This window comes from Aegilops tauschii, chromosome 2, assembly GCF_002575655.3.
Source record: "Aegilops tauschii subsp. strangulata cultivar AL8/78 chromosome 2, Aet v6.0, whole genome shotgun sequence".
Classification (NCBI taxonomy): Eukaryota; Viridiplantae; Streptophyta; class Magnoliopsida; order Poales; family Poaceae; genus Aegilops; species Aegilops tauschii.
The window spans coordinates 378,176,959-378,249,047 of record NC_053036.3 but is presented as its reverse complement, the minus strand read 5'-3'; the positions used below and the strand labels follow the sequence as shown (position 1 = coordinate 378,249,047).

The following is a 72,089-nucleotide window of genomic DNA, read 5'->3' as shown; positions in this document are numbered from 1 at the left end:
CGTAGGGTCCAAGTCTCCTGGATCATGTTCGTTCCAAAAATCACGCTCCCAAAGGTTTCATTCCGTTTGGACTCCGTTTGATATTCTTTTTTTGTGAAACTCTGAAATAGGCAAAAACAACAATTCTGGGCTGGGCCTCCGGTTAATAGGTTAGTCCCAAAAATAATATAAAAGTGAATAATAAAGCCCAATAATGTCCAAAACAGTAGATAATATAGCATGGAGCAATCAAAAATTATAGATACATTGGAGACGTATCAGTCACAAAAAATTATATCGTTGAAAACTATGTTCAAATACGAATCCAATGATATAGTTTTTGTTGACATGAACTAACATTTTGTCAGTTAAATCTTCAGTCAAATTCAATGGGGGACTAATAAACCACGACCGATATAGTACTAGTGTAGAGGGCGGCGCTGCACGGGAGTCTCACCCCGCTCGTGGCGCGGCAGTAAAGCCGTCATATCACAAAACCCAACCACTCCCAGTAATAAGTGGCCTGGTAAAATAAACGGACAAGCAACCATCATATCCCTCCGTCTTTTTTGCATTTCATCTCTTTGCATTTACTTTCTCCGGTTCATCTCACACACTCGATCCCTAGTTACTACTCCTAGTATCCCTAGCTACTAGAGTAACATAGGTAGATACTGTATCATGTTAAATACTATGCTACTTTGTGTCATACATGGCACTATAAAGGTAGTCCTGTATCATACACTAGTATCATGCACATGATACTAGTATATGATACTTTCTACTATGAGTAGCCTAAAGAGAATACTGACTAATCTCTACTCTCTATCTCGACTCTTATCTCTATTTTCGACTCTATATATTTATTTACTTCTATAAAAATCTCAGTTGTTGGTGATGGTGTGTCTGCCTCTGGACAACGTGAGCCGTTCGATCTACTTGGAACCATCGGCTGAGATGTGTGTTCATAGAGACATGGCGTTGCCACCGGAGGTATAGCAGATATTTACCCACCTCTGCCACTGTATAAAATATGGAACTACTCATTCCAGACTCATTTCCTTTCTGGTTCATCTCCTTGCATTCTTGCCGGCAGCGGCGAAGGTTCCTGAAGATGGAGTCCAGACTCTAGAAACCACTACAAAAACTATTCCACCGCCTCTATCTTGTCTTGGTAAGAGTAGATGAAAATTTTGAATCGAGCCCTTTAAACTAGAAGGGAGGTAGTAGTACTCTAATAGCTAACCTTGTTGTGATGACTAGATAGGACATGGCACGCACCTGGACGGAGGAACTAGTCTGCATTGTGCATATAAGTTTTGTCTGAAGTCAATGTACCTCTACTTTGACCAAACTTATAGAAAAATGTATCAACATTCACAATGTCAAATCAATATTTTTATACTCATTATAAAACGTAGTTTCATAAAATATATATTTGGTATTATAGATATTGATATTTTTAGTAGAAATTTGGTCAAAAACTTTGCAAACTTTGACTTGACACAAATCTTACGCGGAATAAAAAGGACCAGCGAGAGTATCATGCATGCGGAATAGGCAAAAAAATTGCTCATTTATAGCTGTCCGAAGTCTCAAAGGGCGCGGCCGCGCGAGGGAGGTGAAGGTCGTGGGAGGCGCGACAGTTGACGGAATTAAGTGAAGTTACATCCACGCACCGGCATGGCGTGCGAACGCACAGATGCTATACCGCCAGGCCTACGATATGGGTCTAGTAGACATGACATCTAGTGGGTCCCGCATAGTACTTGAGAACTCTTTGGGGGCATGCAGCCGTTTATCCACCGGGCAAGCCAACAACCCCACTGTTCGCACGCCCTACTTGTCCGGTTGTCCCCGTCTTCTACCTTGCAACAGTTCGCTCCCAGACGTCCCGTCCTTTTACATTACACCAGTTCGCAGCCAGCCCACCAGGGTTCAAGTCTTGGCTTGAGCGTTTGGTGCTCACGGAGTTTTCTTCTATAAAAAATGCCAATAGGCTAGTCTAGCCCGGGTTGGTCTCGTTTACATTACCCCAGTTCAACTTCTCCTAACCCGCCTCCAAAATCCATGGCCTCCCAAATCTCCATGATCGGCGGTGAGTGCAAGGTTAGAGCCATCACCGGCGATGAGTTCATCGTCATCTACACCCGTAGATCCACGACGGTGGAAGCATGCCTTGCTCTCTTCCTATGCATGTTCAAAAGTTCAAAGGATGAGTGGGTCGCTGGGCTAGATGTTGAGTACACCACAGTCCTGGAAAGCGAGAAGATTCTAAAGGAGGCAGAGAAGAAGAAGCCCGCGGTGGTCCATGTTTTCGTACATAACGTGTGCTTGGTCTACCACATATGCCATGCCGACGTTGAGTGCCAGGATTTTAAGAACTTCCTCAAGGACGAAAGAGTGAAATTCATTACTGTAGACTTTAGGAACGATAGGGATGTCCTGGGTCGGATAGGCCTCGTTGTAGGCCAGCCCTTCGATCTCCAGAAGGCAAGCCTGGTGTCCTCCTCTTAGCCTTCAATGCCGACCCTGGCAGCAACCATGATTGATCCATCGTACGCTAAACTAAAGAAACCTCACCACGAGTTTCATCATGCATGTGAGTCAAAGACAATAGATGAAGATCACATCCTGTACGCAGCAATGGATGGCTACCTTTGTTTAAATATCTACAAGGGTTGGATGAAGAAGCAGAGCCCAGTGTCCGGTTCAAGCAAAGAAGCATCAGCGAAGAGGAAGAGGAAGAGGGACGAGGACGAAGTCGAGGACGTGGACTCGGACTCCGAGTAAGGTGGCAGTGCTGTCGCTCATGCTGGTTCTACTGCAGTGTCAAGCGGACTAGTTGCTTAGTTTTGTTTCAGGGGTGTGTTGTGCTGAGCCCCCAGCAGAACTATGTTCATGTCTTTCTCGTTATTTGAACTTTATGTTCTTTCTCGTTATTTGAACTCTTTAGTACGTACAGTAGTACTAGTACTATGTCTTACTACTGTTCTTCTTGCATTTGTTACTACTGCTCGTATCTTCATGTTCCAACTGTACTTAATACGTTCGTACTAGTAGTATAATTTGGGTCAGTCGATTTGTGAAAGAAGTTCGACGGAGCGAAGGAAGAAGACGGCAGAGAAGCTACCCCAATATCTATATTAGGGTGGCAGGGTGCCCATGATCTATCTTATGAGTGTTGGGTGTGGAATGCAGTTCGCCGGAAAAAATGGATCGTGCACGGGGTTAAACGGATGGAGGGGTGGGGGAGCATGGCGGTGGCAGGCGGTTCAGGTGAGGGCGGGGCGGCGGCGGCAGGCGGTTAGGCGTGTGGCGGGCAGGCGGCTTGATGCCTGAGATAGAAGATGAACAGTGCATCAATTTCAGACGTTGAAGAAGCCCTTCTGGCCATCCATGTTGCATGCAACGGCTCACAAGAGTCTACTGACCCAAATTTCTCCTTCAGATTGCAGGATCCACGTGGCATTCAAGGTCTCGAAGGTAGATTCCGCGCCCGCACCCGGTTTGTGGGCTCGGCGTGGGCGCGACCGGCTTCCGCCGCGACAACCACCATGCGCGCCTCCTCCGCGCTCGTCCTCCTCTTCGTATGCTGCGTGCATAGACGCGGCTCCACCAGCTGCTCGCGTGCTTGGCAGCGCGGCGGCATCGCGAGGAGGGACTCCAGACGACGTGAGCGGGCGGGCCTTCGGCTTCATGGCACAGGGATGGCGGCGACACGGCGGTGATGGGCGAGAAATGGTTGGCCGGAGCAGGCGGGCGCCGGCATGCGCAACGGTGGCGGCGGTGTATTGATGAGTGCGCATATGGGAGCTTAGTTTAGTTTTATATAGGGTTGGTCAAACTTAAAAGAAAACCGTACTAGTACACGTAAACATTAGACTGAGGCAACGCTTATATTAGTTACCACGACCATGATATGGAATCCTGTGCAAGCGCATGAACCGCGGCCGCACGGTCGATCGAACGGTGCGTCACCGTGTCACGCTCGAATGACATCCACCGAACCTTTTTGTGTGTGTGAAAACAATCCCCAAATATTACTCAATTTTTTTCCTAGAAAAGTTCTTGACGCTACAATATTTCCATATATATGAATTTAGCTCCAGTTCGTGTTTATTTGGATTTGGACATTTTAGGTGCGCCCTAGTTTTTTTTAATACTGATTTTTTGTGTGTGACTGAGAGAGAACATGTGTATGTGTCCATATGTGTGTTGTGGCGGAAGGGCAATGTGGAGACGGTGTGCGTGTGATAGAGACATAGAGAGGTGTGAATGTGCAAATGATCATGCATGAGTGAGACATAGACAGATGTCGATACGTTGTGTATACATGAGAGAACGGTCTTCTATTTGTACTTGTGTGTGTGTGAGAGAGAGAGAGAGGAGCATCCGTAACACAACAACCATCTCTCTCGATTCGTCCGTCCCTCGCACGATCGCATGTAACACATGCATCAACGCACACATTTTGACACCCTCACATGGCCCCTTCCCACCTCAAGGCCCGCACATCGCTCTCTATCTCGCACGCACAATCTCTTCGTGAAAACCCTATTTAGCATGTAGCTTTCTGTCACATACACACACATTTCTCTCCATAGGTTTCATTTCTCTCAATATCTGACACACACACACACACACACACACACACACACTCCCCCTCCCCCGAGCACACAATTCATCCCCATCCAAGGTTATATGGCGACCACTCTCGCTTGTTCTTCTCTGCACCCCAGCATGCACAACACCTCAATCTTCAAAGAGGGCATCGAGGAGATCGAAGACGGCGACCACACTGCACTACAGAATGCGGGGCCATTTGGAAGCAGGATGATGTGACGACGACTGACTGACTCCCCCCTCTCTCTCTCCCACACAAAATTACCAATCCCTCTCTCTCCCGCACAAAATTATCAATCCCTCAACCCATGAGATCCTTCCCCTCTCGTCCATGTTTTTCCAGCTCTCTCATCAAACCCGTTGTCTCTTCTCCTTCCATGTGTACAGAATCCGGATGCACACGCATCTCACGTATATTACATGTCTCCATCTTTCTCAGACCTAACTTCTTCCTCTCTCTTTCTATCTCTCTCTCTCTCGTTAGGTTTGTCTCCTACTCTCTCGTCCACATACATACAATCTTTCCCGCCCTATCTGCTCCATCTTCGCAAGCTCTCTCTACATGTTTCATTCCCACATTGGGATGTGTTCAAAATGTTGCTTTTATAATGGATGATGTCGAGTTATGGTTGGTTTTGTTGCATCCTACAAAGTAATAACTATGGAATCCATTTAGATTCTCATTTAACTGGGATTATGTGAGTTTGAGCATATTGTGAAGTACTATAGACCTCGTATACATCTTGGAATTCAACAATGATTGTAACTATTGCATTGTATAGACCATTACATTCGAAGTCAGTAGCCTAATATATTTATTTCACAATTACAACAAATGATTAATTCACTACAAACTAAGAAAACAAATGTGTACTCCCTCCATTTTTATTTAAGTCCGCGTATTAGCATTGGTCAAAGTCAAGTTTTGTAAACTCTCAAAAAGTTTATAACAAAAAATATTAACATATACAATAACAAATAAATACCATTAGATTCATTATTGAATGCACCTTCACATCATACATATTTGTTATGGTAAATGTTTATATTTTTCTATAAACTTGGTCAAACTTTAGGAAGTTTGACTTCGGTCAAGCCTAATATGCAGAGTTAATAAAAATGGAGGGAGTACTAGTAGTTACTAGTACTACACGCTAGTTGCTTAGCCCAATCACCCAACACGCCACACGGGGAGTTCAGTGTCACAAAATTTTGAGGTCGGTGGGAAAATCTCCCGCCACCCTGATTCGAGCAGTGTGAAGTTACCATCATAGCCTTCGGAACAGGCCTACGGATGACGCTTGGTAGGGGGCTATTTTCGTAATTTCAGGTTCACCCTACCCAGCCAACCCCACCCCGGCACCCAGAGTAGTGCACTTGAATACTCCCCATTTTCTATCCCCACCGCAAAATAGACTTCTCCACGGCACCGCAGCCTTCGTGCTCCTCCCCTTCTACACCGGTGCACTCGTCCACCGCAGCACATCTGCCTCATCGACGACCTCGTATGCTGCACTGGAGCCGGTCCACCGTCGTCGTCGTGGCAAATGATGGAAAGTTTTTTAGAACTAGCAAGATGCACATGCGTTGCACGGAACATCAAGATGCATTTGTATGAGTAGTTTATCTTGTGGGAGAAAAGGATGAACGAGGGAAGGCCTTATTTGCAAATCTGGAGAGGGGTGTGGGTATCTTTCGGCAAAATTGCCATAGTTTCTTTCCGATCCGCGGATATAAATCGGACGGCCTATATTGCAGGACGGCAGGCACACCATCATCGCCAACTCTGTTTTTTTAAGAGTAGATAGAGATAGAGAAGTATAGATAAATATAAAATAAATATAACAGTAGAGAAGAGAGAAGAGATAGCAAGGACGTCGGGAAAGGATCGCGCGCGCGGGGGGAAAGCGGTCGGGCGCGCGCTAGTTTTGGCGCGCGGCGTCCGGCGTGCTTTATAAAATCCAATGCCCTCCCACCGCTCTATGCCTTGCCACCGCTCTCCCCCCCCCCCCCCCCGCTCTGTGCCTCGCCACCACTCTCTCCTTGCTCTGCGCCTTGCCGCCGCTCTCTCCCCGCTATTTCGCGCCTCGCCCCCGCCGCGCCACCATGCCGCCGCGTCGCCGGGAAACTTGGGGATACCGTAGAACATCATCAACGAGCACGAGTTCTACGCGCAAAGGAGGGCGGAGAGGGAGAAGAGGAGGGCAGAGCGAGCCGCCGATAGCCTATCGTGAGGACAAGCGTACGCGAAAGGCGGACGCTCAACTCAACATGAGGCTAGAAGCAGCGTCGCCCTGGGAATCTGACGATGATCGGTATCTTCCCGCCTACATTGAGATGTTAGAGGAGGACATCACCGAGGAGGAGTCGGATGACGAGGAGTAGTTGAACTATCTTTTTTTATCTATCTATGCTATATCTATGCTGAGATTTAGTATCTATGTCTCTACTCTCTAGTCTCTACTCTCTATCTCTACTTCTCGATCTCAGCACTCCGGGCCCGCAAAAACTGGCTATTCCGGTGTTGTAAATGCTTTTTTAAAGCGCCGTGCATTGCGCTTCTGTTTGAGATGCTCTAACATGGCAGACGAGTGCTTTAATGTTGCCCACAAGATGTGTGAGTATTACTAGTAGTATACGGGATATTGGGGACATCTTCAAGGAGCGTGGCAAGTTAAAGAGGAGCTGCACCGAACCTGTAAAATGAGCTTTGGTAAGTAACACCCTTTCAATTACTTTCATTTAGCCTCGTGTTCTTCGATGTGTATATGTTATAGTTTCTGTTTCTCTTAGCCTCGTGTTCTTTGATGTGTAATAAGAAGAGTCTTAATCATCCTAATGCTTTCGTTTTTAGCTTGATGTAGGAAGTGGGTGTTCTCACCTTGTAGTCTGTTTTTATATTTTTCCTTTTGAATTCACTTCTCGAGTCATGTTTATCTGGCTTCTACTAAATGGATCTGGGTTGCTCTGAGTATTAATCTAAAAAAGAAGTAACTTCATGTCAGGATGCAGTTCCTGCGAGGAGGGAAGTATGGTCAACCTCGAGATCATGTTTCCAAAATGAGGATGGATTACACACAAGGTGCCAGTTCCCTAATGATGATGGATTAGACACAAGGTGCAAATTCCTAGATGATGCTGGATTACACACAAGCCAGGTGGAGTCGTCAACTGTTCGTGTCCTCGTGGCTCCAGTAAAAGCTGAAAGAAAGCGTGTGGCAACCCTTGAGAATGTAGCTAAGTTCCTGAAGAAGCAAAAAGAGCAATCAGATGCTCTCTTCACCCAAGCCAAAGAAGAGATGGAAGAAGCCAGAAAGAAGCTAGCAGAGGCAGAGCAGGCTAGGCGTCTCCTGCTATCTAAAACTGTTGTCAATACAAATTTTCCTTCATAATACCTAGGTTCAAATGTTTATCCAGTCAGCATGCCTGTTGTGATGTCTGTGCGTCTACTGATGTGGCACAAAATAATTTTTTTGGGTCATGTAATAACAGCAATTACTTTCTAAACAATAACAGATGAAGCACTGGACATGGTATAGTTCACGCGCAAGCCCAACATTCCAAGTTCAACTTCCACATCAAACTCATGTTCACAGATATCTGCACATTCGTAGATAATGTCCACAACCATGATTCACTTCAAAGCCAAAAGAAAATGTGAGGAGAGTTATAAATAAAGAAAAAACTCTAGTTCCTGCTACCAGTGCGAGCACAACAACTCAAGACCATGCGTAATTAATTATATTTTTGGTCATTTTTTGTGTTCTAAAATGTCGGCCGGCTCATGGAAGGACGTGTTGCCGGCACACACGCGGATTCGATGGAGGCAGGCGGGGCAGTCTTAAGCCGGTTGCATGCAACGAGGAGGCGTGTTCAGCCGGGCCTGCAGCGAGTGGAGCCCTCTTGGCCGGCGTGCCGGTTCAATGCGTGCTCTATTAGAGGTCGCGTCTGTGTCAGATCAATCACTCCCTCCAGTCCTTTTTTGTTTGGGTATAACAAAATCTCGTTTTCCATTCACATTTTACAAGTAAAATTTGTGGACAAACTTTGACCCAAAATATTTTGGGGACTAATAAACCAGGACAGAGGTAGTAGTTTTTTTTATCAAAGAAGGGTTTCCCCCTTCCGATTTTCATTACTGAAAACCAACATCTCAACCATAATATTTGCCCTAGAACTACCAGGTTCAACATCTCGCAACATAAACCCATACAACCATACGCCAAGGAGGTAGTAGTTATGAATTCCATTTTCGCTCCATACCAATCGTTCGAAAAACTACTTAGTACTTATAACACGCCATTGAAAATCGGAACTCTTACCCCGCTAAAAAATGATATTTTAAACGTGGCTACTCGATCTGTGGCAACTGGCGAGCCACCGCCTCTAGGTCGTTCACCTGTGGTCCCGACAATCAACTCCTAGGGATCAAATTATCACGCGAGCTGACTATTCCTACAAAGGTGCATTCCACCATGTACCCGGTACCCGCGCATGCAGCAATCGTGCACCTAGGGTTTTAGGGTTTATTTGTTAATGGTGCCTTTACGTAACTCTCATGTGTGCGAGGTAGCGAGAGACCGACTGCATGCGTGCGCCTCTTCTCTTCGTATATGTACTCCACCGATTGTCTGGTGTCCAAAAAATTATATAGTAGCAATAACTACTAGCAATGTGCCAATGCGTTGCCACACGATCAAAGTAGATTAATACATATTCATCGATTTGATAGAAAAAAGAGTCTAGTTTTGAAATACGTATATCACTAAAAATATGTTATGTTTCACTCAAAATATATTCCTTTGGCGGTTTTGATGAGATAAGGGAGGAATGTTGTTGGTTTCAAGATTCGAGAAGTGGTATATCTCTAATTTCTACTCTTACTAGCAAGATGCCCGTGCGTTGCACGGAACATCAAGATCTTGTGGGAGAAATGGATGAACGAGGGAAGGCCTTATCTGCAAATGTGGAGAGGAGTGCGGGTAAATTGCCATAGTTTCCTTCCTATCCGTTAGATATAGATCGGACGGCCTATATTGCAGGATGGCAGGCACACCATCATCACCGACTATGCTTTTTATAAGAGTATAGATAAAAACAGAGTTGGTGATGATGGTGTGCCTGCCATCCTGCAATATAGGCCGTCTGATTTATATCTGACGGATAGGAAGGAAACTATGGCAATTTTTCAATATGATACCCACACCCCTATCCACATTTGCAAATAAGGCCTTCCCTCGTTCATCCTTTTCTCCCACAAGATAAACTACTCATACAAATGCATCCTGATGTTCCGTGCAACACATGGGCATCTTGCTAGTTGTTGCAAAAAGCCCATGTGTGTGTGTTGTGTGTGTGAGAGAGAGCGAGAGAGGAGGAGGACGGAGTGCATGTGTGACAAAGACACAAAGAGTGTGTGTGCGAGAGGTATCAGCTTAAAATGAGGCGATAGTGTGTGTGTGCACGATCGAGAGGGCGTGTCTGAAGAAGGGGCGAAAAATCTACATAGATACAAGGAGCGCGAGAGAGACATGTACGCGATAGTGGAAACATGAGTGTGCGGGTGTATGAACCTATTTGGAGGCTAGTCGATCAATGTTTGTAGAGAAATACGAGTCGGGGGTGCGAAAGCGAGAGTTTTCCGTGTGTGAGAGAGAGACGGTAGTCGGAAAGGGGAGTGGAAGCAGGAGTTGTGTGTGTGTGTGAGAGAGAGAGAGGGGAGTTTGTCTGATCGGTAAACAAATGAATAATGTCAGTTTTATAACTGGGATGGAGACGGAAAGGAGACCGCAACAAATCTTTTGTCTGCAGGAGAGAGTAATTTTAGTGGTATGAATCATATCTAGAGACATATAGGGTGTGTGAGAGAACCCCATAGAGAGAAAGACAAAGTGAAAGACGAGTGAGACTGTGTGTGGTGGTGAAAAAGAAAGGTCAGGTACCTAGTGATACCAGAGAACGGTAGAGACGTAAGAGATAATGAAAACCGTGTAATGTATAATGATAGGGAGAGTGTGACACTTCTCAAGGGAGACGTCGAGAGACCATGCTTGCAAAGATAGGAGAAACATGAAGTGAGCGTGCGGGTGATCTGGAGAAAAGAGAGTGGGCGAGAGAGATGGGCGTGAAAGGAGTCAACATAAAAGGGATTTAAATATTTGAATTCGAGATGATGATACATGTAATTCATGCTCGAACCAAAGTTGATCTATCAAACATGCATACTCATATGAATTCACACGCATCTATGTTATTTAATATGTAGATATTACTGATCCATACATTTTAGTAGAACAAAATTTGGTTTAAATTTCTTGAATTCAACCTTATGATTTTGAGATCATTGTATTTGTAAATCATATTATACATATAAAGGAGCAAAATTCTTTGTTGTGCCTTTGAAAGTATATATATATATATATATATATATATATATATAATGATGTATATAGAATTTTATTCCAATCGAAAATGGATCCTGCCCAAACAAAAGTAGAATACAAACTGGATTCGAATTGAGTTGGCACGGTAAGCGTGCACTCTTGCTTTGCAAATTTTTTAACGAAGCGGGGAAAGTCGCAATAACCGCCCGAAACCAAAATCTGTGAGACGGAAATTACTGCCTATCCCTGCCACGCAAAGCCTATCGGCTCGATTTCTATAGGTTTTGATAGGGCAGGTTTGTAATTTCACTCCGTGACATAACTGCCTCTCACCCGGATTCATACACGGTGGGCGCGAAAACACAGTGTCTTCTCAGCCGAAATCGACTCCCTCCCCGATTCATACACGGTGGGCGCCAAAAACAAACTCTCGTCGGCAAATATTTGGTGTATGCGAGATTACCATCCTATCCCCAACCGACTAATATTGTTGTGATGTAGGAAATTTTAAACGGGGGCTAAGTTTGTATATTTCCTCGCATTTGAGGCAAGCGCGCCCTGAAGACATGGTTCCCCCCTTCCTCTCCCTCCATTTCCCCATTCATACTCTGTGGGCGCCAAAACACCCTCTCCACCCCAGCCTCCTCCGTTCGCCACCCCATCCACTGCCATCCTCCTCCACCATGCCGGAGCTGATACCTCGACGCCGTCGTCCATTACAAGAGATCGACCTCTCTCATCCACAGCTTCAGACCGAGATCCTTGCATCCCATCCTCTCGCTTCATCCCCGTCGTCGTCCACCTTCCGGCGCCGCTCCTACGACTATCTCGTCCACCGCACCCCGCCGCCATCGTCTACCCTCCTAGATCTGCTTCCACGCCGCTGGCAGCCATCGCTACCGTAGCACCGTCAAATTCTCAGCAGATGCATACACGGCGCCACACCAGAGGCGGTACTCTTTCGTATCTGCTCAACTTATTTATCGCGGCAAGAATATAGATCGCCACTACTTTACTCTGATTTCTTGTCCATCACTTACTTGTTAGTTGAAAGCAAACATTGGTTGCGAAGTTACCTTTGTTCGGTTTGCACCTTCAGACCCGCCATGGCACGCTCAACACTATACTCGCAATGCTTATAGTTTTCCCCTTTTATATTCCACACTAGTTAAATGACAGTAGACTAAATTTCAAAATTGGGTCAGACGATTTTTGAGAGCTCGCCGGAGTTCGCCGGTGCGAAGGAAGGGGCTCGGGTGGGGATGGTGGTTGTGGGGGGCAGTGGTGGGGCCTCGCCGAACAAAGAAAACTCGACATGGGTGGGGGTGGGGGTGGCGGAGGAACACAGGCGGTGGGGGCCGGCGGCCCGTGCGGTGTTCTGTATCGGAAGAATTAGAGACGAGGAAGAAGAAGGGTTAGGAGACGTAGGATCTTCATCCAACCGCCTGAAATGGTCGACTGACCCAAATGACAAAAGTCACGCGACTTGCATGCAGACATGCCTTTATATTCAGTACCATCATTGTACCTTCTTAGCACGGCTCCTGAATCCATCAAGCTAAACAACGTGCCACTCATAATTCCAAACTTGTTGCTCAAATACGAATCTGATATGATGCTGATATTACTAAAACAGATAACTTTTAATTGGTCAACTAATGTTCCTACTTTACTTCCGAAAAGCACGTGCACCACATATAGAGAGACAACACGGAGTTGCATTCTTAATGCGCTATGGTTCATCATGTGTGGGCACTGCGCAACGAACATTTTATTATCCAAAATCTGCTTGCTCTTCTTTAGCATGTTCCTCTTCTGTTCTTCTTTAATAAGTACTCTCTCCATTCCTAAATACAAGTCTTTGTATATATTCCACCATGGACTACATATGGAGCAAAATGAGTGAATCTACACTCTAAAATGTATCTGTATACATCTGTATGTGATCCATAGTGGAAATCTCTACAAAGACTTATATTTTGGAACGGAGGGAGTATGATAGTAGTACAGTATGTTCCTTGTAGTGAAGGTGAGCAGGGACATTTGCAGTGTAGAGGTCTATACGGTCGGTTGTGATGGACACTTTGAACTCTTCGGGCCTCTTTGATTCGTAGGATTTTGTAAACATAGGAATAGGAATTGTAGTGCCCTTTGAGAGTTACACTGATATTAATAGTACCGCACCTTCAGTTGAAGAGAGCTGGTATCCGAATCCTTTCTAGCCATACCGGCAATACTAGCACATATATTCCAGCAAGTTCCACTTTGCTGATTTTACTCCTGATGCTTACGGTTTTCCCGTTATATCTGCACTATGAACTGTGTAGCTGCTTTGTGTCGCACTAGCAGCAGTCCACTCTTGAAGCTAAACAACAGACCAATCATAAGTCCAAAGCTTACTTCTTCAAATACGAATTGTGGTATGATACTGATATTCGTTAACAGACACACATTAATTTGGTCAGGTAATGCTCCCACTTGATTTTCCAAATGCATGTGGCCACATATAGAGAGACAGCATGGAATTGCATTTCTTTGGGCACTGTGATTCATCATGAGTGGGCAACCAACATTGTATGCAATGAAGTGGAACCTCAAGAATATGCTTCCTCTTCTGTTCTTTAACATGTTCCTCTTTTGTTATTCTATATTTAGTACGTACAGTATGTTCCTTGTCAGGAAGGGGAGCAGGGACATCTGCAGTCAACAGCTGATAGAGCTGGCCTGTACGTGATCGATAGGCTTTCAATTAGTAGCGGCAATACAACACCATATTTCCCAGCCAGTTCCACTTTCCCGATTTATATATCGTGGTTATGGTGTACCCCTTTTATGTACACTACGATCTGGCTAGTTGTTGTGTGCTCTTGTTATCATGGTTTGGCAATAAACTCTCTATACAGTATATTATGAACCTATCATCTGCCAACTATCCTTACTTCTGGAGCCTATTTTTTGTGTACTTGTGCCAAATTATATTAATGCATGCACCATATTACACCACACATGAGCTCTCTCATCAGAATCCAGTGATAGCACACAAGGGTTTACAGGGGCGCCCCTATATTAGAATATCCTCTGCATTACAAAGATAATCTCACTACTATTTATGTTTTCATGGTTCTCAGATATTATATGCAAGTACAGTGAATATCAGAATCCGAGCATCAGAAGAATATTGTGGAACACTACAACGACTTACAAAATTGGCACCAAGGCATTGAGTGCCATTCTGGATGCAATGTAACTCATACGCTCCCCACATGTAGATTCTTGTTCAGAATATGATCCTAATGACTATTCTGACCTCGAGGAGTCAAAGGCGGATGGCCTGTCCTATTCACCCATCAAGGTGCCTGTTCTAATTTGGCAAGGTTTTATTGATTGTGCGTATCTTGCATATGTTTTCTTGCATTTCTTCTACTTTGTTGCACCGCCATCTGCTTAGTTTACTCATCATATATGTCAAGATGCCATGCCCATCCATTATCAAGACATATTCCATCAGTCATCATACCATGTTTTTCCACTCAAATGTTGTTCTTGTGCATCAGACATCAAAAAGGAAGAGGGTGATTGCCGAACCTGAAGGAGCACCAGCAAAGTCCTTGAAAAACGTGGTGGTGTCGGAGAAATCAGACAGCACCCCACTTATATTGGCTATACAACCAGTGACACAAAACGTAGGACCGCCTCCAGTAGACTGTACCCATACTTCACTGGCCACACCACTAGCCCCACCATACAGGACCTGCACTCCAGCAAAAGGTATGCCGATTTCAGTTGCCACAGCACCAGTCGTACCACAGAAAAATCCCACTCCAGCAAAAAATACAGCAAGTCCACCGGCCGAAGACCTATCCCAACTGTAGAGACGGCCAATTCCTACAGATTGGAACCCCATTCCAGTTATTCCCAGTTTAAAAGACAATGCTTTCAATGTTGTTAGGGACTACATGCATATATTCCCATCATGGGAAGATTATAGTGAAGACAAACACCATTTTCACATCTTCCTGTCCCACTTACGTGTAAGTGCTATTATTCATGGTGATCATTTTCCTGTTTTCTGCTGATTGAACACATCAATGATTTACATTACATTGTTGTAAGTAGGCGAGGGTTAATCTGGATAGTCATGACAAGCAAAGCTTGCTTGCGCTTTTCAAGGAAGCATTGCAGCAGTATCGGTGTTACCTAAGGAAATCACACTTTGATGGCAAGTCTATAAACGAATTTCCGGTGAAGTCTCCTGTGCTAAATTTAGAAGACATTGAATGGAAAAACCTTGTTATGCACTGGTCTCGTTCTCAGGATGAGGTACTGTCTATGAAATCACATGAAATTTGAACTTCTACTTTTCCGAATGTGCCTTACAGATCTTTTTTGCAGGAAATCTGCTCGAAGAAGAATTCTGGTTTGAAAAGAACGACAGGATATCGCAAATATGCTGCCCGATGCTTTGCTCTTGTTAGTACCTGTTGTCCTGTATCACTGTACTTGCATTCATACCTGGTTCATTATGTGACAGCAGTATGCATGATAGCTTGCTTATCAATTATTCGCTCCAAATTATCTGATATGTATGAATGGTTACATTAGTGTAGAATATATCCAATGCTAATGAATTTTTTTAGCTCTGCATTATTCTTGTAAGTACCTGCTGTCCTTTATCAGTGTAATTATATTGACAGGTAGTTGCTCATGTACCATCACTCTGCAGCTTATTTTCATTTGCCCTCCATTTTCTACACATCAGATCTGTATCTACTCTTACCATAAGGTTGGATAACACCGATAGTACTGAAGAAGTTTAGCTCTGCATTGCTCTTGGGTGTACCTTTTGCCTGTATCGCTATACTTACATTTATAGCTACTTGGTTATGTAGCATCACTCTTCATCTTATCTTAAATATTCTCCATTTTTTCTTATATTATCACATCTATTTACTCTTAAAAAAATGTAGAATAAAGGCAAAGCTTATGAAGAAGATTTTGTGGTAAACTTCTTGAATTGCCCCTCCATCAACATGGACAAGGGCTTTATAGAGCCCGTCTTCACAAATAATGTAAGTTTTTCTTTCTCAAGCCTTCAAACTATGTTGTGTATATTTGGTTAGGCATGACTGCAACAGCTATTTATTTTTGGTGTTGGCATCAAATTGCATGTTTAAAGTTTATTATGTAGTTCATAAACAAAAGTTTGTCCTTCTCAATTTAAGTTTTCAGTTGTACAACCAAGTTCCTTCTTCATACCATGTAAATTAAACTATATAGAGCAAGATCTTCTTTTGCACTGCATTTATGTTTCTGTTCTTGATCCGTAATCCAGTGGCGTGGTGAACCTACCCACTACAGCACAATGTCATATTCTGCAATGTCTTAACTATGAACAATGTCATATCATTCTACTATTATTTAAACCGTCTCTTTATTTGCCAATCTGAAATGGGATAAATTGACATCACACTAACCATTGATACTTATGAGTTCTTGATCTGTAATCCAGTGGTGTTGTGAAGCTGCCAAGTCCTTCACAATGTCATTTCCTGGCATGCCTTAACTTGAACAATACCATATTGTGTTAATGCTATTTTAAATTGTGTCACTTTATTCGTCAGTAAGAAATGTGATGAATTGTCAGCACTGATACTTGATACGTCTCCAACATATCTATAATTTTTGTTTGTCCCATGCTATATTATATTCTGTTTTGGATGTTTAACGAGCTTTATTATACACTTCTATATTATTTTTGGGACTAACCTATTAACCGGAGGCCTAGCCCGAATTGCTGTTTTTTTGCCTATTTCAGTGTTTCACAGAAAAAGAATATCAAACGGAGTCCAAACGGAATTAAACCTTCAGGAATGTGATTTTCGAAACGAACGTGATCCAGAGGACTTGGAGTCTACGCAAAGTAATCAACGAGGAGAGCACGAGGCAGGGGGCACGCCTACCCCCCCCCCCCAGGCGCGCCCTCCACCCTCGTGGGGCCCACGTTGCTCCACCGACGTACTTCTTCCCCCTATATATACCTACGTACCCCCAAACTATCAGAGACGGAGCCAAAAACCTAATTCCACCGCCGCAACCTTTTGTACCCGTGAGATCCCATCTTGGGGCCTTTTCCAGCGTCCTGCCGGAGGGGGCATTGATCACGGAGGGCTTCTACATCAACACCATAGGCTCTTCGATGATGTGTGAGTAGTTTACCTCAGACCTTCGGGTCCATAGTTATTATCTAGATGGCTTCTTCTCTCTCTTTGGATCTCAATACAAAGTTCTCCTCGATCTTCTTGGAGATCTATTCGATGTAATCTTCTTTTGCAGTGTGTTTGTCGAGATCCGATGAGTTGTGGGTTTATGATCAAGATTATCTATGAACAATATTTGAATCTTCTCTGAATTCTTTTATGTATGATTGGTTATCTTTGCAAGTCTCTTCAAATTATCAGTTTGGTTTGGCCTACTAGATTGATCTTTCTTGCAATGGGAGAAGTGCTTAGCTTTGGGTTCAATCTCGCGGTGCTCGATCCCAGTGACAGAAAGGGAAACGACACGTATTGTATTGTTGCCATCGAGGATAAAAAGATGGGGTTTATATCATATTGCATGAGTTTATCCCTCTACATCATGTCATCTTACTTAAAGCATTACTCTATTCTTATGAACTTAATACTCTAGATGCATGCTGGATAGCAGTCGATGTGTGGAGTAATAGTAGTAGATGCAGAATCGCTTCGGTCTACTTGTCACGGACGTGATGCCTATATACATGATCATACCTATATATTCTCATAACTATGCTCAATTCTATCAATTGCTCGACAATAATTCGTTTACCCACCGTAATATTTATGCTATCTTGAGAGAAGCCACTAGTGAAACCTATGGCCCCCGGGTCTATTTTCCATCATATTAATCTTCCAACACTTAGTTATTTTTATTGCCTTTTATTTTACTTTGCATCTTTATTTCTCTTTATCATAAAAATACCAAAAATATTATCTTATCATATCTATCAGATCTCACTCTCGTAAGTGACCGTTGAGGGATTGACAACCCCTTTATCGCGTTGGTTGCGAGGTTCTTATTTGTTTGTGTCGGTGTGAGGGACTCGTGTGTGATCTCCTACTGGATTGATACCTTGGTTCTCAAAAACTGAGGGAAATACTTACGCTACTTTACTGCATCACCCTTTCCTCTTCAAGGGAAAACCAACAAAGTGCTCAAGAGGTAGCAAGAAGGATTTCTGGCGCCGTTGGCGGGGAGGTGAGTGCTTGAAGGTATATCTTTAGATCTTCCAATCGAATCTTTTTGTTTCTTGTTTTATCACTAGTTTAGTTTATAAAAGAAAACTACCAAAAAATGGAATTGAGTTTGTCTCATACGCTTCATCTTTTTAATATCTTTCGTGAGTATGATGGAAAGGAAAATTGTGCCAAAGTGTTAGAAGAAGAATGCATTAAATTTTTTGGCACTAAATCTTTGAATGATGAGCATGATTGCAATGTTGTTAGTATGAAGTCCTTGAATATCCATAGTACTAATGATGATTGCACTAGTCATGATGAAAATATCTCTTATAAGCATGTTGATTTTTGTGGAGTGCATAGAATTTGCAAGTACATACCAAACAGGGAAGATAGATTTTGTAAGAGGCACAAGTACTTAGAAACTAAATGGTTGCAAGAGAGGCTAAATGTTAGTGCTGAAAATTTAAAATATCTTAGCCATACTTGTGAACTTTGCAATGAACATGGTCATTTAAATATCAAATGCAAATTGTTTCATGATCGAATCGTGTCCAAAAATTGTGATGACTTGATTTCCCTTGCACATCATAATGAACTTAGTTTGCTTTTGGGATATGAAGAAATGAAACGTCAAACTAAGCATATTCCAGAATATAACCTTGAGAAATTCCTCGATATTGATCTAGAAGAAATTTATATGTATTGTGCGGTGAATTGCATTGAAAATCCTTATATTGCCAATTACATAAAGAAAAGAAAACAAATAGAAGATGAAGAGAATACTAACGAAAGGGAAGAGACTTCCCAATATTTTCCTATTATTTCTTATGATGAATCAGGTAACGAGGAGGAGCTTTCTATTCAACCAATCTCATTAATAAGGAGCTCCAAAAAGAGGATTGAACCCACACATGATGTGAAGAAGAAAAAGAAAAAACGGAGAAACAAAGGTAAAAAGGTATCCCTCCCAAATGATGTTGCTCCTATTACTCATTGTGATGATGATAATTGCTATACTATTGGTGCTATCCATACTATTAATGATGAGAGTGATTATGCTTATGATATGAAAGGGCCCAAACTTGGGGATGCTATGTTTGACGAGAATGACATGTTTGAGAATATATTTGCTGCAATTAATGTTTGTCCCAAGCTTGGGGATGCTATATTTAATGAAGATGATATTTTTAGCCTCCCAAGTTTTGATGAGCAAATTTATTATGATGATAGCATGCCTCCCATTTATGATGATTATTGTGATGACACTTATGCTATAAAAAGTAGTGATGATTATATTTATAAAACTTGTCATGATTATGATTACCCTTTTTCTGAACATTACTCTTTTAATGTGGAAACAATTTATAGTATTCGAGTCTCTTATGATACTCCCACTATTCCGATTGAGAAGAAATTTTCTTATGTGGAGAGTAATAAAAATTATATGCTTGTAGATCATGAAAAGAATGCTTTATGTGCTGGTTATATTGTTGAATTAATTCATGATGCTACTGAAAATTATTATGAGGGAGGAACATATGCTTGTATGAATTGCAATAATATCAAGTTTCCTCTCTATGTGCTTAAAGCTTTGAAGTTATGCTTGTTTTGCCTTCCTATGCTAGTTGATTATTGTTCCCATAAGTTGTTTGCTCACAAAATCCCTATGCATAGGAAGTGGGTTAGACTTAAATGTGCTAGTAATATTCTTCATGATGCTCTCTTTATGTTTCAATTCTTATCTTTTATGCGAGCATCATTGAAATCATCATGCCTAGCTAGGGGCGTTAAACGTTAGCGCTTGTTGGGAGGCAACCCAATTTTATTTTAGTTTCTTGCTTTTTGGTTATGTTTAGGAATAAATAATCTATATAGACTCTAGTTGGATGTGGTTTTATGTTTTAATTAGTGTTTGTGCCAAGTTAAACCTATAGGATCTTTTGGATGATAGTTATTTGATCTTGCTGAAAATTCCAGAAAATTTCTGTTCACGAAAACAATTGTTAAAAATTACCAGAACGTGATATGATACTGATTTCAATTTCAGCAAATCAATAAACAAATTATTTAGGTCTTCATATTTTGGCAGGATTTTAGAGTTCCAGAAGTTTGCGTTAGTTACAGATTACTACAGACTATTCTGTTTTTGACAGATTCTGTTTTTAGTGTGTTGTTTGCTTGTTTTGATGAATCTATGGCTAGTAAAAGAGTTTATAAACAATAGAGAAGTTGGAATACAGTAATTTTAACATCAGTATAAATAAAGAATGAGTTTGTTACAGTACCATGAAGTGGTGTTTTGTTTTCTTTCGCTAACGGAACTTACGAGTTTTCTGTTGAGTTTTATGTTGTGAAGTTTTCAAGTTTTGGGTAAAGATTCGATGGACTATGGAATAAGGAGTGGCAAGAGCCTAAGCTTGGGGATGACCAAGGCACCCCAAGGTAATATTCAAGGATAACAAAGAGCCTAGGCTTGGGGACGCCCCGGATGGCATCCCCTCTTTCGTCTTCGTTCATCGGTAACTTTACTTGGAGCTATATTTTTATTCACCACATGATATGTGTTTTGCTTGGACCGTCATTTTATTTTATTTTGTTTTGCTTGCTGTTTGAATCAAATACCAAGATCTGAAATCCTTAAATGTTAGAGATTCTTCACATAGTTGCATAATTATTCGACTACTCATTGATCTTCACTTATATCTTTCGGAGTAGTTTGTTGTTTGCTCTAGTGCTTCACTTATATCTTTTAGAGCATGGCGGTGGTTTTATTTTGAAGAAATATATGAAATCTCATGCTTCACGTATATTATTTTGAGAGTCTTTAGAACAGCATGGTATTTTGCTTTGGTTATGAAACTAGTCCTAATATGATGGGCATCCAAGATGGGTATAATAAAAACTTTCATATAGAGTGCATTGAATACTATGAGAAGTTTGATTCCTTATGATTGTTTTGAGATATGAAGATGGTGATATTAGAGTCATGCTAGTTGAGTAGTTGTGAATTTGAGAAATACTTGTGTTAAAGTTTGTGATTCCTGTAGCATGCACGTATGGTGAACCGTTATGTGATGAAGTCGGAGCATGATTTATTTATTGATTGTCCTCCTTATGAGTGGCGGTCGGGGACGAGCGATGGTCTTTTCCTACCAATCTATCCCCCTAGGAGCATGCGCGTAGTACTTTGTTTCGATAGCTAATAGATTTTTGCAATAAGTATGTGAGTTCTTTATGACTAATGTTGAGTACATGGATTATACCCACTCTCACCCTTCCACCATTGCTAGCCCCTCTAATACCGCGCACCTTTCGCCGGTATCATACACCCACCATATACCTTCTTCAAAACAGCCACCATATACCTTCCTCAAAACAGCCACCATACCTACCTATTATGGCATTTCCATAGCCATTCCGAGATATATTGCCATGCAACTTTCCACTGTTCCGTTTATTATGACACGCTCCATCATTGTCATATTGCTTTGCATGATCATGTAGTTGACATTGTATTTGTGGCAAAGCCACCGTTCATAATTCTTTCATACATGTCACTCATGAGTCCCGGTACACCGCCGGAGGCATTCATATAGAGTCATATTTTGTTCTAAGTATCGAGTTGTAATTCTTGAGTTGTAAGTAAATAAAAGTGTGACGATCATCATTATTAGAGCATTGTCCCAGTGAGGAAAGGATGATGGAGACTATGATTTCCCCACAAGTCGGGATGAGACTCCGAACTAAAAAAAAAAGAGGGGCCATAAAAAAGGAGAGAAAAAGATAGAAGGGACAATGCTACTATCCTTTTACCACACTTGTGCTTCAAAGTAGCACCATAATCTTCATGATAGAGAGTCTCCTATGTTGTCACTTTCATATACTAGTGGAAATTTTCATTATAGAACTTGGCTTGTATATTCCAATGATGGGCTTCCTCAAAATGCCCTAGGTCTTCGTGAGCAAGCAAGTTGGATGCACACCCACTTAGTTTCTTTTGTTGAGCTTTCATACACTTATAGCTCTAGTGCATCCGTTGCATGGCAATCCCTACTCACTCACATTGATATCTATTAATGGGCATCTCCATAGCCCGTTGATATGCCTAGTTGATGTGAGACAATATTCTCCTTTTTGTCTTCTCCACAACCACCATTCTATTCCACCTATAGTGCTATGTCCATGGCTCACGCTCATGTATTGCGTGAAAGTTGAAAAGGTTTGAGAATATCAAAAGTACGAAACAATTGCTTGGCTTGTCATCGGGGTTGTGCATGATTTAAATACTTTGTGTGGTGAAGATAGAGCATAGCCAGACTATATGATTTTGTAGGGATAGCTTGCTTTGGCCATGTTATTTTGAGAAGACATGATTGCTTTGTTAGTATTCTTGAAGTATTATTGTTTTCATGTCAATATTAAACTTTTGTTTTGAATCTTATGGATCTGAATATTCTTGCCACAATAAAGATTATATTGATAAATATGTTAGGTAGCATTCCACATCAAAAATTCTATTTTTATCATTTACCTACTCGAGGACGAGCATGAATTAAGCTTGGGGATGCTGATACGTCTCCAACGTATCTATAATTTTTGATTGTTCCATGCTATTATATTATCTCTTTTGGATGTTTAATGGGCTTTACTAAGAACTTTTATATGATTTTTGGGACTAACCTATTAACCTAGAGCCCAGTGCCAGTTTCTGTTTTTTGCCTATTTCAGTGTTTCGCAGAAAAGGAATATCAAATGGAGTCCAAACGGAATGAAACCTTCGGGAGAGTTATTTTTGGAACGGAAGCAATCCAGGAGACTTGGAGTGTACATTAGGGAAGCAACAAGGTGGCCACGAGGCAGGGAGGCACGCCTGCCCCCTGGGCGCGCCCCCACCCTCGTGGGCCCCTTGTGGCTCCCCTGACCGACTTCTTTCGCCTATATATATCCATATACCCTAAAAACTTCAGGGAACGCAATAGATCGAGAGTTCCGCTGCCGCAAGCCTTTGTAGCCACCAAAAACCAATCGGGGCCCTGTTCCGGCACCCTACCGGAGGGAGGATCCCTCACCGGTGGCCATCTTCATCATCCCGGCGCTCTCCATGACGAGGAGGGAGTAGTTCACCCTTGGGGCTGAGGGTATGTACCGGTAGCTATGTGTTTGATCTCTCTCTCTCTCTCTCTCTCGTGTTCTTGAGGTGATACGATCTTGATATATCGCGAGCTTTGCTATTATAGTTGGATCTTATGATGTTTCTCCCCCTCTACTCTCTTGTAATGGATTGAGTTTTCCCTTTGAAGTTATCTTATCGGATTGAGTCTTTAAGGATTTGAGAACACTTGATGTATGTCTTGCGTGGGATACCCGTGGTGACAATGGGGTATTCTATTGATCCACTTGATGTATGTTTTGGTGATCAACTTGCGGGTTCCGCCCATGAACCTATGCATAGGGGTTGGCACACGTTTTCGTCTTGATTCTCCGGTAGAAACTTTGGGGCACTCTTTGAGGTTCTATGTGTTGGTTGAATAGATGAATCTGAGATTGTGTGATGCATATCGTATAATCATACCCACGGATACTTGAGGTGACATTGGAGTATCTAGGTGACATTAGGGTTTTGGTTGATGTGTGTCTTAAGGTGTTATTTTACTACGAAGTCTAGGGCTGTTTGTGACACTTATAGGAATAGCCCAACGGATTGATCGGAAAGAATAACTTTGAGGTGGTTTCTTACCCTACCATAATCTCTTCGTTTGTTCTCCACTATTAGTGACTTTGGAGTGACTCCTTGTTGCATGTTGAGGGATAGTTATATGATACAATTATGTTATTATTGTTGAGAGAACTTGCCCTAGTGAAAGTATGAACCCTAGGCCTTGTTTCAACGCATTGCAATACCGTTTGTGCTCACTTTTATCATTAGTTACCTTGCTGTTTTTATATTTTCAGATTACAAAAACCTATATCTACCATCCATATTGCACTTGTATCACCATCTCTTCGCCGAACTAGTGCACCTATACAATTTACCATTGTATTGGGTGTGTTGGGGACACAAGAGACTCTTTGTTATTTGGTTGCAAGGTTATTTGAGAGAGACCATCTTCAACCTACGCCTCCCACGGATTGATAAACCTTAGGTCATCCACTTGAGGGAAATTTGCTACTGTCCTGCAAACCTCTGCACTTGGAGGCCCAACAACGTCTACAAGAAGAAGGTTGCGTAGTAGACATCACCCACCGGGTTTGTTGACCCGGCACTTCCCGACCATGTGTGCCTACTTTCGCGGTCCTTGTACGGACTCAAGCAGGCTCCGCGCGCTTGGTACCAGTGGATGGCGGCGTTTCTCCACCAGCTTGGGTTCCGCTCTACCCGCTCGGACGCCTCGCTCTTCGTCTATCATCAGGGCTCTAACACGGCCTACTTGCTGCTCTATGTCGATGATATCATCCTGACGGCATGTACGGCTGGTCTCCTCAGTCAGCTCACGGCTCATCTTCGCGCTGAGTTCGCCATCAAGGACTTGGGTCCTTTGCACTACTTCCTCGGTGTCGAGGTGGTGCGCCGTCCGGATGGCTTCTTCCTTCATCAGCGAAAGTACGCTCACGAGCTCCTGGAGCGTGCCGGCATGCTTAACTGCAAGCCCAGCGCTACGCCTGTTGATACGAAGGCCAAGCTTTCTTCCATGGATGGTTCTCCTGCTTCAGATGCTGCTTTCTATCGGTCTATCGTTGGTGCTCTCCAGTACCTCACTCTGACTCGACCGGAGATCCAGTATGTTGTGCAGCAGGTGTGTCTTCATATGCATGATCCTCGAGACGTTCATTGGGCTACCGTCAAGCAGATTCTCCGCTATATCTGTGGCACTATGGATCTTGGCATCACGCTTCATGCCTCCGCCGACACCGCCCTCACCGCCTACTCTGATGCAGACTGGGCGGGCTTCCCTGATACACGTCGCTCCACTTCGGGCTATTGTGTCTACCTTGGACCCTCACTTATCTCGTGGTCCTCCAGGCGGCAGCCTACGGTCTCTCGTTCCAGTGCTGAGGCTGAGTATTGTGCGGTGGCCAACGTCGTCGCCGAGTGTTCGTGGCTTCGCCAGCTACTTCAGGAGCTCTCTTGTCCTGTTGACCGTGCCACGGTGGTCTACTGCGATAATGTCTCGGCGGTCTACCTCTTCGCTAACCCGGTGCATCATCGACGGACCAAGCATATTGACTTGGATATTCATTTTGTTCGGGAACAGGTGGCCCTTGGCCATATTCATGTTTTACACGTCCCTACTTCCCAACAATTTGCCGATATCATGACCAAGGGCTTGCCTACGGCGTCATTTGAGGAGTTCCGGTCCAGTCTTTGCGTCAGCCGTGGTGCCGCTTCGACTGCGGGGGGGTGTTGAGTATATGTGTTATGTGCATATTGTGTATTGGGCCCGCCTCCTAGTTCCTTGTATAGTTGAGGTCCGTGGCCCACCTTTGTACATCATATATACGTGCCTATGCATGAAGAGCAATACGTCGTGCAATCATACACCGACCAAACATTGTTCACTAGGGTCGAACAATGTTTCCTTCAGTAGCAAACTAGAGTTCTGGAAACCTTTCGCAAGTTAGGATATCCAAACTTGTGCAAAACATTGTTTCGTCAGAATCGGAACAATGTTTCTTCAGCAGGCAACTTATTTCTTCATGAACTCCTAACTTTGTTTCTTCACCATAAAACATTGTTTTGCATGGACTGAAATGTGTTTGGCCTTATTTGATATTGCACCTGATTTCAGCCCACAACAAAGCAGATGAAAGTGCAGCCATGTGTTCAAGATTATAGTATAAACTTAAGTTAGCGTTCAGCTGGCAGTGTGTTCGTTTGACACAAAATATTATGATTTCTCCTTTGATGACCAAGGATGTATAGATGGTTGTCATGTCCTCATCATCCTCCCTCTCTTGAAAGGGATTCGTCCTCGACTCTAACAGGTCAATGGTTGTCATGTCCTCATCATGCAAGAATATAGTTGCATAGTAGACACCACATGTCGCGGTCTTAGTAGGTCGCTCTGAAAAGTTAACCACGTAGAGACCGTTCTTGACATGCCCAACAAAGGCTACCTTAAGTGTCTTGCTCCACAAGAGGGCCACGGTATCAAGATCAAAGAATGTTGCAAAGCCCATGAGTGCAAGTTGACGAACGGAATAAATTGTATGCAAGGGACTCAACAAGCATGACCTTCTTAATAGATACATCTTGTGAGATGACCACCTTGTCGAGACCCAATACCTTAGAAGTTTAAGCATCACCGAATTGGACATGGGAGGGCATAGATGGGATTTCTTGCACGTCCACCACCAAGTCCTTGCTCCCGGTGATATGATTTGTTGCTCCAATATCAAGCAACCGTACCCCACCGGAAGCAAAGTCCTACAAGAGATTAATGCTTGGATTTAGGTACTCATTTTTAATGGGTCCTTTGATGTTATCAACAAGGGTCTTAGGAACCCAAATAGACCATTCGATGTACTCATAAGAAGAACCAACAAATTTGGCATAAAGATGCCCATCACTAGCATGGCATAAAACATATGAGGGGTTAAAGTCGCCGACTTTGTTGGTAGGGATGGTCTTGCCCTTCTTGGCATTACCACCCACTTCCTTGTCCTTCTTATTCTCATGAGCACCCTCCCCCGCCTTGACAAAGGCTTCCTTAAGTGGAGAGGTTGCTTGGTCTTGTTCTTCTTCTTCTTCTTCTTTGACTTGGGTACAAACCCAAGTCCTTCCTTTGCCACAACTTCCTTTTGATTGCTCAAAAGGTCATTTAGCTCTTCTCACTTTGCATGCAAGTCACAAGGTGCTTCTCAAGTTGCTCTTTCAACTTGGTATTCTCCTCCACAAGATGCACATGCTCACAACAAGGGTTAGTAGAATGGGCGTTATCAATTAAAACAAAAGGAGGACATGTGGAAATCTCCTTGGTTAGCTTCACTTGGAGTTGATCATGAGACTCCTTGAGAGAGGCATGAACACCCTTCAAGACCTTGTGAGCTTTGTCAAGAGTGTCAAACCCTTCCTTGAGTCTATCATGGCCAATCCCAAGTGCAACCTTCTCGGATTTAAGCACATGAGTAAGAACAATAGCATGATCAAGATCCTTTTTTAGTTTAGCAAGATCAACATTGTGTGACTCCTCAAAAGCCAAACGAAGACGTCGCTCTTCCTCAAGAGCAATGGAAAGATTCGTGATCTCATCAGCATAGTCACAACTATGCCCTTCTAACTTAGTAATGGTATCCTCATGAGACTCAATGATATCATTGGCCTCACCAAGTTGTTCCAAGAGAGAAACAAAATGCTTATTGGTCTCACCTCTTATCTTACTCAAGAACTTATCAAATTCGTTCGCATCCACCTTTGCCGCCACATGATTATCCACACAATCCAACAACGAAGTAGTAGTAGTGATGGAAGTTTTGATGTTGGAGGTTACCTTGTTGGTACCTTTGGCCATGAGGCGCTTGGCAATGAGGTTCTCGTTGGGGCATCGAACAGAGACACCTTGGTTGGGGAAGAGGTGGCAATGGCCCCGGTGGTCGTTGCCATTCCTTCACTACTTGTATCTTCATCATCATCATCATCGGAGAGGTACTCTTCTTGTGCCACCGACCCCTTTTGAGGCACTTTCTCGGTGAAGTTGTTCTTGTTTGGGAAGGACTTGGCCTTGTCCTTGTGGATAAGCTTGCCACCATTGTCTTCCCTCTTTTCATAGGGGCAATCCACCACAAAGTGACTCACATTGCCACAATTGTAGCAAGTTCTCACACGTTGCTTTCCCTTTGAGGCACTTGAGTTGTTCTTGGAGAAGTTAGGCCTTGAGTTCCTCTTGTTGCCCCAAAATTGCCTTGAAGTAAGAGCCATGTGCTCATGGTAAGCATATTTGGTGTCTTTGGGATAACTCACTTCTTCCTCCTCTTCTTCTTCTTCTGAAATTGCCTTGGCCTTCAAAGCAAGGTTGGTGGAGGCCTTCCTTGACCCTTGGACACGAGCTAGAGTGTTGTCGGTAGTCCTGTTCATGATGTTCATGGCAATAAACTCATCCAACACCTCACTTGAAGAAAAGGTATGGAAGTTCGGCCTTTGACACATCACGGAGGACATGGCCTTATTGAATGGCATGATGGTCTTGAGAAACTTGCGCTTGATCCAATTGTCATCCGTATCCTTGCTCCCATGATATTGAAGAGTGACCACAAGAGTTGTCAATCTTTGATAGAGATCACAAGGATCCTCATCTTCAATCATCATAAACTCATCGGCCTCACCAAGAACCACCTCAAAGTTGGACCTTGAATACTAGAGCTCCCCTTGTACAAAGATATGATATGTTCCCAACAATCCTTTGCACGAGAGAAGGGGCGCAAGTGAGATAGATCTTCGGGAGGCACCGCGGATTGGAGGATGAACAATGCGGACTGATTGTATTGATTGTCCGCCTCTTCTCTTGGAGTGAGGTTGTTTGGATCATGCGGGTAGAATCCTTGCTCGATGATTCTCCAAAGATTACTTGAGCTGTGATTCAAATGAGACTTGATACGAAAAACCCAATTAGCGGAATCACCCTTCACAAGTTTAGGAGGACCAAGGTTGTTAATATGCGGTGTAGGGATCGATCCTCCATAGACCGCGGGAGGGGGAACCGATGCAAAGGTTCCCGTCCCATTCTTGTTTTAAGGGGAGGAGGTTTGAGTACCTTTAGCCGCTTCCTTGCCGGAATTGGCCTCCGGCTTTGATGCGGTGGGATTAACCACAAGCAATGGATCGGGAGTAGTTTTCAACCCGTCAAGTAATTCTTTAAGCATGGACTTGACCTCGGCCATCATAGACGTCTTAAGTGAAGCCATAGCTTCATTTAAGTCATCTCGGGTGATCGAGTTCAATTCCACATCCTCTGGCACTTCCTCATCTCGTCAACCATATTCTTCGGGTGGTGCAACCCTTAAAAGAGACGAGGCTCTGATACCAATTGAAAGGATTGATATGGTTGACTAGAGGGGGGTGAATAGGCAACTACCAATTTTTAGCTTTTCTTAACAATTTAGGTTTAACAACAAATAGGTTGTCTAAATATGCAACTAGGTGAACAACCTATATGATGCTAGCAATAACAACACCACAAGCAAGCAAGATAAACAACACAAGTAAATCTTGCACAAAGTAAAGGTAAGAGATAACCACAAGTGGGGTCGAGGGAGACGAGGATGTGTTACCGAAGTTCCTTTCCTTTGAGAGAAAGTATGTCTCCGTTGGAGCGGTGTGGAGGCACAATGCTCCCCAAGAAGCCACTAGGGCCACCGTATTCTCCTCACACCCTCACACAATGCGAGATACCGTGATTCCACTAGTGGTGCCCTTGAAGGCGGTGACCGGACCTTTACAAATAAGGTTGGGGCTCTCTCCACAACCGAATTGGAGGCTCCCAACACCACCACGAAGCTTCACCACAATGGAATATGGCTCCGAGGTGACCTCAACCGTCTAGGGTGCTCAAATACCCAAGAGTGACAAGATCCACAAGGGATTAGTGAGGGAATCAAATTTCTCTTGGTGGAAGTGTACATCTAGGCCTTCTCGAGCAATCCCTAAAGAATCAACAAGTTTGATTGGCTAGGGATAGAGATCGGGCTAGAATGAGCTTGTCAGCAACAATGGAGCTTGGGGGAGGAAGAGGAAAGTCAACTTGGGAAAGATGACTTATTTATATAGTGGGGGACAAAATCCAACCGTTATGCACCCATGATAAGTCCATTTTGCATCATGTTTTCCTACTGTTATTTATAGTGTTTTCATTAAATATAACACTTTGTGGAGTAATTCTAATGTCTTTTCTCTCATAATATGCAAGGTTTATACAAAGAGGGGGATTAGCGGCGGCTGGAATTCTGGACCTGAAAAAGCTATGTCAGAGATACCTATCCTGCACATCTCCAACTGAGCTGAAATTTTACGGAGATTTATTTTAGAATATATAAAAATTATTGGAGAAAATAAATACCAGGGGGGCCACCCAGGTGCCCACTAGGCACCAGGCCACGCCTACCCCCCCCCCCCCCAACACGCCCTAGTGGGTAGTGGGGCCCGTGGCCAGCCGCCGGTACCCATCTTCTGGTACATAAGCCCATTTGACCTAGAAAAAAATGGAAGACTTTCGGGACGGAGCGCCTGAGCACTTCTCCTGTGAGTAGTTGCTTTTGTTCCTGAGGACACAGGAGAAGTCTTGTCATAAGTAATCATGTGAATTTGGTACTCGTTCGATATTTTGATGATGTGTATGTTGTGAATCCCTTAGTGGTGTTCAAGATCTTTGGTCTTCCCCTGAAACCGATGAAAAAAAGTGGATCGCTTCTTATGTGAACTTCGACTACATGACACTTCACCATCTTTAGGCCTAAGGGAATGCATTGTGGAGTAGTTATTAGATATAGAGTGACAGAAGCTTAAACCCTAGTTTATGCTCTATTTCGTAAGGGGCTGATTTGGATCCATAGGTTTAATGATATGGTTAGATTTTACCTTAATTCTTCTTTCGTAGTTGCGGATGCTTGCGAGAGGGGTTAATCATAAGTGGGAGGCTTGTTCAATTAAGAACAACATCCAAGCACAGGTCCACCCACATATCAAATTATCAAAGTAGCGAACGCGAATCAAACAAACATGATGAAAGTGACCAGATGAAATTCCCGTGTGTCCTCAAGAACATTTTACTTAATATAAGAGACCGTTCCGGCCTGTCCTTTGCAACAAAAAGGATTTGGCTACCTTGCTGCACTTATTGTTACTTTCGCTACATGTCACTTGTTACAAATTATATTGCTACCAAACTATCTGTTACCGACAATTTCAGTGCCTGCAGAAAATACCTTGCTGAAAACCGCTTGTCATTTCCTTCTGCTCCTCGTTGGGTTCGACACTCTTACTTATCGAAAGGACTACGATTGATGCCCTATACTTGTGGATCATCAATCCACAGCCCGTGCACAAGCGGTAGTACCGCTCGGGTGAGCGGTACTTACTCTCGCATGGAAGTTCTAGCCACTGAGTTCAATTGAACAGATCGGGGAGGCGATAATGCCGCCGGTGCGGTACTACCGCTCCCACCATCGGTACTATCACGTGGTGTTGAACAACAGCCGGAACCCGCGGTAGTAGAGGAAGGTAGGGCACTAGTGCCGCCCTAGGGGGTACTACCGCTAACAACTGCCGCTCTACTTCCGCGCGAGGGACTGAGCATTCCCGAACACAAACAACAAGCGGTACTACATGCGGTAGAAGACAGCGGTAGTTCTGCCGGAGCGGTACTACCGCGCCGCGGAGCGGTACTTCCACTTAGCCTCAGCATGCCCAGTAAACCTATGGCAGTGGGGTGGCAGTTACGGCATAGTACTGTTGGAGCGGTACTACCGCGCTGAACTGCCGCTCTACTACCGCTCTTTTATGGAACACAAAAGACAAGCGGAAGTAGGGACCGCACTGAACTGCGGCAGTACCGCTAGAGCGGTACTACCGCTTATGCTGTTCTAAAAATCCCAAGCAAGAAGGAAAGACAAGCTCAGTTCCCGGGAAGGAAATAGGATGCAAAGTGACTCTGTACGTGTTGATTCCACCCAAACCTTTCCGAAGCGAACCCTCTCTTAATAGTACGGTGTTCCTACGACTCAAGTCCACCAAAAATAACACGCAAGAAAAACACCGTCTTCATAAACATTCCGAGGGGTTCGAATCGTCTTTGTGCCATAAGATAGATTATGTGAAATACTCAATGCACACGATTAGTCCGCAAAAGCATTGTCATCAACCACCAAAACTACTAAGGGAGAAATATGCCCTAACAGTGTGCCTTATTGATATGAGTAGTCTATCATTTATATTAAGTAGGATGTCACATACATCTCAACTCAAAGGAATTGGCATCCTCATGGGCCAATGGGAACATTTTCTCTTGCAGACATTTGTGCGCCTAGTGCCGGCATAAGTTCCATAATGTATGACACGACGGGCCATGATGGATCCATTTTATGACGGTTTTCTGCGGTCTTTTTGTCCGGATTAATCCAGGGTTTGGCCTTCTCAAGCTCCTTCGAACACGCATGCAGCTTTACCCTCTGAGGTCATTACTTTGGTGTTACTTTGCAAGCTCTGTGCAACATGTTCGGCTTTGTGAATGCAGGTGTTATCAAACTTGAGGACGAGCACCTCGCCTAAGAATTTGGCAATTGGAAGCTTATTTCTGTCGAGGGCGATGCCAACTTTGTGAAGGTGAAGGTTGCCACTATCTAACTTGGCAATCAACTACTTCTCCTTTATGTAGTGCTACCTACTTCTCCTTTATGTAGTGCTACCTACTTCTCCTTTATGTAGTGCTACCTACTTCTCCTTTGTGTAGTGCTCATGGGCGGAATAGGATTTCAGGGCTCCTCTGTTGCGAATTGGACTTTGGCCCCTTCATTAAAGTTGTTTAGGATGACATCGCGCACGTGGCGCCGTGTGGTACTACCACGGATACGAGCGCCTGTGGTCGTATCGCTCATCATTTTCTCTTTTATCTCCTTTGGTGAACACCAAATTATATAACAATAAAATAAAAAGGAGATTTGCACTTATTAGCGATTAATGAGCAAGTTGAAGGGATGATCACCAAAAATAACCGGTTGAAATGTGGTAAAAAAGAGTGTCAATACCACTCATCACCTCTCATGGTTAACACCAATGTTATTGTTATGAAAACAACTTTTGACTAGGGGTGGCTTTAGCCACACGGTTGAATTCGAGAGTATGGCAGGTGTCGCTAGTAAGGAGAGAACGAAAAATATTTAATTGGGGGTGTGAACGATGGTCTTATGACGTAGGTCACCGTACACTTACAATATTTGCACGTCAATGTATTTTAATAGGTTTGTTTGTACAAATGGAGCACGATCTAGTACTATGTTAGAAAAGCGTCGAGCGAAGGTGGTTGTAGGTACGAGTTGGGCGAGGCTCCTCGGATCCCACTCCCAAATGACCAAGGCTACCCTTAAGATGGTATGTGGGAAGGGTATTAGAGCTAATCTTGGCCCATGTGTCTATGGTTGAGTAGACAACCCTTTTGCCTTGATGGGCTTTCTTCTTGGGCTTCATTCTTCACTTGGGCTTCTTTGTTTCTCCTTCTCTCACTAACTCGATCTTCCCATCTTTTTCCATTTGTTGAATTGTTGATGACAAATACAACTTGTATTGACTTGATCTTGATCTGCTTCGAGTGTGCTTAGTCAGGATAAGTGGGTTTTCTCGGTAATCATTAATTATTCCCTCAACAGTCTGTAATATTGGATATATAAATTATGTATTAATAATGTTCATACTTTTTTATTTGTGTTGTAATATTATTAGCGTGACTTAATGTAAAATTATGGAAGTAATACCTCAAAAGCGTTGAATATTCAACAAGGAAATGTAAAAGGAAAGAAGTACAGTATTGGAATTTCATGTGCAAACTTGTGCACGCATATGAAAAATACTTGTCCCCAATAAGACAAATACTATGAAATACAATGCGGCGTTCTTTGTTTTTTCTTCGATAAAGAGTGATTTTATTGACTTATAGTGTCGCATGAAGGGAATACTATCAAAAGGAATTTCACAACCGACCTTAGCATGACTAGATTGCACACAACCAACACAACCATGCACACTTAAAAAATAAGCCGGCAAACACAAAGTCGTACAAACATCATTCCTTGTTATGCACCACATTAGTTATTTTTATTTCCGTGAATAAATGCTTGGTTAGGTTTGCAGAAGAGTTGCTGCATTGTTCTACATACAAGTTAACTATCTATCTAGTCGAAAGTCCCTTTTGCTCCTACGTGCATATGCACCCATTGTCGAAATACACATTTTGAAAAGTTAAAAAATTGGAACAAAAATCCCGCGTGTATATCCGGACATTTTATGTCCGTTCACAAGGTTTCGGTGAAAAACGACGTTTTTTGTGGCTTGTGTAAAAAAGACAATTTCTGATGCTTCATTCTAACTATTCACGAGGCATTTCTTTATCTTTTTTACACAAGCCACAAAAAACGTCGTTTTTCACTGAAACCTTGTGAACGGACATAAAATGTCCGGATATACACGCGGGATTTTTGTTCCGAATTTTTCAACTTTTCAAAATGTGTGTTTTCGACAATGGGTGCATATGCACCTAGGAGCAAAAAAAATCTCTCTCTCTGTTTTTTTTTTTTTTGCAACACAGGGCTGGTAAATCTCGAATGAACTCAGCAGGGCTGTGATTATCTCTATGCAAATAAGAATGGTTGTGCAGTCACAATGTGTGGTTGCATACGTATATGTTCAGAGTCATCTAATTAAGTGGTTGGTAACTACTGTGCGGATTTCCACACTTAATAAATTCTAAAAGAAGCACACGCATGATGTAGTAGCAGGCCAACAAGAGTCCTACAGGCCGATTCAGTACGCGGCACACCTTACTCCACGATCATATCAAACTGACCACGCAGGCAGATACTCCCTTCGTTTTTATTTAGTCCGCATATTAGTTTTGGTCAAAGTCAAGCTTTATAAACTTTGATCAAGTTTATAAATAAAAATATTAAATTATACAATAACAAATCAATACTATTGGATTTATTATTGAATGTACTTTCACATCATATAGATCTGTTACTGTAAATGTTTATAATTTTTTCTATAAACTTGGTCAAACTTTACGAAGTTTGACTTCAGTCAACTCTAATATGCAGAGTAAATAAAAACGGAGGGAACTTCTAGAAGCAGCAATTGGCTAGCAAAGATTCCTGTACAGTTTGAACCAAGTGTGTGCAAGACCAGGGCCGCTGGATGAAGTGTCGTCTGCAAATCGGGCAGAGTGCCGGCCGCAGAGTAGTTTCGAATTACAGTACATACTAGCTACTAGGTAGTACTAGCAAGGGTATGCGCGCAGCATGTACTAGCTAGGTCACGTGGTTAATGCCAAACGAGCAGTGGCCACTTACAACCAACGAAAGAGGCGAGAATCTGTTCCTCAAAAGGAGAAGAAGAAACGAAAGAATGGCATGAAACCACGTCACTAGTGTTGAAAAGGTTCACCTGGACGAAACAACGAGCACAAATTAATTCGATCCTGAGCTTTATGGCGATCTATACCAGCAACCCAATCGTATTGACTCGTTAAAGTCCATAGAATTTTTTTTCACCGAACTGTCTAATCAAAGGTGGTAGCTACTACATATGATATGGCTCTTAACAGTACTAGCAACATCATCAAGCACAACATACACATCTATCTACAGAGACTTGGAGAACAACGCTCCTCGGTCGATCATCACTAGCTAAAATTTTGCATCAATCGTACCGCATCGAGATGGTTGTTTCTGAAATTATTGGTAGTATAAGCTAAATAAGCTGAAATGTAAATGTAATCTTCACATCGTCACCATTAAACCACAAAAAGATCGACCTTCATAACTCGGAAACAAGAAGGACAGTATCTTATTTGAGCAAGAAGAAGCTAGGCATATATGTGCATGTAGATGTAGAGGTGAAGCAGTAGCTCAGGAGCAGCCGTCTTGCACCCGGAGAGGGCTGGAGCTGGCAGGTGGTGCCGGGGCCGGGCGGCGCGCGCAGGACTCGGCCACGAGCGCCCGGCGCGCAGTGAGCAAGCCGGCCGGCACGAGCGGGCGGTCGAAGGCGGAGCAGTCCATCCAGTCCTTGAGCAGCTTCTCCTGCCCCCACATCTCCGGCACCCACACCCTCCCCGCCATCTCCCGCCTGTGCCGCTTCAGCCTTTCCCGCGCGGTCTCCCCTTCCTCCTCCTTGTCCGCTGGCTGCAGCAGCTTCCCCGCCTCCCGCTTCTCCTTGGACGTAGACATTCTTCCAGCTTGATCTTGCGCCGCCCCCGCCGCATGGTGATCGGAGGACGTAGCGTCGGCCGCGACCGGCCGGCTTTCCTCCGCCAAGCCGCCCGTGCATGCCTCGGCCGGGTGAGCCGCGCCGTGCTCCGGCACCTCCTCGACGTCGCCGGAGTAAGCCATGCAGCAGATCAAGCAACCCACACTAATTACGCAGGCCAAAGGAAGCTAGCTAGAACAGCAATGATTCTTGAGCCCTTGGCAACACCGGTTGTCTGCTGCCTTGCTGACCCCAATATAACGAGGCCGGGGGCGGTGGGAGATTAAAAGATGGGGGGAGGTGGGGGACGGTTGGGGGAAGAGGCGGACACGTTAGGGGGAGCAAGGGAAGGAGATGGAAGGGGCTCGCCTATGGTGGCTGCGAGGTGAGCGTGGCCTGCCGCTGCGGCGCATTCCGCCATATATGTGGCTGCCCTTGCCCTCGCGACGTGGCCGGAGGCCGGAGCCGTGGAAGCAGTAGGTGAAGTAACTGTGAGGCGCGCGCGGGCGTAAATGTGTGTGTGCGCGGCTGCGGCTGCGTGGCGCGGTTTGCGTTTCTGAGGCTGGCGGCAGCGCAGCGCGGGCTGGATGCACGACGGCCAATCGGTAGATACCTCCGGTAGATTTGATCTTTTGCCGGGGCCACCGAGCAGTCAGTGTTCGTCTATCCCCATTAACTTCGAGACTCTGACCCGACATTACTGATGGGACGAAGGGAGGAGCGAGGAAAGATCCACCCGACCCGAGCAATCAAATTTCTTTTCTGTCTTTTTTTTATAATAACCCTATCAAATTTCTTTTTCATAAAACATAGTCCACGCTTTTAAATTACGGCGTCCGATCAGAAAAAAAGTGTCTCAGTTTTGAACTAAGATTGAACCAACCTTATTCAAAGCTGAGGTTCAACCATAGTTCAGAGTTGAGACACTTTTTTTCGATTCGAGGGAGTATTACGTTAGTCTCTGATTTACCTTCTTATATTATTCTGATTGTGTAAAAATAGATTTAACTGGTAAACATTTATTACATACATATGTACTGACTTGACTTACCAAACAAAACAAAATTTTATTTAAAAAGTCAATAACAAGTGCGATGCAGCTGGTTTTTAGGAAAAACCGTTCAAAAAAGTTAGAGATGGGAGGGAAAATTAGAAGGAAGAAAGAAAGAACATGTAGGGATGCGCAAACATATAGCCTTATGTCATTTTTATTAAGTATTAAGCTGCCCTGTAATAGAGTGTAACCTTTTTTAGGGTATTTTGAGCTTAAAGGGGCGCTCCAACAGCTTCCCTATTTATAAAATTTGCTCCAAAATTTCTGGTCAGCCAAAAATACAACCATGTGTACTGCAAATAGACGACAACAACCCTCCTCCCGCTAAACGAAAACAAGAGTAGCCAACCGCCCCCAGACATTTACCGCCGCAACTACGCGCTCGTCGCTCCCCCTCCTGTGTTGCAGCCGCTACCAAATCCAGCCAGAACCGGTCGATTTCATGACCGCCGCACCGCGCCGCTGCCGGATAGACCATCCCTTGTCGTCGTCGCATTGCCACATCGACCCAATCGCTCGCCGCAGTGCCTATTTGATCACCACCTCCACCACTGTCGCGCGGCCGAATCTGGGCGATCATGCCACCGCTGCACCGCTTGCCACTGAATTCGCCGGATCCCGCCACCCCACCGTCGAGGATGTCGTCGAAACGCGCGCTGAAGAGCAAGATATTCGTGGCATCCGACTACGAGACTTTGGCCGCTACGATCACCGAGCTACAGTGCGACGACCAGTGCCACTGGCTTGGTACCTTCGACACAACGAATATCGCCCCGCCCGCGTTCAACATCGTGTGTTGGTGGTTCGGCCGGACGGGGAGCAAGATGAACTTCCCGGAAATCGAATCCCGGGAGGCAGCGGAGTTCAACGGTCCGCCAATGCATATTGTATCATGTGCGGTGAAGAGGGACACTCGCATCGTCCTAGAGTGTCAGGACACCCGGGAGAACGATGAGGTGGTGATGGCAAAGGCCACTGCGGAAAATCCGCACCTCATGTAGGCAGAAGCAGAGTGGTTCGAAAAGAGAGACAATGAGCGCAAAAACAAGAACGAGATTGAGGAGTTCAATACCTCTGAGGAGGAGACCATGGCGCTTTGCAACATTGTCGACACACAGCCTGACAAATGACGAGTAGTATGTGTGTAGATGTGTAGTGTGTCCGTAGGAATACTATGTTTAAGTTTGGATGTCTGGATGTTTAGATCGTTGCATGTTTAAACATCTGAATGTTTGGAAGTAATCAATAGGCCATGTCCAGGTGCACAACACTGTCTGAATATATTGAAGTATACAATGTCATCAACTAGTTTGGAGGTTTGTTCGAAAAACAATGTGTGGATGAGTGCTCCGTTTTAAGGCAGATGTTAAAAGACCATTTTTGAGTGCCCTAAAAATTATTTTTTGTACTCTAAATTTTGTTTCGACTGATTTTTTTAATGCTCTATAATAGGGCAGCTGTTTTTTAGGCAATAATTGGGCAGCTGTTGGAGATTTTTTTTTTTGAGAATTGGCAGCTGTTTGAGATGCTCTTAAAGCATCTCCAACAACCGCATAAAAATCTCGCGCCCAATAAAAGTTATAGCGCGCCACTTTAATACTTTTAGTGCGCCGGGACCAACATTGCTTTAGCAGACGCCCAAAGACACGCGCCCAAAAAGTAGACAGTGCAATTTGTGAAGCGCGCTCAATCCGAAGCCCAAATATGCTGCGCGCGATAGCGTTTTTCAGCGCGCGCCCAAAACTTTTTAGCGCTACAGCATCTGCTGGAGCTGTTGGGTGCCTAAAAACGAACTTTTAGTGCGCGGAGCTCTTTTTGGGCGCCTGTTGGAGATGCTCTTATGCCGCATACTTGCGGCATAAGAGCCCGTTTGCCAGGCAGCCTGTTTGGATGGCGCAAGGCGGCCCGTTTGCCAGGCCTTGTGCACCTGGACAAGGAACGGCCCAAGGAGGCCCGCGGCAACAGTTAGGTGGAGTGAAACCGGGCAGACAGAATGGGAAGAAGATAACGACACCGAGGCTTGCCACGAATCGCTAGTAGCTGCCGTGCAGGACGCGGAGAGGGACCTCCCGCCACTGTGTATCCTCCGAAGTACTAGTACTAGTGATCAAGGAAAAGCAAGTACTCCCCCGCAAAAAAAAAGAAAAAAAGGGAAGCAAGTACTCCTAATTCACTGCTTGGTTTGATCTTGATGGTAGCTGGTGGATGACTTGGGTGTGGACTAAGGGCCTGTTTGGTTCCAATAAGTCACCTGACTTATAAGTTAGGTGATTTAAAACCAGTGATTTATAAGTCACGCCTGTTTGGTTGTCACCTGACTTATAAGTCACCTGACCACACCTTTCCATCTTGTTGTTTTATGTAAAGATGGTGGGACTCACGCAAAAGGGGGTGGCTTATAAGTTTTAAGTTGGGGTGGAGCAACTTATGACTTATAAGTTGGGTGTGCTTGGTAAAATAAGTCACTTTTTTCACTTTTTGACTTATAAGTTGGTGACTTATTTGGAACCAAACAGACCCTAAGATAGCAGGGTAGAATCATAGTACGTGCACCAGAAGAACCCGAGCGCTGGTCCACGCAAACGTGGGTCGCAGAGCGAGCTTAGCTTGGTTGCCGGCTCTTACAAATCTTGCTCGTACGCTTGGCGAGGGCTGCGCGCGGCACTTGCGTGTCGCACGTATGTGACGCCCCTGCCCCCGTGCATATTCATGCTGTCGGCTTTTTACCTTCCGTCAGACGGCGACGCGGCGGGCTCCCTTGGCGCCCGACATGGCGGCGTGCGCTGCTTCTCCTCCCCTGAATCATCGGGCTGAGCAGGGCACTTCACAGTTCACACCTCAGCGAGCGGAGCAGCAGGTGCCCGTGTCGCCCGGCGGCGGCACAGGTTGCGATCCGCGTCCCCGCCGTCATGGGCACGGCTCGTGTACCTAGGTGCATGCTTTTTTCCTGCCTCGTTCTGTTCCTTGAGCCGGACGTAACGAAAGTTAGCCGGTGCAATTGTAGGGGCCGATCGCAACGAGTCAGGCTTGTCAGATTGTAATAACTTGTACCTAAAATCTAAAAAGCGGCCGACCACCATCTAACAGAAACGGGCGGCTGACTCCTGGCCGCACGATCGCGCCAACGATCGTGCCCGGATCCGCCAGGTGCCACCTGGTCTGGATCGGCCCCGCGCCCCGGTCGTGGGCGGTTGTCCATATCCGGACGTGGGCAGGCCCACCTGTAAGCGGTAGAGGAGGGGAGTAGTGGGGGTCGTGGGCGGCGGTTTTCGAAATCCGTGCCTGAAATCCCTCGCCCGTAGCGTGCTCTCTCCCCATTCCGTCTTCGTCTTCCTCCTCGTCATCCTCTCCACCGAACGGGGCATCGCGGCGGAGTGCTCAGGTCGGCGGCGGAACCGCGGGTGGTTCTCCTCGCGGGGGAATCACTGCTGCTCCTCGCCGTCGGAGGTATGCTCGCCCTCCACTTCTACATGCTTCTCCTCCCTCTATCTATCTCGTGGAGCGCGGATGGTGCCGAAATGTGAGGGGAATGCTCTCTAGGGTTCGGGAACGGCGCGAACTACCCCCGCTTATCCTTGATTTTGGTCACGTTGAGTTCCCTTCTCCTATCTGGTAGCACGCGCCCAACGGTGATCCGGATCTACAAGGAGGCGTAGTTCACGGCACGGGGTGGCTGGCCAGGGTCAACGTGTAGTTGGCCAGGGTACGTGGTAGTCGTTAGGTAGAAGGGATGCATGTCCACGGCGCCCGTTGCGCGATTTTAGAGGCGATTTGGCTGTTTAGTTCGTGTTCCGTTCAATTTTGCAGGGGTTTGAGATCTATTCATGATTCTTAGTCATTCTGCAAGTTGTATTAAATGTGTGCAATGTTGTGTGCAATGCATTGGTTGATTTTGTAGTTGGTGTTCAGAGATTTAAGTGGTTAGTTGCACAAAATTCTCCCCAGTTGGCTGCGTCCATATAGTACTTGGCTGTCCATATGCTCTGCAGTTGCAGCAGTTGTCTTGGTCAGTTGGCTCACTGCTTGTACTAGTTGGTTGTCTATACGGTGTTCAGTTGCACAAGTTGCCTGCTCAGTTGTTTGCATCACTTTTACTAGTTGGTTGTTCATATGTTATACACTTGCGCTAGTTGCTCTACTTAGTTGGCTTTGCTGTTTCCCCCTCTCCTGTGTGCAACTAGGGACTCTTGTTTGTGTAATTTAGCACCAATGTTTGCCAGTTTTCCAATATAGTCTACCCAATCTGCCAGCCTTGTGGTGGCTGTGGTGGTTCATGTGTTTTCTCCTGCTTTGTGCAACTAGGGCCCCTTGATTGCGCAAATTAGTACCAATGCTTGCCAATTTTCCAATTTAATATTCTCAATGTGCAAGTCTTTTGTTCTAGATGTGGTTTTTTTCATGTGTTTTCCCTCATGTGTGCAACTAGGGACGCTTATTTTTGCAAATTAGCACTAATGGTTGCTAATTTTTCAATATAGTATACCCAATTGTTTTGCTGGATTTTTTGCTTTGCATTTTTTGCTTGTTCCAGTTTGCACAAGTTATCATACTGAGCTTGCTGCCTTTAGTTAACTATTTTCTGCCTAGTTATTACTTGCCACAGTTGGCAAGTAATAACTAGGCAGAAAATAGTTAGTTGGCTTATATGCTGTCCAGTTTGCACAAGGTTTACTGCCCAGTTGGCTGCATCATTGTAGTAGTTGGTTGTCCACATGTTTTTTGGTTTTTTGCAATATGTGTCCTGCTTATGTGTAGATGTCTGCAGATCAAAGCAACCTTCTATGATTTCTATAGTTTGTTTCCGCGTCTTCTAACTATGTTTTCTTTTGTTGTATTTCCTCCCGCATGGAAAAAATGGTTATAATAGGAGGAGATGCGGATGGCAATGAAGAAGATGTATTTTTTTCATTTTTTCTGTGTTTTTGAGTTGTTTTCAACTTATGCACGTATGCTAATGTCCTTTTTTCATGTTTTTTTGCTTAATCAGCGTTCTGGAAGTCAGTCGCTTCGCCGGAACTCGAAGCGTCCTGCTAATCGCCAGCCACGACCTGCGCGGAGTGTTGAGTAGGGAGAGGATGTTGAGGTAAGTGGCATGCTGATGACACAAGCCCATTTTTTGTTTTTGTTTGGGTCATATAACATTTTTTTGTTTTTTCCCATGCTCATGTTTTTTATTTTTTCTTAGGATGCCGATCAGTTCCGTGTTGTAAAGCGGACTAGACATGCAGCACTTAGAAAGGGAGCCGAGTCATCTTCTAGGGTAAGTAAATTCCTGAATATAAGTGTTTCTCACTTTTTAGACGCTGATGAAATTATGCAGCCGTTCGCACCACTATTTTTGTTTTTAGTTTGTCAATAACAACCTTGTAGTTGACATCTCTGGTCATCTTGATCTAAATACAGTTGACATTAGTTGGCATCTTGTAGTTGACAAGTTGGCATCTCATAGTTGACATCACTGGTCAATTTTTTGTGCGGGCAGCAGTTGCTGGAGGAGCTGTCGCATCTTCCGCAGCAGATGGTGAGGTATGTGGTTTTTTTGTGTGTTTATGAGCTATTGAACAGTTCCTTGCAAACCTTTTTTTAGTTGCTGTTATCTTGTTGCAATATCATTTCTTATTGTTGCACATCCCCTAGAACTTTTTGTAGTTGCCAGGTCTCGTATATTTCCTTAGTTTTTTTAAGGTTGCACACTGGTAGTCTTCAGTTGTCCTGATGAGCTTTGTTAGTTGCACAAATTCATCATATTAGTTGGCATGATCCATTTTATGAATATATAACTTTTTCCAATACTGATCCAAATGACGATTGCTAGTTTTTTTTCATTCTTGTTTTTTCTCTTGTGTTTAATCTTTCCTTAATGTTTTTATTTTCTCATCAATAGGCCAGTGGTGAAGGAGTTGAGGTAGCTGCAGGGGAAGATGTGGAGCGAGCATCACAAGCGGGCAGGATAAGGGCATCACCAGCGCGGTTTGCAAACTTTAACAGCTCTCTATCCCCACCACAGAAGTCAGAGCTAGTTTCGAGGTTGTTCGGGGGGCTATTGAACTTATCAGACACACTTCCAGCAGACCTCACTAAGTTCCTGGTGCAGTCCTACCAGCCACAGACCTCTGAAATGGTTTTCCCAGGAAGGGGAAGGATCCGTGTCGATGCTGACAGTGTTCACATGGTATTTGATCTCCCAAACAGGGGTCAAAAAGTCAGATATTTAGTTGACAAGGATGCCACTAGGAGATTCAGACAGGCTTTCAACATAACTGGAAATTCTCATCCCCAGATCACTACATGGTGCAAGATGATTCAGGATATGGCTGGAAGAACGGATGACACATTCTTTATGGCCTGGCTTGCGGTTGCCTTCATCACTTTTCTAGCACCAACCACGGCCTTGAAGCTCAGCCCAAAGTGCTACGGACTTGTGCTAGATCATCAAATGCTTAAGAACACAAACATCTTCCTCTTTGTAGCAGAACACATTAATGAAGCTTTCCGGAACATGGACCAGGAGAAGCAAACCATCTGCTGGTGCTTGTATCACTTGATGGTTAGTGAAAACGACCACTTCCATCTGTTCTTGTTCTTTTGTGCAGTTATAGTTTGCTGAAATACTCCTAATAATAACTGAACTTGGCTTTTCTGTTGTTGGGTTTGGTGCAGATACTATACCTTGATGCGCTCGTCCATGACATCCCAGTAAGCAACTGCGCGATACGAGCGAATGCATGGGATAGTATTCTAATTGCCAAGGTGATCAAGAAGGATACTGTATCTCCTGGTGTGTTCGGCAAATTACAAGTGAGTTCTCTTTGTTTTTTTCCAACAGTGTCTTCTTTTTATGTTCTTTTGATGTCTGGTCACTTTTTTGGAAATTGCACGAATAAACTATCATCAGTTGGCACAACAATGCATGTAGTTGCACAGCTTGTAGCTTTAAGTTTGGCATCTGCACACATGTTCATTTTTAATTGGCACACCATCTTTTTTAAGTTGCACAGTTTTACTAATCTTGTTGCACAAATGTGTGGCATCAGTTGGTAGAAACTTTTTTAGGTGCCATGTGGGTTGCATAGTTTTTGTGTCTTTGTTCAGTTGCATATATGTATAGTCGAATTGTCTACCCAGTATCTTGTTGTAGTTGCACAGGTTATAATGTTTGGTTTCGTTCAACACACAAATATGTTTTGATAACCTTGTTGTTTTCTTTTTCTCTTTTTTACATCAACTTAAAGAGGATTATAGAGGAATGGAGCAGACACCACTGTTTGGTGGAATTTTGCAAGCTGAAGCATTCGTGGCATCCAAGTTACCAATAACCTACAATCTGCAGGTTAGTCTTTTGCATACAGAAATTTATACCACTTACCAACATTTTTCTTTTGGCTGGGATGTATGTTCAGTTGGACATGTATAACTTTTGTAGTTGCGAGAATACAGGATTCAGTTGGCTGTGATGTATGTTCAGTTGCACATATAAGCTTCTGTAGTTGCACATGTTCTTTGGACAGTCAAAGTGTTCGTTTGCAACCATTGACATCAAGTTGGCAGAATGCATGTTTTTTGTTTGTGCCACAGTGCATGTGTAGTTGGCTAGAATCATGTTTTTAGTTGGCCAGAAAGTGTGTCTTAGTCGGTTTTTGCTTATCACATCATGGTCAGTTACAGACATTTTACTTTAAAAAAAATTCTAACTGAATTAGTACTGAATCTTCTTTTTGTTGATGCAGAAAAAAGCAAAGATTGCAAAAGTGGTCAATGACCTGTGCAAGGCTGTAACTGAACAGGTTGGCACCTTCATTGAAGCAGTTGCCAAGATCGATGACGATGAACCGGATATTGATCCTTACGTACAGCAGCCATCATTGGGAACCAGGCCGTCACGCCGTGCTCCAAAAAGAAAGAGATGGGGGGCAACTATACAAGAAGAAGAGTTTGTTGAGGAGGAGTCAGAAGAAGATGAGGAAATGGAAGCAGCGATAGATGTTGATGATGACGAGGACACAGATGCGGATGAATCAGAGGAGGAGGACAAGGAGGAGGATGACAAAGAAGAAGATGCAGAGGAGGAGGAGGAGGAGGAGGAGGAGGAGGACAAAGAAGAAGAGGACAAAGAAGAGGAGGAAGACAAAGAAGAAGAGGACAAAGGAGAGGAGGAGGACAAGGAAGAAGATAGCGAGGCAGAGGAGGAGGAAGGAGAAGATGAGGCCAAAGAGGGGGACGGGGACAGAGGTGCAGCAGTTGATGGCACTGAGGGGGGAGAAGACAAAGATACAACAGTTGATGCCAGCGAGGGGGAAGAAGATGATGATGAAGAAGACGAGGATGGTGATCGTGATGATAAAGGGGGATCCAATGGAGGCGGCGACAACAGCGATGATGATGATGACAACGCCCCTGGTTCTCGTGGTACATGCGGCAACACATCCAGGAGGACTAGGAGCTCTGCCACCCCTGCCAGCAGCAGCAATTCATTGAGCAGCAGGAGCACACTACAGATGTTGATTGACAAAACTTGCTGGAAAGACAAGGATTTGCCGAAGTCAAAGAAAAATGACGAAGCAGAGTCTCAGGGCAGCATTGATATGTTCGAGCTCTGCAACTTGAAGCCAGCTTTGCCAACCACCTTTCCCGTGCCAGATTTTAGCGACAAAGAGATGTGTGAGAAGATCAACTTTGCCATTGATCAGAGCATGTTCTTATCAAGTGACGCTGAAAAGTATCAAATTGATATGGAGGAAGCAGGAAAGGGTCTTGACTGGGTTCATTCAAAGAAAAAAATACAAAGAATATTTGAAGGAGCTTCCAGATATAAGCTCGAGCAAGAGCAACGCACCATCTGTTTCAAACCCTCACGTGGCCCAGAAGCGCAAAGCAGTCTCAATGAAGAAGAATCTGCAGTTACCTCAAACCAAGGAGAAGATGGTGAGTGCAGATGCTGAAATAAATGTGGTCAAGGAAGCTGTGGTTCAAACTGATATGCCAACTATACTGAGCAGAGAGCCAACCAACATCACAGGAGTTCAACAGATCAAGGGGAAAACTCCTCTTTCAGCAGTCCCACCTAAACCACCTAAGCAGTAAAAGATTGTCAAGTTTGCCAAGGGCACAAAGGGGGAACAGGGCACAAAAGGGTTGGGGTTCAGAGACGAGACAGAACTGCGCGCCGCAGCCATTGATGCAGGGGTGCCAAGTTCTGCTAGGTTGCTGCCAACTCAGACTGGAAAGATGCCAACTACAGATACCGGTGTGTCAACTGATGTGCCAGTTAGCAGCGTGGTCACAGTCAAAACCACCACTGCTGCTCAGGGAGGCACCACTGCAACTGCAAGCCCCAAGGTGTATACTCATAGAGATGCTTCAATGCCAAAGACGAAAGGAGGTGATCAAACTACCAAAGTGTCGTCCCCAAGAGCTAGCACACAGCAGCCAAGCAAGCCCGCATCACCAAGAGCTGACTTTCAGCACTCATTAACACAAGAGGATGTCTTCAACATTATAAGTAGGTGCAAGCCTCCAAGGCCGCCAACTACAACACTACTACGAACCAAGTCAGTGAATGATGCACCCGTGTATGTGCCGCAAGGAGATGCCCTGGGCCTTGAAGCCATACAGAGATCAAATTCTTACACCTTTCATGGCGACGGGTTCTGCGATGCACCATCTTTTGACCTTGGCATAGATGGTGATGCTCCAGCACCTGCTCCAGCAGCAGAAACAGCGGAAGCCGGTGCTGTTGGCATAGATGAGGGTGAGTTGGACCCAGCAGCTTTGAATGAAGGATGCGCTGCTGGTGATGTTGGCAAGGCAATAGCTCAAGAGCCAGATGTTGGATCACCAGACAATTGCCACACCCCGATATGCGCAAAACCAGAAGTTGGCACGAGCAGTTCTTCAGGACCACCTGTTGCACGAAGACAGAGGAGGGTAATAAGGCCTGCAGCATCTCAAAGGTCTCCATTCATTGACTACAACAAGAAGAAGACGTTCACCTCCAATGAGGCAGTCAACAAGCTTTACGCTGCCCTCTTGTTTTGGGCCAGGCATCACCCAGGAGCAAATGATGAGGCTACCAGGTAAACCAACTCCCCACAGCCTACATACATATCTTTTTCAGTTGCACAGGACCAGCCACTTAGTTGCACAGAAAGCAGAGCATGTTGCACAGAACTGTGCTTTTAGTTGCACATTGTTCTGTTTTAATTTCATACACATTTTTTTTTGTTGCTGTGACCCTTCGAGCTAACTTGTCTTTTTATTTCTTTGAAAAAAATTCAGCCCTGAGATAATCAGGTATGGTACTTTCTTCATTTCTTTAAAGGAGTTAGTTGATTCCATGAAGCCGGTTCAATGGCTGTCAAGAATTTTTATTGAGACTGGAATCTTACACATCATGGCTAACTTACCAGAAGGGTCAAAGAAGGTTGTTATGCCACTGAGGTTTTCTGTAAGTTTCTTCAAAACCTTTTTCCCCTCTTCTTTTTCTGTAGCACTTTTGTTTACCAATTCAGGGAATCCTTTAATCTAGTAAGTAGTTTGAGGCATGCTTATAATCTCTGCAGACCAATTTACAACAAGGGATCCACAATGTGAATGAGATAAACAAGAAGTTTGAATACAAGAACCGTCTGGACAAGCAAGACTTGGTGAGTGCTGTGCCCACATGATCCATCTCTTAGTTGGCACTCATAACATGTTCAGTTGCACATGACACATGTGTTAGTTGGCAAGTACTTTCTGCCAACCTGTTTTAACTTCACCAAGTCTTTACTGTTTTTTCTTACCTACAGCGTGTATCTGTGTCTGAATCATTCACGCGTGCATGTCATGCTGCCAGTGCTCGAGTGCGCTGATATAAATGATAAGGAGGGAGGGAGGCATTATTGGGTTTTCAATGTCAACTTGAGGGATGGACGCTTCGAAGTTCTTGATTCAAGCAGGAAGCTGGACAACATTGAGCTCATGAACACCGCCTCTACCATCGCGGGTACAGTATGCCACCTATGGAGGAAGCATTACCCAAAGTTCAGCATCGAGCACTTTCAGATTATTGACATTGACGTACCGAAGCAGCTCGGCAAGTAAGACATTAAGCATGGCATTCTTCTCAATTTCTTACCATGAATTTGTAGTGTTTACATTTTTCTAATTGTGCAATCTTTAGTTTTTTAAGACACAAAACTAGTCTGCAATCTGTTTTTCATTTTTTATGAGTTTCTCAAGGATTATCTAGTCAGTTTGCACAGTGCCACATAAGCAGTTGCACAGTGACACATAAGCAGTTGCACAGTAGAACATCAGTAGTTGCACAGTGGCACATAAGCAGTTGCACAGTGTGCATTATGTTTATTGGTTTTTTTTCGTGACAAATTTTCTTTTTTTACCCACTGCAGCAATGAGTGTGGGCTGTTCGCACTGCTTAACACCACTGAGTGGAACGGTAGCCAACTGCCCAACTACGAACCCAAGGAAGTACTCAACATCAGGAAGAAGCTGGCATATGATTGGGTCACCAGCCCGCACAACTCCGCCCCATGGAGGAAGTTGCTCAGATACGACAAGGACTAGGTCAGTACACTTTTTCTTTCTCTGCCCCATGGAGGAAGTTGCTGGTTTGCACAATTTTTGAGCAGATTTTGTAGTTGCACACTAGTAGTAATTCCAATTTGCAACTCATTATCATCACTTTTGTTGACACATTAGGAGCAATGGACATACAATTGTACAACAACTAAATATTTAACCAGTTGCCAACAAAGGCACAAATAGCAACTGCTTATTTTTACAGAGTGCATGAACTAATTAATGGAGCATAAATTAGATAAGAGAAAGCATAGATCCTGAATGTGTCAACTTGGTCCCAACATTGCTCAAAAACCATCACAGCAGCCTGAGTGGACACACACCGGCAGTGTGCTCTGTAGATTGGCACTGGCTGCATTTGTTTTTCTTCTTTGGGTGTAGCTCCAGCGCCGATTTGTACCGTCAAATCTTTGCCCTACCCTTTGTAGTAGACCTTGGAGGATCCCTGGGCACAAAATCATCAGAAGCTTGTGCATGGGATGCAACCTCCAATGGGGTAGTAGGACCATCACGATCACCTGTGCAATAGTCATACAAAAATTTTTAGTATTTTTTGTTGTGCAACCAACACTGATGTTCTCTGCAACCACACAGCCCATGCTGTGCAACTAACTTGTTGTTGTGTGCAAGTTAAGTTCAAAAAACACACATGTAGTAGCACGGCCAGTCATGGTACTTGGATTGTAATCACCTATGGGCAGAACAGGAAAAACAAGTTAGTTTTTTTATCTTGATGCTCAAACTAACATAGCGCACGCAAGTAGGTAGCATCTTTTGTGCAACTGGGCACTATGATGTGTGCAACTGAAGTCACACACGTAGTTTTGTTTGGAGTTGGGGTAGGTATTTTACCTGGGTGATGAGCCTCCTGAGTACTGCCTGTAGGTCCATTGGGAGGAGCACGCGGGGCACTGCTCGTTGGGCCAGGCGGGGGAGGAGGTCTTTGAGGGTTGCCATCACCTATAGCCAGAACATGACAAACAAGTTAGTTGTGTTATCTTGATGCTCGAACTAACACAGCGTGCGCAACTAGGTAGTCTGTTATGTGCAACTGGGGCACCATGATGTGTGCAACTAAAGTTACACACCTAGTTAGATGGGGAGTTGGGTCAGGTAATTACCTGGACAACGAGCCCCCTGAATGATGCCTGTAGGCCCATTGGGAGGAACACGCGGGGCACTGCTGGTTGGGCCAGGCGGGGGAGGAGGTGGCAGAGCATGCCGTGTACGGCCAGGAGGTGGAGGAGGTACTCGGGGGTTGCCATCACCTATAGTCAGAACAGGAAATAAGTTAGTAGTGTTATCTTGATGCTCAAAGTAACACAGCGTGTGCAACATGGCAGCCTGTTCCGTGCAACTGGGCACCATGATGTCTACAACTGGGCACCATGATGTGTGCAACTGAAGTTACACACCTAGTTAGATCAAGAGTTGGGGCAGGTAATTACCTGGATGATGAGCCCCCTGAGTGTTGCCTGCAGGTGCATGAGGTCCTCGAGGGTTGGCATCATCTGATGGCCCCGTAGCAGCAGTTGTTGTTTTTTCTTTTTCTTGGACTTGTTCAGGTGGCCAATCTCGGTACGTGCTCCACGCATATGCTTGTATACAATTTCCTGTGCTGCATCAGAGCCACTTGCAAATTTGGCTAATTTCCGAAAATCAAATACCATGTTTCTCTCCCTTATCTGCTTCTTTGATTGAGGGGGTATTTCATCCGGTTGCTCATACCCGGTCCCTGGCGCACAAGGGACAGCAGTAGGTGTCCACCGTCTTAGCATGTACCTTTCTGGTATGACATCAACTCCAAGATGGGTGAACACCTTGAGGATGTGGCAACAGAGCATGCCGTCCTTGTCCATTTTGCAGCACTCACACAAATAGGAACCCTCCTCCACCCTTGCCTGCACCAAATAGTTTCGAGAACCATATTTGGCAACAAATTCCTGGTTTGGTCTGAGCTCAAAAGGGTCAGCACCAACTTGGAACACATTATAACGTCCTATCAACTCAAACTCTTCTCTGAACTTGCGGTAAAGGTCCCTAGTGTAGGTTTTGTAAGCTTGCCTCTCTATTGGGAAGTTGGACCATAGCTCAATCTCAAGGTGTTCTGTCCTGTAATCATTGCAGACTTCCTTCGCAAGGATGTGGTTCTGAATTTTTTCATATTGCTTGACGAAGTTCAGCATTGAGTTGTGTGGGTTCACATATCTTTTTAGGACGGCGTTGAACCCCTCACTACGCTGTGTAGACTGTAGGAAGGGGAAAAACCTGTGTTTGAAGTAGCACGGCACCCAAGTTGACCTGTATTCGTACAACTTCTCAAAGTGCGTGTGTGTCATAGCCTCGTACTTCATCATTAACCCAGCCCAATTCTGCTCAAACTCGTCTATAGTGAAGCTGAAGTCAACACACTTGTTGAAATCATCAGAGAGCCCTGGATTCTGGCACAGCAGCCAACCAACTTTTTCCTGAGCCTTTTTCATGATGTGCCTGAAGGAAATATGCCCTAGAGGCAATAATAAAGTATTATTTATTTCCTTATATCATGATAAATGTTTATTATTCATGCTAGAATTGTATTAACCGGAAACATAATACATGTGTGAATATATAGACAAACAGAGTGTCACTAGTATGCCTCTACTTGACTAGCTCGTTAATCAAAGATGGTTATGTTTCCTAGCCATAGACATGAGTTGTCATTTGATTAACGGGATCACCTCATTAGGAGAATGACGTGATTGACTTGACCCATTCCGTTAGCTTAGCACCCGATCGTTTAGTATGTTGCTATTGCTTTCTTCATGACTTATACATGTTCCTATGACTATGAGATTATGCAACTCCCGTTTACCGGAGGAACACTTTGTGTGCTACCAAACGTCACAACGTAAATGGGTGATTATAAAGGTGCTCTACAGGTGTCTCCAAAGGTACTTGTTGGGTTGGCGTATTTCGAGATTAGGATTTGTCACTCCAATTGTCGGAGAGGTATCTCTGGGCCCACTCGGTAATGCACATCACTATAAGCCTTGCAAGCATTGTGACTAATGAGTTAGTTGCGGGATGATGTGTTACGGAACGAGTAAAGAGACTTGCCGGTAACGAGATTGAACTAGGTATCGAGATACCGACGATCAAATCTCGGGCAAGTAACATACCGGTGACAAAGGGAACAACGTATGTTGTTATGCGGTCTGACCGATAAAGATCTTCGTAGAATATGTGGGAGCCAATATGGCCATCTAGGTCCCGCTATTGGTTATTGACCGGAGACGTGTCTCGGTCATGTCTACATAGTTCTCGAACCCGTAGGGTCCGCACGCTTAACGTTACGATGACAGTTTTATTGAGTTTTGATGTACCGAAGGAGTTCGGAGTCCCGGATGAGATCGGGGATATGACGAGGAGTCTCGAAATGGTCGAGACGTAAAGATCGATATATTGGACGACTATATTCGGACTTCGGAAAGGTTCCGAGTGATTCGGGTATTTTTCGGAGTACCGGAGAGTTACGGGAATACGTATTGGGCCTTATTGGGCCATACAGGAAAGAAGAAAAAGGGCCTCAAGGGTGGCCGCACCCCTCCCCTTGGTCTGGTCCGAATTGGACTAGGGAAGGGGGGCGCCCCCTTCCTTCCTTCTCTTTTTCCCTTCCTCTTTTCTTATTCCATATGGGAGGTGGAATCCTACTAGGACTAGGGAGTCCTAGTAGGACTCCACACTTGGTGCGCCCCCTCCTAGGGCCGGCCTCCTCCTCCCTTGCTCCTTTATATACGGGGGCAGGGGGCACCCCAGACACACAACAATTGATCCTTGAGATCTCTTAGCCGTGTGCGGTGCCCCCCTCCACCATATTACACCTCGATAATACCGTTGCGGAGCTTAGGCGAAGCCCTGCGTCGGTAGAACATCATCATCGTCACCACGCCGTCGTGCTGACGAAACTCTCCCTCAACACTCGGCTGGATCGGAGTTCGAGGGACGTCATCGAGCTGAACGTGTGTAGAACTCGGAGGTGCCGTACGTTCGGTACTTGATCGGTCGGATCGTGAAGACGTACGACTACATCAACCGCGTTGTGATAACGCTTCCGCTGTCGGTCTACGAGGGTACGTGGACAACACTCTCCCCTCTCGTTGCTATGCATCACCATGATCTTGCGTGTGCGTAGGAAAATTTTGAAATTACTACGTTCCCCAACAGTGCCATCGACAACAGCGGTGCACGGTGGTTGAAAAGATGCTCTATATTGACTGCCTCATTGCACCATCCTGATCGGTGATGAAGTTGTCAGGAGGTTTGTCATCCATAGCCTCTAGGAATGCTCCAAAGACCCAATCAAAGCTTGATGCCAACTCCTGCCTCACAAACGCGCAACCCAGCATGAAAGATTGGCCATGTCGGTTTATTCCTATGAAGGGCGCGAACGGCATATTGTACATGTTGGTCATGTAGGTGGTGTCAAACGATATGCAATCGTGGTACGCCTCCGCATAAGCTTTTCGAGCTGAGCCATCCACCCAAAATATGTTGACAACTCTGTCCTCTTCATCATATTTCACCTTATAGAAGTCTGGATCGGTTTTTTGTATATCCTTGAAGTGCGCAGTTGTCTCAATCAGATCACCCTCCTTTGTGTGATCTCTACGGAAACTTGTACACAGATTTGTTATTGCCTTTGGTCCGAATGGCACCATCATCTCAGATCCATAGAACTCTGCCATTACATGCATCATACGTACTGCATAATACAAAAAGAAACAATATACATTTTATTAGTCGTACGAATGCACATATCCAGCTGCACAATAATACGATATGAGTTGGCACAGAAGATAGTTGCAGGAAATTGACAACCAGCTGCCCCTTTTAAAAAACACTTTCTTTTTGCACACAGGACATTATGTAGGCGCACAGTGAAGGTGATCTAGTTGCACAGGAACATTATGTAGTTGCACGGTGAAGGTAATCTAGTTGCACACTTAAGGCCATGGCTTTGCACACCAGTAACATAACAGTTGCACACTGGACTGCCTAGAGGGAAACTTAATTCTGTAAGGGATATAGGAACACACCTGTAGTCAAGTTGCAGTTATACAAGATGCGCAAAAACTCCTTTTCATCAGGAGAGATGCCCTGGTGGGATCTCAAGTATTTGGACAATGAAGGTTTGTTCACCAGCGGATGATTGTGGTCACGAACAAAATGCGTCACCTCCCATCGCCCATCCATTAGCTTCACCAACATTTTCGCTTTGCATTGAGTCTGCTTTATTGTCTCGCGTTTTCGTTTCTTCTTTTTCTTACTAGCACCAGCCTCCTCTTCAACAAAGATTGGAGGTTCATCTTCCATTTCCTCATCAGTGTCAACAGGTCTTGGATCTGGTATAGGGTCCAGGATAGGAGGAGCCTCAGCTCCACCATCATCAGCTTTTGGCTTCTTATACTTGTTTTAGCAAAACTGCTGTTTTATCAATACATTGCCTGTCCGCCTAGAGGTGTTCATTTTGACAGAGAAACCCATCCGTAAGGCGTAGCTGTTGTAGTGATCCTTAGCAATTTGAAGGGTGTCAAACCTCATGCCAACATAGGGTTCCATTGGCTGAGAACCAGCCTCATCTTCTCCTTCTTCTCCTTGCACATCACCGTCAACAGCACCAGCACCGAGCTCAGTCCTGGTTGGACCAGGAACATTTGCCGCGGTGCCCGTGTCATCAAGAGTATGACTCTCTGACTGCAAAGACACCACTACAGGGACACCACGGGTTGATGGTTGCCCTGCCACATTGTCATGGCCCATAGGGTTAGGCCCACGACTTGTCTGCGTGTAGTAAACAGAGCGCCCATTTTCTATCAAATTCCCTTGCGGTATGTTGGGTTGTTGTTGATCCATATCACGAGGAAGCTCATTGAGATCAGGAGGCAACTCATTGAGATCAAGCATTTTTTCCCTTTTTCAGGCTGCTGCCACACATGCACTGCATATACAAAACAAGGAAGTGATGTCAAGTTTTAATCATCAAAGTGTGTTTGAAACTACCTAAAAACTTAGTAAATAGGTAGTTGCACACCATTTTATGACAATCTTAGTTCAAAAAGCAACATCTCTATAGCAGAATCTTTTATTTATAACAGGTATGCATTTTTTTTTGCACAACCTTGTTATGTTAGTTGCACAGTTTGCAGTAAATAGTTGGCAAGACCATGACTTTTTTAGTACAGAGTTTCCCTGACTTTTCCCTCTGTTTGTTCCAATGATCTGCAGGTTTTCTGTTGGCAAGCAGCTGATCTAGATTTTTCTGCACATAATTTGGACATAATTTGATGCCACAATTGAGACGGTGAAATCTAGGTGAAAGAAGAAAGAAGAATTGGATGACAGATTATAGATATATGTTTTTCATCGCTGTTTCTGTTTCTACTTCTAGTATATTGAACATATTTTTTACACTATAGCTTTGTAGTAGGTTGGCACCAGAATATATGTGTGGGACAAGATTATATGCGTGACTACTTTAATATTTAGTTTGTGGTTTCGTTTGCTATGTACAAAAGTTTCTTGTGTTTTTGCTGTCGTACTACAAATTTTTGGTTGGCTAGAATAGATGTCTCAGTTGGCCAGGATTCTTTTTTTCAGTTGGCCAGCATGCATGTTCAGTTGGCTAGAATAGATGTTCCAGTTGGCGAGGATGCATATTCAGTTGGCCAGCATGCATGTTCAGTTGGCCAGGATACATGTTTTTATTGCACATGGCCAACTGAAAATACATGTTCAGGATACATGTTTCGTTTTCTATAGTGTTCACTCAAAATACATGTTCAGGATACATGTTCGGTTTTGCCTAGCATGCATGCTGAGTTGACAGAATACATGTTCAGTTGATTGGGATGCATGTTCAATTGCACACTTATGCATTTTCCATTGGCTACAATGCATGTTTAGGTTTTTGGCTAGAATCATGTTTCAGTTGGCCACTGAACTTGCTTTAGTTGGCTTCTTTAACACATCTAGGTGGGGGAAACTTGGCTGGCATGCATGTTAGAAAAATGTTCAGTAAAGTTGGTCTCAAACCATGTTTGGTGTGCAACTAAACCTAATGACTTGTGTTTAGTTGCACAAACCAGGAAATCGTAGGCCTCTATCCATGATTAGTTGCACAACAATTCGTGGTACTTCTTTTCAGTTGCAGATATGACACTGATGGGGGGACGGTGGTGTTATTGGAGGGGTTATTTGCCAGGTCCACCTCTTTTTTGAAGCAGCTTCTCCATGGATTTCTGCTAGATCCATGGAGGAAGGGGGGAAGCAGCTTCTCCAGGGGGTTGACATATGCACTAGAAGAAGGGGGGAAGTGAAGAGGGCAGAGGGAGGGAAATTACCTGCCCTGATGTTGCTGCCTGGTATGGATCTGACCACCCTGCCCTTAGATCTTTTCTGAAGCAGTTTCTTCTTCTACTTTGGGGCTGCAATGGCTGCTGTGTAGGAGGAGGAAGAAGGGCCTTGGATCCCTTCTTTCGTGGAGAGGAAGAAGGAACCGTGGTGGCGTGGGGGCGAGCGGGCGTGTGAGGGCTGGGTAGGTACAGCTGGCCACGTGGGGGAGGACCTTTCTTCTCGTTCTGTTTGCGCGTATCGTGAGCAGCCGCTCGATCGCGCGGGTTGGTGCTTAGTTTCCTTTTCTGGAGCGCGGGACCGTGGGGAGGACAGGAAACTACCTTTTCAGGCCGGCCGCTCCATCGCACTAGTGGGCAGCCGACCGCCCACTAGACGTGTCCTAACTTGTAAGGCAGCGTTGAAATTGTTGTTGTGCACTCAATATCGCCCGTCCGTTCAAAGATCACTGTCTTTAGGGACGTGCTTGGTTAATCGCATAGACATCTCTAGTAGACCCCATATACTATAAGGGCGGTTGTTTTATAGTATTCTTTTTGTTCGTCTTTCATCTTTTTACAGCATAGATGATGTTGTGGAAAGACTTTTGCAACATGGATGATGTTGCAGAAACTTTTTCAATGAAAAGTCGTCGTTGTCGCCATTTGCAACAAGAGTCCTGTTAGGCCTTGTACAATGGGAGATGCTTAGGGAGGTGCTTAGAAAAATAAACCGAGTTTTTCTGAAGCACCGGTGCCTATTTCTACAGGAGAGACGCTTAGTTAAGCGTCTATCCTGTACAAATAAGCACCGGTGCTTAAGAAAAGCCTGGTTTATTTCATTAAGCACCTCCCCTAAGCACCTACCATTGTACAAGGCCTTATAAAACCTTCGTTTGCAACAGAAGCCTAAAAGCACTCCATCTCATGTCATGCCCATTCCGTCCAATCAGACATTTTGCAACAGAAGCCTTGCTACAAATCTTGGTTTTGCAATAAGAGTCATGTTGCAGATAGCTCACCAGGGCACTTGGACATTTCACATCCGATCAGCCGGTTGAATAGAAGTATTTGCCATACTAAAACTATCAAAAGTACTAAAAATCTCACTTTACTAATGAAATCATTGTTTCGTAGCTAGCAGATCCCTTAAATTTTCGGAAATGCAAAAAATCTGACATCCGATTTTTAGGCATGGCAAATCTAACATAGTAACATTTTCATGATATGTTATATTGACACGATGATGAAAACTTTAGTTTGCAAGCACGACAATTATCAGGCAAAAAAACTCGGGATGGATTTGCCATGCTCGCCAACTAAACTTGTCATCATCGGTGAACGTAATTTGCCGTAAAAACGTTCAATTTGTTATTCCTAAAAATCTGAAGTTCGCTAGATATTTGGATCCTAAACTTTAGTTTCTATATTTAACATTTGGTCCACGCAATTCATCGAGCATCTAGGCTACGTCGACGAGGAAGGCCATGTCCGCAAAACTTCACAAAAATGTTGCTCGGAGAATAATTGCAAATTTCCGAAAGAGAAAATCCCAAATGTAACAATGGGAAGAAAAATGAGATGGGTCAGGGCAAGTTTTAGGGCGTGTTTGGTTGCCTGCATATGGCCCAGCCTGGCCCGCGCAGGAAGAAAGTGGCCTGTTTGGTTGCATGCGTTTACTGTGCGGCCCGCATGGCACGAACCTTAAAGCACCTCCAGACCAGGCCCAGGGGAAACGCCCGAATCGGCAGTAGCTCGCGAGCCTGGCTCGGGCGACGCAGGGGAGGGTGGCGCGCTTCTCTCCTCGTGTGACCAGGGAGATGGCGCGAGCTTGCCCTCGTCGCCGAAAAATCGGCGGGAGGATTTCGGATCACCTCCCACCGAGTTTGCCCCTATTTAGCCCCCTCCCTCACCGCCCCAACTCCCGCCACCATTCTCCCCCCTTTCGAGCTTTCCTGCTGACGCGCATCGGCACCGACGAGCAGGTAAGCGGCGCATCTTCATTGGCCAGTGGTCCACGGCGTCGGCGGTCCTTCACCGGCCGGCGGTGATCTTCTACGACCGTTCCCCCTCGTCCTCGAGCTGCAGCCATGGCCTCTGTGAGTTCAATCCCCCTTTCTCTTTGTTCCTTCTAGCTAGATCTGAGCTGCAGCTAGGGTTTGATGTAGATGCATGGTTGATTGCTATGCTGCGGTTGCAATTTGTGGTAGGGTTAGATGTTCAAGCATGTGGTAGGCTAGATTAGTAGTAAAGTTTGAAGATGAACCTTGTGCTTGTGTTGATTCGTGCTTAGATATGTGATTTGTAGCTATTGATGGTCCATTTGTAGCATGTTGTTTGTTGTAGATGTATGTTCCTGCTCATAGATTGCCCAGTATGCTTAGTATGATAGCGATGAACCATGTGCTTAGTATGATAGTGATGAAGCATGTGCTTCGTATGATAGTGATGAACCATGTACATGTATGCTCCTGCTTTCATGGATTGTCCGATATGTTGTGTGTTATGCTTACTGTCAATGCGTGCTACGATTGTAGGACATGACCATGCAGATGCAAGATCTTAGTCAGGCCCTTGTCCTGTCCGACAGCCAGTTTGCTCCATCGTTTGTCGCGGGACTCGCAACCTATGTCTGAGATGGCACCTGATTTGGAGGTGTTCGCGTCTGATTCTGTCTATGTGCCAGTAGTGCTTGTTGAGCAAACTCTTCTTGCTGCTGCTGCTGCTGCCGCTGCACTCAAGGTAGCAACAGCAAAGGCAAAGAAGGATGGTAGGTCGAACAACATGAAGTGGCAGTCGTTCATGTCCACGTTCGTGCTGAACATGATGTGTGAGCTCATCTCTAGTGGAGTTAGGACTGATAAGGGCTTCAAGGAGGTGCACTTGAACACCGTTGCGAAGCAGGTGTTCGAGTTCTGTGGGCAGGAGGTGTCCGCCACCCAGGTGTACAACCACTTGAGGAAGTGGAGAGGTCGATGGATCCAAGTGTCCAAGCTGAGAGACCTTAGCGGCGCCTCATGGGATGAGAACACGTGCTACAGAGTTCTGGAGGCAGAGCACTACGCCGGCCATGTCACGGTTAGCTCACAGCCCTCTTCCTTTTCATACTGTCCACCATTGCCTACTCCTAATCGCAACTAACAACACTTGTGTTTCATTCTTAGGACCACCCAAGGGACGCTGAGTTCCTCAACACACCCATACAGAACTACAGCCAGATGCAGCACATCTTCTCCTTCGGGCTGGCAACTGGGAAGCTTGCCATGGGCTCGGAGGAGCCTCTTGGTTCTCCCATGCCAGACTTCCCTGGGACCCCGAATGTCGAGGTCCTTGATGGCCCTGACAAGCCCTTCGACAAGCCCTTTGACCCCATCCATGATAGGAAGAGGAGGAGAGGAGGCCTGATGGAGGAGGAGATCAGTGTGTTTTGCAGCATGACTGAGGCGGTGAAGGAGGTGGCAACAGCCATCAGGGAATGCAAGCCCCTCGACGTCCACCCTGACCTGTATGGCGCTGTCATGACCCAGGGTGGCTTCAGCGATGAGGCTCTCATGGCAGCTCTCAGCCACCTACTTGACAACAAGGCCCAGGGTGTTGCGTTCGTTGCCATGGCAGACGCTCACAAGGTGTTGTGGCTCAGGAGCTGGCTGGGCAAGCACTACTACTAGAGTAGTGCTGCCTGTGAGCGTGCATGATCCCCGACGGCGATGGCGGTGGCGGCAACGACGACGATGACGATGACGACGTACATTTTGTGTAGCTAGGGCTGGAAAACTATTTCATGGTCTGTATAGTTTGGTGAGGTGGTATATACTAACCCCTCACGATGATGGTGAATTTGCGGTGGCAGGACGACACCCTCTTTTGGATGTGGCGGCAGCATAACACCATGGTAGTGCTAGGTAGAACTTGCTATGCCGTATGATCATGCATGCTTTACTTCTTCTCTTTCGCTCCATTGTTGTTTGTGTGTGTTGGGGAACGTAGTAATTTCAAAAATTTCCTACGCACACGCAAGATCATGGTGATGCATAGCAATGAGAGGGGAGAGTGTTGTCCACGTACCCTCGTAGACCGAAAGCGGAAGCGTTAGCACAACGCGGTTGATGTAGTCGTACGTCTTCACGATCCGACCGATCCAAGTGCCGAACGTACGGCACCTCCAAGTTCAGCACACGTTCAGCTCGATGACGTCCCTCGAACTCCGACCCAGCCGAGCTTTGAGGGAGAGTTCCGTCAGCACGACGGCGTGGTGACGATGATGATGTTCTACCGACGCAGGGCTTCGCCTAAGCACCGCTACGATATTATCGAGGTGCATTATGGTGGAGGGGGGCACCACACACGGCTAAGAGATCAAGAGATCAATTGTTGTGTCTATGGGGTGCCCCCTGCCCCCGTATATAAAGGATCAAAGGGGGAGGAGGTGCGGCCGGCCTTGGGGCGCGCCAGGAGGAGTCCTACTCCCACCCTTTTCCTAGTTGGATTAGGACTTGGGAGGGGGAAAGAAGAGAGGGAGAAGAAGGAAGGGGGGCGCCGCCCCCTTCTCCTTGTCCTATTCGGACTAGGGGGGAGGTGCGCGCGGCCCAGCCCTTGTCGCCTCTCCTCTCTTCCACCTAGGCTCACTAAGGCCCATTATGTTGCCGGGGGGTTCCGGTAACCTCCCGGTACTCCGGTAAAATCCCGATTTCACCCGGAACACTTCCGATATCCAAACATAGGCTTCCAATATATCAATCTTTATGTCTCGACCATTTCGAGACTCCTCGTCATGTCCGTGATCACATCCGGGACTCCAAACAACCTTCGGTACATCAAAACATATAAACTCATAATATAACTGTCATCGAAACGTTAAGCGTGCGGACCCTACGGGTTCGAGAACTATGTAGACATGACCGAGACACGTCTCCGGTCAATAACCAATAGCGGAACCTGGATGCTCATATTGGCTCCCACATATTCTACGAAGATCTTTATCGGTCAGACCGCATAACAACATACGTTGTTCCCTTTGTCATCGGTATGTTACTTGCCCGAGATTCGATCGTCGGTATCTCAATACCTAGTTCAATCTCGTTTCCAGCAAGTCTCTTTACTCGTTCCGTAATACATCATCTCGCAACAAACTCATTAGTTGCAATGCTTGCAAGGCTTAAGTGATGTGCATTACCGAGAGGGCCCAGAGATACCACTCCGAAAATCGGAGTGACAAATCCTAATCTCGAAATACGCCAACCCAACAAGTACCTTCGGAGACACCTGTAGAGCACCTTTATAATCACCCAGTTACGTTGTGACGTTTGGTAGCACACAAAGTGTTCCTCCGGTATTCGGGAGTTGCATAATCTCATAGTCATAGGAACATGTATAAGTCATGAAGAAAGCAATAGCAACATACTAAACGATCGAGTGCTAAGCTAACGAAATGGGTCAAGTCAATCACATCATTCTCCTAATGATGTGATCCCGTTAATCAAATGACAACTCATGTCAATGGCTAGGAAACATAACCATCTTTGATCAACGAGCTAGTCAAGTAGAGGCATACTAGTGACACTCTGTTTGTCTATGTATTCACACAAGTATTATGTTTCCGGTTAATACAATTCTAGCATGAATAGTAAACATTTATCATGATATAAGGAAATAAATAATAACTTTATTATTGCCTCTAGGGCATATTTCCTTCAGTCTCCCACTTGCACTAGAGTCAATAATCTAGTTCACATCACCATGTTATTTAATACCAATAGTTCACATCACCATGTGATTAACACCCATAGTTCACATCGTCATGTGACCAACACCCAAAGGGTTTGCTAGAGTCAATAATCTAGTTCACATCGCTATGTGATTAACACCCAAAGAGTACTAAGGTGTGATCATGTTTTGCTTGTGAGAGAAGTTTAGTCAACGGGTCTGCCACATTCAGATCCGTATGTATTTTGCAAATTTCTATGTCAACAATGCTCTGCACGGAGCTACTCTAGCTAATTGCTCCCACTTTCAATATGTATCCAGATTGAGACTTAGAGTCATCTGGATCAGTGTCAAAATTTGCATCGACGTAACCCTTTACGACGAACCTTTTTGTCACCTCCATAATCGAGAAACATATCCTTATTCCACTAAGGATAATTTTGACCGCTGTCCAGTGATCTACTCCTAGATCACTATTGTACTCCCTTGCCAAAATCAGTGTAGGGTATACAATAGATCTGGTACACAGCATGGCATACTTTATAGAACCTATGGCTGAGGCATAGGGAATGACTTTCATTATCTTTCTATCTTCTGCCGTGGTCGGGCTTTGAGTCTTACTCAATTTCACACCTTGTAACACAGGCAAGAACTCTTTCTTTGACTGTTCCATTTTGAACTACTTCAAAATCTTGTCAAGGTATGTACTCATTGAAAAACTTATCAAGCGTCTTGATCTATCTCTATAGATCTTGATGCTCAATATATAAGCAGCTTCACCGAGGTCTTTCTTTGAAAAACTCCTTTCAAACACTCCTTTATGCTTTGCAGAATAATTCTACATTATTTCCTGATCAACAATATGTCATTCACATATACTTATCAGAAATGTTGTAGTGCTCCCACTCACTTTCTTGTAAATACAGGCTTCACCGCAAGTCTGTATAAAACTATATGCTTTGATCAACTTATCAAAGCGTATATTCCAACTCCGAGATGCTTGCACCAGTCCATAGATGGATCGCTGGAGCTTGCATATTTTGTTAGCACCTTTAGGATTGACAAAACCTTTTGGTTGCATCATATACAACTCTTCTTTAATAAATCCATTAAGGAATGCAGTTTTGTTTATCCATTTGCCAGATTTCATAAAATGCGGCAATTGCTAACATGATTCAGACAGACTTAAGCATAGATACGAGTGAGAAACTCTCATCGTAGTCAACACCTTAAACTTGTCGAAAACCTTTTGCGACAATTCTAGCTTTGTAGATAGTAACACTACTATCAGCGTCCGTCTTTCTCTTGAAGATCCATTTAATCTCAATGGCTCACCGATCATTGGGCAAGTCAATCAAAGTCCATACTTTGTTCTCATACATGGATCCCATCTCAGATTTCATGGCCTTAAACCATTTTGCGGAATCTGGGCTCATCATCGCTTCCTCATAGTTCGTATGTTCGTCATGGTCAAGTAACATGACCTCCAGAACTGGATTACCGTACCACCCTGATGCGGATGTCATTCTGGTTGACCTACGAGGTTCGGTAGTAACTTGATCTGAAGTTCCATGATCATCATCATTAACTTCCTCACTAATTAGTATAGGCGTCACAGAAACTGGTTTCTGCGATGAACTACTTTCCAATAAGGGAGCAGGTACAATTACCTCATCAAGTCCTACTTTCCTCCCACTCACTTCTTTCGAGAGAAACTCCTTCTCTAGAAAGGATCCATTCTTAGCAACGAATGTCTTGCCTTCGGATCTGTGATAGAAGGTGTACCCAACAGTCTCCTTTGGGTATCCTATGAAGACACATTTCTCCGATTTGGGTTTGAGCTTATCAGGATGAAACTTTTTCATATAAGCATCACAACCCCAAACTTTTAAGAAACGACAACTTTGGTTTCTTGCCAAACCACAGTTCATATTGTGTCGTCTCAACGACTTAGATGGTACCCTATTTAACGTGAATGCAGCTGTCTCTAATGCATAACCCCAAAGTGATAGTGGTAAATCGGTAAGAGACATCATAGATTGCACCATATCTAATAAAGTACGGTTACGATGTTCAGACACACCATTACACTGTGGTGTTTCAGGTGGCGTGAGCAGTGAAACTATTTCACATTGTTTTAACTGAAGACCAAACTCGTAACTCAAATACTCTTCTCCACGATCAGATCGTAGAAACTTTATTTTCTTGTTACGATGATTTTCCACTTCACTCTGAAATTATATGAACTTTTCAAATGTTTCAGACTTCTGTTTCATTAAGAAGATATACCCATATCTGCTCAAATCATCTGTGATGGTCAGAAAATAATGATACCTGCTACGAGCCTCAATATTCATCGGACCCCATACATCTGTATGTATGATTTCCAACAAATCTGTTGCTCTCTCCATAGTTCCGGAGAACGGCGTTTTAGTCATCTTGCCCATGAGGCACGGTTCGCAAGCATCAAGTGATTCATAATCAAGTGATTCCAAAATCCCATCAGTATGGAGTTTCTTCATGCGCTTTACACCAATATGACCTAAACGGCAGTGCCACAAATAAGTTGCACTATCATTATTAACTTTGCATCTTTTGGCTTCATTATTATGAATATGTGTATCACTACGATCGAGATCCAACAAACCATTTTATTGGGTGTATGACCATAGAAGGTTTTATTCATGTAAACAGAACAACAATTATTCTCTAACTTAAATGAATAACCGTATTGCAATAAACATGATCAAATCATATTCATGCTCAACGCAAACACCAAATAACACTTATTTAGGTTCAACACTAATCCCGAAAGTGTAGGGAGCGTGCGATGATGATCATATCAATCTTGGAACCACTTCCAACACACATTGTCACTTCACCCTCAACTAGTCTCTGTTCATTCCGCAACTCCTGTTTCGAGTTACTACTCTTAGCAACTGAACCAGTATCAAATACCGAGGGGTTGCTATAAATACTAGTAAAGTACACATCAATAACATGTATATCAAATACAGCTTTGTTCACTTTGCCATCCTTCTTATCTACCAAATACTTGGGGCAGTTCCGCTTCCAGTGACCAGTCCCTTTGCAGTAGAAGCACTCAGTCTTAGGCTTAGGTCCAGACTTGGGCTTCTTCACTTGAGCAGCAACTTGCTTGCCGTTCTTCTTGAAGTTCCCCTTCTTCCCTTTGCCCTTTTCTTGAAACTAGTGGTCTTGTTAACCATCAACACTTGATGTTTTTCTTGATTTCTACCTTCGTCGATTTCAGCATCACGAAGAGCTTGGGAATTACTTTCGTCATCCCTGGCATATTATAGTTCATCACGAAGTTCTACTAACTTGGTGATGGTGACTAGAGAATTCTGTCAATCACTATTTTATCTGGAAGATTAACTCCCACTTGATTCAAGCGATTGTAGTACCCAGACAATCTGAGCACATGCTCACTGCTTGAGCTATTCTCCTCCATCTTTTAGCTATAGAACTTGTTGGAGACTTCATATCTCTCAACTCGGGTATTTGCTTGAAATATTAACTTCAACTCCTGGAACATCTCATATGGTCCATGACGTTCAAAACGTCTTTGAAATCCCGATTCTAAGCCGTTAAGCATGGTGCACTAAACTATCAAGTAGTCATCATATTGAGCTAGCCAAACGTTCATAACGTCTGCATCTACTCCTGCAATAGGTCTGTCACCTAGCGGTGCATCAAGGACATAATTCTTCTGTGCAGCAATGAGGATAATCCTCAGATCACGGAACCAATCCACATCATTGCTACTAACATCTTTCAACATAATTTTTCTCTAGGAACATATCAAAATAAACATAGGGAAGCAACAACGCGAGCTATTGATCTACAACATAATTTGGAAAATACTATCAGGACTAAGTTCATGATAAATTTAAGTTCAATTAATCATATTACTTAAGAACTCCCACTTAGATAGACATCCCTCTAATCCTCTAAGTGATCACGTGATCCATATCAACTAAACCATGTCCGATCATCATGTGAGATGGAGTAGTTTCAACGGTGAACATCACTATGTTGATCATATCTACTATATGATTCACGCTCGACCTTTCGGTCTCCGTGTTCCGAGGCCATATCTGTTATATGTTAGGCTCGTCAAGCTTAACCTGAGTATTCCGCGTGTGCAACTGTTTTGCACCCGTTGTATTTGAACGTAGAGCCTATCACACCCGATCATCACGTGGTGTCTCAGCACGAAGAACTTTCGCAACGGTGCATACTCAGGGAGAACACTTATACTTTGATAATTTAGTGAGGGGTCATCTTATAATGCTATCGTCAATCAAAGCAAGATAAGATGCATAAAAGATAAACATCACATGCAATCAATATAAGTGATATGATATGGCCATCATCATCTTGTGCTTGTGATCTCCATCTCCGAAGCACCGTCATGATCACCATCGTCACCGGCGCGACACCTTGATCTCCATCGTAGCATCGTTGTCGTCTCGCCAATCTTATGCTTCTACGGCTATCGCTACCGCTTAGTGATAAAGTAAAGCATTACAGGGCGATTGCATTGCATACAATAAAGTGACAACCATATGGCTCCTGCCAGTTGCCGATAACTCGGTTACAAAACATGATCATCTCATACAATAAAATATAGCATCATGCCTTGACCATATCACATCACAACATGCCCCGCAAAAACAAGTTAGACGTCCTCTACTTTGTTGTTGCAAGTTTTACGTGGCTGCTACGGGCTTAGCAAGAACCGTTCTTACCTACGCATCAAAACCACAACGATAGTTTGTCAAGTTGGTGCTGTTTTAACCTTCGCAAGGACCGGGCGTAGCCACACTCGGTTCAACTAAAGTTGGAGAAACTGACACCTGCCAGCCACCTGTGTGCAAAGCACGTCGGTAGAACCAGTCTCGCGTAAGCGTACGCGTAATGTCGGTCCGGGCCGCTTCATCCAACAATACCGCCGAACCAAAGTATGACATGCTGGTAAGCAGTATGACTTATATCGCCCACAACTCACTTGTGTTCTACTCGTGCATATAACATCAACGCATAAAACCTGGCTCGGATGCCACTGTTGGGGAACGTAGTAATTTCAAAAATTTCCTACGCACAAGCAAGATCATGGTGATGCATAGCAACGAGAGGGGAGAGTGTTGTCCGCGTACCCTCGTAGACCGAAAGCGGAAGCGTTAGCACAACGCGGTTGATGTAGTCGTACGTCTTCACGATCCGACCGATCCAAGTACCGAACGTACGGCACCTCCGAGTTCAGCACACGTTCAGCTCGATGACGTCCCTCGAACTCCGATCCAGCCGAGCTTTGAGGGAGAGTTCCGTCAGCACGACGGTGTGGTGATGATGATGATGTTCTACCGACGCAGGGCTTCGCCTAAGCACCGCTACGATATTATCGAGGTGGATTATGGTGGAGGGGGCACCGCACACGGCTAAGAGATCAAGAGATCAATTGTTGTGTCTATGGGGTGCCCCCTGCCCCCGTATATAAAGGATCAAAGGGGGGAGGTGCGGCCAGCCTTGGGGCACGCCAGGAGGAGTCCTACTCCCACCGGGAGTAGGACTCCCCCCTTTTCCTAGTTGGATTAGGACTTGGGAGGGGGGAAAGAGGAGAGGGAGAAGAAGGAAGGGGGGCGCCGCCCCCTTCTCCTTGTCCTATTCGAACTAGGGGGGAGGGGCGCGCGGCCCAGCCCTTGCCGCCTCTCCTCTCTTCCACCTAGGCCCACTAAGGCCCATTATGTTGCCGGGGGGTTCCGGTAACCTCCCGGTACTCCGGTAAAATCCCGATTTCACCCAGAACACTTCCGATATCCAAACATAGGCTTCCAATATATCAATCTTTATGTCTCGACCATTTCGAGACTCCTCGTCATGTCCGTGATCACATCCGGGACTCCGAACAACCTTCAGTACATCAAAACATATAAACTCATAATATAACTGTCATCGAAACATTAAGCGTGCGGACCCTACGGGTTCGAGAACTATGTAGACATGACCGAGACACGTCTCCGGTCAATAACCAATAGCGGAACCTGGATGCTCATATTGGCTCCCACATATTCTATGAAGATCTTTATCGGTCAGACCGCATAACAACATACGTTGTTCCCTTTGTCATCGGTATGTTACTTGCCCGAGATTCGATCGTCGGTATCTCAATACCTAGTTCAATCTCGTTTCCGGCAAGTCTCTTTACTCGTTCCGCAATACATCATCTTGCAACAAACTTATTAGTTGCAATGCTTGCAAGGCTTAAGTGATGTGCATTACCGAGAGGGCCCAGAGATACCTCTCCGACAATCGGAGTGACAAATCCTAATCTCGAAATACGCCAACCCAACAAGTACCTTCGGAGACACCTATAGAGCACCTTTATAATCACCCAGTTACGTTGTGACGTTTGGTAGCACACAAAGTGTTCCTCCGGTATTTGGGAGTTGCATAATCTCATAGTCATAGGAACATGTATAAGTCATGAGAAAGCAATAGCAACATACTAAACGATCGAGTGCTAAGCTAACGAAATGGGTCAAGTCAATCACATCATTCTCCTAATGATGTGATCCCGTTAATCAAATGACAACTCATGTCAATGGCTAGGAAACATAACCATCTTTGATCAACGAGCTAGTCAAGTAGAGGCATACTAGTGACACTCTGTTTGTCTATGTATTCACACAAGTATTATGTTTCCGGTTAATACAATTCTAGCATGAATAGTAAACATTTATCATGATATAAGGAAATAAATAATAACTTTATTATTGCCTCTAGGGCATATTTCCTTCAGTGTGCTACTTTGCTTTCTACTTGTGTGCTCCATTGATTTGCTGCTTCAACTCTTGCTCTTGTGCATTGCTAGGGCAAGTGATATGTCGTGTTCATTGGTAAGGCTCCAGGGTTTACAGTTCATGGGAAGAAGCTAGTGCACAAGTGGCATCGTATAGCAACAGCAGCCATAGAGGGTTCAAGACTAGGCAGGCAGCAGAACAAGCTCACTCCAGCTGGGTGCGAAAGCACGGAGGTTGCAGTGTTGACAGTGGCAGGGTTGGAGGTGTCAAAGTGGAAGGTGCTAAGGTGGATCGTCAGTTTGGGCTGAAGCTGAAGAACCTCATCATCTTCGCCCAGTTCATCGCCATTGTTGTGTTGTGGCATTGATGTGTTAGGAGTGATCATTGTGGGTAAGCTCACCAACTAGGGTACAAGGTAAGCACACCATGTACGCCGTATGCAATCAAACACCTTGTCCATGTGCTGCTTGGGCCAATGCAGGCAACCAAACAAAGTGCACTTGCGTATTACCTAATGCAGGGACCCTAGATGCAGGCAACCAAACAACTTGTAGATGGCGCATTAGGGCCTGTTTTTGCTCAACCAGGCTGGGTTGAGAAGTGTATGTCATGCAGGAACTGTTCACAACTTGAACCAAACACGTCTTTACTGGCCACGAGCTACGCGTCTCGAGTGCACGCGCCATGGCAACGATGGCGGCGAGCGAGCGATCACTGTGCTGCCTCTTCCCCCATGGCGCCAGCGCTGGGGTCCATCTCCTCGTGCTAACCGTTTTCGGGAGCCGGCTCTTACCTCAGAGCATCTCCAGCCGTTCGTCCCCCCAGGGCGCCGAAAAAGAGCCGCCTGGGGGCGAGCCGGCGCTAGATTGGCGCGTGGGCGACCTAGCTCCCAGTCGTCGGCCCACAGGTCACCCCAGGTTCGACGATGTTCCGTACGAAACATATGCAAACTCGGCGTTTTTTGCACGAACTCGGCGAAACTTCATTGAAATTTGTACAAAAAACATGAAAACATGCAAACTACGCCTAAACTACGCCAAACTACGCCTAGCCGCCACCGCCGCCGCCGTCGCCGTCGTCTACATGCCGAGAAGCATGTAGAAGCGGGTGTAGTCGCCGCCGTCGCCATCGTCGTCGTCGTCGTCGCGCGGCTGGCTTGGGCCCGTGCCGTCCCTGCTGCAGCCCTGGCCAGGGTCGCCGAGGCGCGGGGACGCGCTGGACGGCCCGGCCTCGTCCTCGTCGTCGTTGTCGAGGACGATGACGCCGCCCTCCTCGCGCCCGCGGCGCCGGGCCTGGAGCTCCGCGTATGCCCGGCGCTGGCGGCGTACCTGCTCCCGGACGTAGTCCTCCTTCACTCACTTAAGGGCGGACTCGTCGTCGGGGGCCACCATCTCGACGTGCTCCGGCTTCACCGGGAGCAGCCCCGGCTCCGGCTTCGGCAGGACCAGGCGGAAGGAACCACGCGGGGAGGGCCGGGCACCCTCGTTGATGACGAGGGCGCCGCTGCGGGTGCGGCGCCCGAGCGGCGTCTCCTTCGGCTCGGGCTTGACGGGGCGGAGCATGGCCGGTGAGCCGGAGCCCGACGACGAGGACGACCCCGGCTCCATCCGCCGCGGCGTCCAGGAGCTACCACGGCGACGAGAGAAGGACGAACCCGGCGGGTAATCGAGGCGCGGCACGTTGCCGGTCTCGATGTGGTCGAGGACGGCCTTGAGGGTGCGGCCTGGCACGCCCCACCACTCGCGCCGCCCGTCGGCGTTGAGGCGGCCCCGCGGGATGACGCCGTTGGTGGAGGCGATCTGCTCCTCGCGGCGGCGCTGGAAGTACATGGTCCAGAGGCCGTGGCTGTCGGCGGCGTAGCGCGGCTCGTTCCGCTGTTCCTCCGTCAGGGACGAGCGGATGCGGGCGATCTCGGCCCGCCTCGCCACCCCTTCGGGCACCGGTGGCACCGAGACGCCGCCGGCGCTCAGCCTCCACGTCCTCGGCACCCGCATGTTCGGGGGCGCCGGGTACTCCGCCTCGTACAGCAGCCGCGCCTCCGGCTCTTGGAGGTGGCGGCGGCCGAAGCCGTTCGCCGCCGCGCCGTCGCCTAGGTACCTCTCGGCCATCTTTCTCGTCGGCGGGAAGAGGGGAGAGTGTTGCTTTCTGCGCCGGAGAGGGGGGAAATGAGAGCTGTGGCGTCCACCGGCCGGGAGGTTGCCCTTTTATAGCCGTAGCTGGGCGGCAACGGGCTGCATGACGGGCGACGCGTGGCTGGACGCGCGTCGCGGCGCGTTCATTGCGCCGCCCGTGAGGCATCAATGGAGGCTGACCGGCGCGGCAGCCTTCGCATTGATTCCCGCGGGAACCGAGGCGATGAGGGCGACCAAGCGGCGTGTCGCTGACTCAGCGGGCCCATCCGCTTTTGCGCCAAAATGCCTCGCCCCGGCGCCCCCGGGCGCGCCGGGTTCGGCCTGGGTCCGCTAGCGCCAGTTTCGGCCCAAACCGGCGAAAAACGGGCTCCTAGGGGCGCGACCGGGCCGATTTTTAAGCGCCGACGCGGAAAAAACGTCTGAGAAGGGCCTGTTGGGGGCACGGCTGGAGATGCTCTCACCACAGGAAGGACAGGGCCGCCGCCGTGGGCGGGTTTCGGTGCTACGCGGTGGCGGACCAGGTGGATGCCCACCAAAATATCACTTTTGCTCCTCCAATTTGAGTTTTAGAGACCCGCTAGAGATGCCCTAACGACCATCAAAACTTTGGGGGATCAACTTTGGCCTGTTTGATTAGTTGGGCCTGCATCACAAATAACCGATGAAGGGGACAGGGAGATAATAAGTAGGGATGTGGGGTGTTTCTCAAAAAAAAAGTAGGGATGTGGGGACACGCGATAGGACACACCAGGAAGGCAGAACATTTTCTACAACACTGATACGCTCACAGCTACACATTATTGGCAGCAACATTCCAAGATAAAGAACAGAAAGATCAAACAAAACTACAAAAAAGTAAAACCTCTACGGAGAACAGCTAGACTCTACAGGTCTGGTATCTTACAAGAGGGCATCTAATCTACGAGGGGCGAGTCTCAACAGGCATATCTGAGAAAGGGAGCCCTGGAGAAGAGTCAAATTCGCGGGAAGCGAGAAGGCCCTCTCCTCCGAAGGAACTCAGGAATCTCCACCTTGCTGCCACCTGTGGAAGCTGGATGTCGACCATTGTCTCCTTGCATTTGCTGGCCACCCTGGTTCAACACGTGAGATCGCGTAAGAAATTCCTCTCAGAATCTAGACCAGTAGTTGTCTAACCGTATTTACCTTTGCGGTGCGACCTTCTGCTTCATCCTGCCGTTTAAAGCCAGTAGCGATCAACGTTATGCTAACCTGCATCA

At 45.3% G+C, this 72,089-nt stretch overlaps 3 protein-coding genes and 1 pseudogene across 4 annotated transcripts in view; 1 reads left to right on the top strand and 3 right to left on the bottom strand.

Moving 5' to 3' along the window:
• Window positions 1–35,668: 35,668 nt before the first annotated feature.
• Window positions 35,669–36,678, bottom strand: LOC109744484 (uncharacterized). Its single transcript, XM_020303608.4, has one exon. The coding sequence runs from the start codon at window positions 36,329–36,331 to the stop codon at window positions 35,852–35,854; it is 480 nt and encodes a 159-aa protein (XP_020159197.1). The 5' UTR covers window positions 36,332–36,678; the 3' UTR covers window positions 35,669–35,851.
• Window positions 36,679–49,106: 12,428 nt separating this feature from the next.
• Window positions 49,107–58,284, bottom strand: LOC109744444 (uncharacterized; annotated as a pseudogene).
• A 545-nt stretch (window positions 58,285–58,829) lies between these two features.
• Window positions 58,830–59,860, top strand: LOC109744443 (uncharacterized). The gene is made up of 2 exons (XM_020303562.1): window positions 58,830–59,270; window positions 59,357–59,860. The coding sequence occupies exons 1-2, from the start codon at window positions 58,830–58,832 to the stop codon at window positions 59,858–59,860; spliced, it is 945 nt and encodes a 314-aa protein (XP_020159151.1).
• Window positions 59,861–71,591: 11,731 nt separating this feature from the next.
• LOC109744477 (cell division protein FtsZ homolog 2-1, chloroplastic) overlaps window positions 71,592–72,089 on the bottom strand; it is a 5,312-nt gene continuing 4,814 nt past the window's right edge. For both annotated transcript variants that reach the window (XM_020303599.4, XM_020303600.4), the window contains exons 7-8: window positions 72,016–72,081; window positions 71,592–71,942 (exon numbers count right to left, since the gene is read on the bottom strand). In XM_020303599.4, coding sequence (XP_020159188.1) covers window positions 71,826–71,942; window positions 72,016–72,081 — 183 coding nt within the window. In that variant the 3' untranslated portion in view covers window positions 71,592–71,825. The remainder of the gene's footprint in view (window positions 71,943–72,015; window positions 72,082–72,089) is intronic.

Excerpts from the sequence above, each read along its gene's own strand:
- LOC109744443 (XM_020303562.1), top strand. The coding sequence starts at position 58,830 with ATGGCACCTGATTTGGAGGTGTTCGCGTCTGATTCTGTCTATGTGCCA. Across the intron at positions 59,271-59,356 it reads ACTACGCCGGCCATGTCACG|GACCACCCAAGGGACGCTGA; the intron begins GTTAGCTCACAG and ends TTTCATTCTTAG.
- LOC109744484 (XM_020303608.4), bottom strand. The coding sequence starts at position 36,331 with ATGGCTTACTCCGGCGACGTCGAGGAGGTGCCGGAGCACGGCGCGGCT.